Below are 72,089 nucleotides of genomic sequence, written 5' to 3'. Positions count from 1 at the left end.
CAGACATATTTGATTTGACAGTGATCGGCCAGCAATTGTCGGGTCCAGCCTTCAGGCTGCACAACCCATCATGGGGGGTAATACATGATATTAGCTAGCTATTCATCGTAGGTATATTTTCAGTATTATCAATTATATCAGATGTTTTATATACGATATGATTTAGTAGCAAATATGAAAATATATGATTATTAAGCACGATATGATGAATGTTTACAGATAAATGAAATGCATTGTATATGTATAATTGCTTAAATGTTCATGTTGTCACATAGCTATATTTAGTTTATTTTCCCTTACTGAGATGTGTCTCACCCCCAACATTAATTAATTTTTCAGGACACCCTGAGTGACTTTAGTTTACTAAGCTACCCCATTAGGAGGGTAAGCAACGTACTAGGATCAGAATTGTTTTTGATTATGGGATCCTAGATGTATTTTGAATTTTGAAAGAATGTAAATAAATACAATATTTTGGGAATGTAGATAATTCTGGTATTATGCTTCTAGTATTATGTTTTATGGTTGGGTGATTGAGATTTTATGTTTACTGCTGCTTAAGTTTCCGCTGTGATTGACAGGTGTCTTCGTTACCCACGGGTTCGGGTTGACTTTTCCATTTATTATATTACATTTTATGTTAAAGAAATTGAGGTCGTTACAAAGGTATGTGTGTGAAGTTAATGTTAGGATGGAGATTTTTACCCTAATGGTTTTGTGATAGAATTGGAATATGAATTATTAAATTAGAACTCGTATATTATATCAATTCAATTATTCCATATTTGCATTAATTATGTTAAATGTGAAATTTCTAAGTTGGGTTATATCCTATTGACATGCTATCAGATAGTGTCATTGTATTATTTGATTTAGGTGCAACCCACTCGTTTGTGTCTCGGGGATTTGTTAAACTATGTGGGTTTGGGGTTCAAGTGTTAGAGACAAAGTTAGTAGTGGGCACACCGACAGGGTCAGTGCTATTATGTAGCAAGGTGATAAGGGATTATCTAGTAGAGATTCAGGGGAGAGTGCTGTTTGCCAGTTTGATAGTCCTTGATATGCATGGTTTTGACATTATTCTGGGCATGGACTGGCTAGCATCTAGCTACGCGAGCATTGACTGTCGCAGGAATGAGGTGGTATTCAGACCTTATGAGGAGTAGGAGTTTGTATTTGTTGGGTTATGTGTACGTTCGGTACCATAGATACTTTATGCTATTCAGGCGAAGAGGTTACTTTTGGGGGGATGCCAGGGTTACTTTGCAATGGTGAAGGAAGCGCCGAAGGAGGAACTCAAGTTGGAAAATATCCCAGTGATAAGGGAGTTCTCTGAGGTTTTTCCAGAGAATTTACCGGGGTTGCCTTCTGATCGGGAGGTGGAATTTGCAATTGATATGATCCCAGGGATAGCACCAATCTCCAAAGCCCCATATAGAATGTCTCCAGCTGAATTAAAGGAGTTAAAGGAGCAACTACAAGAGCTTCTAGACAGGGGGTTTATCAGACCGAGTGTATCGCCCTAGGGTGCACCTGTGTTGTTTGTGAAGAAGAATGATGGGTCGATGAGGATGTGCATCGACTACCGAGAGATTAATAAGGTAACGGTGAAGAACAAGTATCCATTACCTCGAATCGACGACCTGTTTGATCAACTTCAGGGTATGCAATTTTTTTTCTTAAATCGATTTGCGATCGAGATATCATCAGGTGAAGGTTAGATCAAATGATGTATCGAAGACTGCTTTTTGGACTCGGTACGACCATTACGAGTTCTTGGTTATGTCATTCGGGTTGACGAATGCTCCAGCGGTATTTATGAATTTGATGAACAGTGTATTCCACGAGTACTTAGACCAATTTGTTATTGTTTTCATAGATGATATTTTTATCTATTCAAGGAGCCCTAAGGAGCATGAAGCTCATTTGAGACTAGTACTTCAGGTGCTCAGGGAAAAGAAGTTATTTGCTAAACTTAAGAAATGTGAATTCTGGCTAGAGCAGGTTGCATTTTTGGGTCATGTGGTATCCAAGGAAGGGATTTCAGTGGATCTGAGCAAAGTAAAGGTTGTAGTTGATTGGGCAAGACTGAAGAACGTGCAGGAAGTCATAAGTTTTCTAGGTATTGTCGGATACTACCACCGATTTGTCAAGGGGTTCTCCAGATTATCAGGGTCTTTGATATGACTCATGAGGAAGAATGTGAAGTTTGATTGGACCGACGAATGTGAGCAGAACTTCTAGGAGTTGAAGTAGTGTCTAGTCACTGCCCCGGTGTTGACCTTTCCATCAGGTGAGGGTGAATTTGTAATTTATAGTGACGCATCGCAGAAGGGACTTGGTTGTGTTCTAATGTAGTAAGGGAAAGTCATTGCGTATGCGTCTCATCAGTTGAAAGAGTATGAAAAGAACTATCCTACGCATGACTTGGAGCTGGTAGTAGTTGTGTTTGCGTTGAAGATCTGGCGACACTACCTTTATGGTGTAAGGTGCGAGATCTTTACTGATCACAAGAGTCTCGAGTATTTCTTCACTCAGAAGGAGTTGAATATGAGGCAGCGCAGATGGCTCAAGTTGATAAAAGATTACGACTGCACCATTAGCTATCACCCAGGAAAGGCGAACGTGGTAGCCGATGCATTGAGCCAGAAATCTAGGGGTACATCAGCCTCAGTAGTTATGGCTTTGCACCAGATCGTGATGGACTTGGAGAGGTTGGGTGTAAAATTGGTAGAAGGGAATCATCAGGCGTTCATTTCTAGTCTGGTGGTTCAACCGACTTTATAGGAGAGAATCAGAGCAGCTCAGTTGAAAGATGCAGAGTTGATGGAGATTGTAGAGAAGATACAGGATGAGTAGCACACAGACTTTTATGTTGCTGAGGATGGAGTTCTCAGATTTCACACTCGATTGTGTGTGCCAGACGACGCGGAGATAAAGAGGACGATTCTAGGGGAAGCTCACCGTTCTCTCTATATTGTTCACCCAGGTAGCATGAAGATGTATAGAGACTTGCATGAAACATTCTGGTGGAGTAACATGAAGAGGGAAATTGCTAAATTTGTGGGTTAGTGCTTGACATGTCAGCAGGTGAAGGCAGAACACTAGAGGCCAGCGGGACCACTTCAACCACTAGACATCCCTACGTGAAAGTGGGAGTATATCTCGACAAATTTTGTATCGGGATTGCTTTCAGCGTTGCATGGGCAGAATGCCATATGGGTAGTGGTTGACAGATTGATGAAGACTGCCCATTTCATTCCGATTAGAACAAGTTATTCCATGGATAAGCTACCAAAACTCTATGATGAGGTATGGAAAGAAGGGCAAGCTGAGCCCTAGATACATTGGGTTGTTTGAGATCCTGAAGAGGATTGGTTTGGCGGCGTACAGGATAGCACTATCCCCGGCACTGTCCAGGATACAGGACGTGTTCCATGTGTCCATGTTGAGGAGGTATGTTCTAGACCCCTTACATGTGATCAGTTATGAGTCATTGGAGATCGGGGATACTCTAGCATACGAAAATATGCTAGAAGTACCCACAACTGTTCAGTAAGGGCTAGTGCTAGACATGTAAGAGTATGATTGTATATAGAGGAATTAGAGTAGGTTGTGTGGATTAGTTATGTATAGTTTTAATTATGGATAGTCTTTGGGAAAATTTGTTATGGATATTGTAATTTCCCAAAGGCAATATTGTAACCACGGTATTCCTTCGTCACGAGTGAGGGTAATTAATAAACGTGGGACGGGGCCACTATGTGGGTGGCTACTGACTATTTTGTAGACAGTGGTAGTGAGTTAAGAATGTAATTGGTAATAGTTAACAAATTTCGAGGACAAAATTTTTGTAAGGAAGGGAGAATGTAGTGATCCTAACAAATTTTTTTAAAAAATTTTAAAAATTAATTAAATTAAAATTAATTTTTTAAAAAATAATAATAAAATTAATTAATTAATTATTTAAATAATAATTATTATTAATTAAATAATATAATATAACTATAATATAATATTATGATGATATAAATAAATAAATATATATATTATGTTTATCTTGAAGGATCATAGATCCTTCAGAAAGAAGAATTGCAGAGGAAGGGCACAGCCCCCCTCTCCTTGTCTCCTCTCTCCCACTCTCCTCCATCTCGTCTTCGTTATTTAGCCAATCAAAAATCTGAAAATACCGTTGGGCTCTGCTTGTCGCCACCGACATTTCTACTTGAGCAGATCTGTCGTGGGAGCGGCGTGGGCATATCTCTTAGTGTAAGGCCAAATCTTAAACTTACCTCAATTTCTTTTAAACTATAAGCTCCATTAACGAACGAAATTGTCAGAAGACTTGTGGGGATATTCTCTACAATTTAGCAGGAGCGGGTTTTCGAATTGGAGCTCCGGGGTACTAATCATAAATTAGGGGTAAGTTTGATAATTTAGGATTTTATTAGGCTATTTAGGGTATTCAAAACCTAGGGAAATTTTAGGGAAAGTTACTCTAGGGATTGTGACAAATAATATGGTGAAATTTGAATTTCAGGGTTCAGGGGTTTTTGAACACCTGGGCCGTAGGCCGGGGTGTTATCGGGTTTTTTTAGGAATCAGGTAAGAGGATTAGGTTAAGTCAATAATTTTATGAAATTTGATACCATTTAATTGTTATGTTTATATAAATTTATTTATTTATTTATTTATTTTGAGAATTTAAAGGTTATTTTAAAAACCAACCGTTCAAAATGGCTACAAACTTAGGATATATGATATGGTATTTTTGAATAAAATGAACAGCGGAAAGCTGGTTTGTTTATATGGATATGTTAAAATGTAAAAAAAATCGTGTGGCAGATGATTTAATTTGTATGGATTATTGTATATTTGGATTTGAGATTTTGAAATATTGAATTGTTTATGAAATACTAGAAATGCTTGTGAAAATATTGTAACTGTTTATGAAATGCAGGAGTTTGAACTAATGACCAATGGCTGGGTGTTATTTGATTGGCTAAGGGTTAGGATTATTATTTGACGGTCGAGGATTGAATTTTAATTGGTGGCTATAAGCCGGATTGTATTTTGTGGTTGGGGGGCCAAGTGATTAGAATAACAGGAAATATTTATGAATTAATGTTTTAAATGGTGATTTCTATTATCTAAATTGTATGATATGCTTTAAGAACCCTGGGGACCAGTGTATTGTGAGCACGGTATCGTTGCTAGTTAGACCATGTGTACCCACGCTGTCTGGATAGAAGTGTAGGGGGTCCAGCCGACTGGCTACGTGAGGTTGAAGTAAGGGCGTCGGATCTGCAGCTTTACTGTAAATGCTTGCGGATGTGTTTGTAGAGGATGTTGTATTTGACTTTGTTTGGGCTGATCACCCAAGCTTAGTCCAGCCTTCGGGCCGCACAACTTGTGCCATGAGGATGAAAATGACGTGTTTGTCACAGGAAGAGTCTTATATGCATATCTGTTAATTTATATGAATACGGTTAATTAATAAGATAATTTTGAGGGCTTACTGGGAAAGGTGAGTGCCCTGATAGCAGTAATGGTACTAGAGTAGAGGAAAACTACTTGTATGGGCAGGTAATCTTCCCTATCCTTGGCTAATTGTGTGTGTGAGTGTAAAATAAAAATGTTTTCATAAATGAGTTTAAGTGCTTCGTGGACTGGTTATTTTTTGTACACTAAATGCATGCTGGCCACACACTGACATTAACTTTGTCTTTCCCTTTTTAAGCTGTGTCTTACCCCTACTTTACAAACTATTTTTTTTTTCCAGGGAATCCTAGAGATCGAATCTAGCAGGCTAGAGGAGCCGGACTAGTGGCGTAAATTTTATGTAGGTAGTGTGTAGATAGCGATTTTATTTTTGTTTAGTTTTATGGGATGTAATTATGTGGAAATGGATATATTTGTGTATAAAGATAGTTAGAACTTTGGTAATGTAATTTGAAGATTATATATTATATTTTTGCTGCGTATGTGTGTTTTATATTTGATGAATAAGGTATCAGATACACTGATGTCACTAAAGTAGCACTTTGGGCCCAAGTGGCGGGTCGGGGTCGTTACATACACGGTCTCGCGCTAGCTATCAATCACAGTCTTGCGTCGAACATTCCATACATATCATTCTGATTAAGTAATCAATTTATCATGTATTTTAACATCATAATGTATTGCATTATTTCATAATCTCTGAAAAATATGCTTTATTTATAAAATTACCATATCATAATACTTTTCATGAAAAATAATATTAATGTCACACAAAGTTGAGTAAATTCGTACATTTCATTCTAAAATCACATTTCCTACCATATCATACTAATATATATATATTTCGACATAATAACAGTATTTTCTCAAACATGTATTTTTACCAATCTCTTCATATATATTATACATGCTTCCTGAAAATAAATTTGCTGATACATAATAATAATATAATTTGTATAGAAAATAATTACTTTAGTTTATTCCCTTACCTGACACTGAAAAGAAACCCCCTAAAACTTGCTCGTCCTACACCCGTAGGGTTCCCCATTCAACACCCTGAATTCAACAACTCTCAAAACTAAACTTTAGTATTTTCACGTGAATATCATTTCCTATAACTATGAAAAGATAAAATTTGACATAAAAAACCTTACCTTAACTCAGGGATGAATTTCAACTCGCTTCCACCAATGATCTGCTTCGGCAGATTTAGAGAGAACTTCCCCAGGAGCGTCGTGGTGGTTTCAGATCGTCGAACCAGCATAAATTCGGCCTGAGATCGTAAAGAGAAGGTCGGAGGGACGTATAGGAGAGAGAGAGAGAGGAGTGTTTGCGCAAGAATTCGGCCAAAATGAGGTTTTTACCCATTTATACACTGGCCTTTGTCGACAAGTGCTCCCCTTCGTTGACAAAATTCGTCAACGTAGCCTGCTATTCCCCTTTTAAATTTCCTTTCCTCCCTTCCTTTTATTATTTAAATATTATAATTCCTCTGGGTCACTACAATAACTTCTTCATTAAGTGTACCTTATTGGCGGCTGATGACTGTTTATACATGTTGGAGAGAGCATCCATAAGAGACTTGGTGGTTGTCATATGCTTGATACTGAAGGCAACAGACTTTACCAGCGTCATCCTGATAACTCTGAGAGCTTTTCGATCAAGAAACTCCCACTCGTCCTCCTTTATAGAATCTGGCTTTCCCTTCAATGGTAAATGCAACTCCTTACCAAACAAGTAGTCTTTAATCTGCATCTTCCAGGAACCAAAATTGGTGTTGTTAAATATCTCAATTTTTGAGTTCTTTTCATTTGACTTCTTGATTTGTCAATTTAGAGATGAAATCAGCTCAAACGGATAGCACGGTTGGATATGGAACGGCCGAAAACCTTGGAAATGGTTCAAGTCGTTCGAAAAACTAACCTAAAATGACTATGAAAATCTGGTCAAACTTTTTGGTTAAAATCGATCAACTTTTCGTTAAACTTAACGGAATATACTCCCACTTAACGGAATATTCTGACACCGTTACCGACGACGTTAATTAACATCGTTACTGATGTGGTAGTGGCGTTGTCTCGGCATAATGACGTCACGCTGGAGTAAGTTTACTGATGACGTGGCAGTGGGGCCCAGTGATGATTGTGCTAAATTACAGCAGATAAATTCCCAGGGAAGTGGGGGGTCACAATAGACCGCTTAAGTCCTACTTTCCTAGACAAAATTTTCCTTAGACACGTAATTAGCACAGTATAACTCATGGGACCTCCGATTTGCTCCGAATCTGACAATTTTGCTATGATTTAGCGACTTTACTTTGATCTGTCTCTAATACCACTTGTTAGGGATCTAGGAACAATAATCACACACACAAGCAAAATAAGCACACAAAATAAAAACACTAGATTTACATGATTTGGTCTAATCTAACATATGTCCACGGAGCACATTGAATATACAATAACCTGGGAGAAAAACAAGAGAAGGAGACACACATTCAAGTCAACTCTTCTCACACTTTTCTCTCTCTCACCTTCAGCACTCTCACACTTCTCGCTCACTCACTTCACTTGCACACTTCACACAATATAAATGTTCTTATTTATAAATACATAGGATAGATATAGAAGAAAATGAATTATTACATTCTAATGAGATAATGAACACGTGATATTTAATGAATTATTTTAGCACGTGATAATTGTGTTTTTGATAGAATGAATTTGGTACGCGGTTGCAGCTCATTCTTTTTAAGGCGTTTTCATTTTTTCGATTTCCATATTTTCTCAATTTCTAATTCAGTTTAATAATTAATTTAGACACGTAATTAGCACAGTATAGCTCATGGGACCTCCGATTTGCTCCGAATCTGACAATTTTGCTATGATTTAGCGACTTTACTTTGATCTGTCTCTAATACCACTTGTTAGGGATCTAGGAACAATAATCACACACACAAACAAAATAAGCACACAAAATAAAAACACTAGATTTACATGATTTGGTCTAATCTAACATATGTCCACGGAGCACACCGAATATACAATAACCTGAGAGAAAAACAAGAGAATGAGACACACATTCAAGTCAACTCTTCTCACACTTTTCTCTCTCTCACCTTCAGCACTCTCACACTTCTCGCTCACTCACTTCACTTGCACACTTCACACAATATAAATGTTCTTATTTATAAATACATAGGATAGATATAGAAGAAAATGAATTATTACATTCTAATGAGATAATGAACACGTGATATTTAATGAATTATTTTAGCACGTGATAATTGTGTTTTTGATAGAATGAATTTGGTACGCGGTTGCAGCTCATTCTTTTTAAGGCGTTTTCATTTTTTCGATTTCCATATTTTCTCAATTTCTAATTCAAGGAAGGGATTTCTGGGTCATGTGGTATCCAAGGAAGGGATTTCAGTGGATCTGAGCAAAGTAGAGGTTGTAGTTGATTGGGCAAGGCCAAAGAACGTGCAAGAAGTCATAAGTTTTCTAGGTCTTGCCGAATACTACCGCCGATTTGTTAAGGGGTTCTCCAGATTATTAGGGTCTTTGACATGACTCACGAGGAAGAATGTGAAGTTTGACTGGACTGACGAATGTGAGCAGAACTTCTAAGAGTTGAAGTAGTGTCTAGTCACTGCCCCGGTGTTGACCTTTCCATCAGGTGAGGGTGGATTTGTAATTTATAGTGACACATGGCAGAAGGGACTTGGTTGTGTTCTAATGTAGTAGGGGAAAGTCATTGTGTATGCGTCTCACCAGTTGAAAGAGTACGAAAAGAACTATCCTACGCACGACTTGGAGCTGGTAGTAGTTGTGTTTGCGTTGAAGATCTGGCGACACTACCTTTATGGTGTAAGGTGCGAGATCTTTACTGATCACAAGAGTCTCGAGTATTTCTTCACTCAGAAGGAGTTGAATATGAGGCAGTGCAGATGACTCGAGTTGATAAAAGATTACGACTGCACCATTAGCTATCACCTAGGAAAGGCGAACGTGGTAGCCGATGCATTGAGCCAAAAATCTAGGGGTACGTTTGCCTCAGTAGTTATGGCTTCGCACCAGATTGTGATGGACTTGGAGAGGTTGAGTGTAAAATTGGTAGAAGGGAATCATCAGGCGTTCATTTCTAGTCTGGTGGTTCAACCGACTTTACGGGAGAGAATCAGAGCAGCTCAGTTGAAAGATGCAGAGTTAATGGAGATTATAGAGAAGATACAGGATGAGCAGCACACAAACTTTAACGTTGCTGAGGATGGAGTTCTCAGATTTCACACTCGATTGTGTGTGCCAGACGACGCAGAGATAAAGAGGACGATTTTAAGGGAAGCTCACTGTTCTCTATATATTGTTCACCCAGGTAGCACGAAGATGTGTAGAGACTTGCATGAAACATTCTGGTGGAGTAACATGAAGAGGGAAATTGCTAAATTTGTGGGTTAGTGCTTGACATGTCAGCAGGTGAAGGCAGAACACTAAAGGACAGCGGGACCACTTCAACCACTAGACATCCCTACGTGAAAGTGGGAGTATATCTCGACAAATTTGTATCGAGATTGCCTTCAGCGTTGCATAGGCAGAATGCCATGTGGGTAGTGGTTGACAGATTGACGAAGACTGCCCATTTCATTCCAGTTAGAACAAGTTATTCCATGGATAAGCTACCAAAACTCTATGATGACGTATGGAAAGAAGGGCAAGCTGAGCCCTAGATACATTGGGTTGTTTGAGATCCTGAAGAGGATTGGTTTGGCGGCGTACAGGATAGCACTATCCCCGGTGCTGTCCAGGATACACGACGTGTTCCATGTGTCCATGTTGAGGAGGTATGTTCCAGACCCCTTACATGTGATCAGTTATGAGTCGTTGGAGATCGGGAATACTCTAGCATACGAGAAGGTACGAGTTTAGATTTTGGATCGGAAAATACAAGAATTGCGTACTAAGGATATACTATTAGTGAAGGTACTGTGGCGAAATCATGCAGTTGAGGAGGCTTCTTAGGAGTTAGAAACGAAAATATGCCAGAAGTACCCACGGCTGTTCAGCAAGGGCTAGTGTTAGACATGTAAGAGTATGATTGTATATAGAGGAATTAGAGTAGGTTGTGTAAATTAGTTATGTATAGTTTTAATTATGGATAGTCTTTGAGAAAATTTGTTATGGATATTGTAATTTCCCAAAGGTAATATTGTAACTACGGTATTCCTCCGTCACGAGTGAGGGTAATTAATAAACGTGGGACGGGGCAACTATGTAGGTGGCTACCGACTCTTTTGTAAACAGAGGTAGTGAGTTAAGAATGTAATTGGCAATAGTTAACGAATTTTGAGGTCGAAATTTTTGTAAGGAGGGGAGAATGTAGTGATCCTAAAATTTTTTTTTTTAAAAAAAATTTAAAAATTAATTAAAGTAAAATTAATTTTTTAAAAAAAAATAATAAAATTAAAAAATTAATTATTTAAATAATAGTAATTATTAATTAAATAATATAATATAACTATAATATAATATTATGATGATATAAATAAATATATATATATATATTATGTTTATCTTGAAGGATCACAGATCCTTCAGGAAGAAGAATTGCAGAGGAAGGGCGCAACCCCCCTCTCCTTGTCTCCTCTCTCCCACTCTCCTCCATCTCGTCTCCGTTATTCAGCCAATCAAAAATATGAACATACCATTGGGCTCTGCTCGTCGCCACCGACATTTCTACTTGAGCGGATCTATCGTGGGAGCGGCGTGGACATATCTCCTAGGGTAAGGCCAAATCTCAAACTTACCTCAATTTCTTTTAAACTATAAGCTCCATTAACGAACGAAATTGTCAGGAGACTTGTGGGGATATTCTCTACAATCTAGTCGGAGCGGGTTTTCGAATTGGAGCTCCGGGGTACTAATCATAAATTGGGGGTAAGTTTGATAATTTAGGATTTTATTAGGTTATTTAGGGTATTCAAAACCTAGGGGAATTTTAGGGAAAGCTACTCTAGGGATTGTGATGAATAATATGGTAAAATTTGAATTTCAGGGTTCAGGGGTTTTTTGAACACCCTGGGCCGTAAGTCGGGGTGTTATTGGGTTTTTTTAGGAATCAGGTAAGAGGATTAAGTTAAGTCAATAATTTTATGAAATTTGAAACCATTTAATTGTTATGTTTATATAAATTTATTTATTTATTTGAGAATTTAAAGGTTATTTTAAAAACCAACTGTTCAAAATGAATTTTACAAACTTAGGATATATGGTATGGTATTTTTGAATAAAATGAACAGCGGAAAGCTGGTTTGTTTATATGGATATGTTAAAATGTAAAAAAAATCGTGTGGCAGATGATTTAATTTGTATGGATTATTGTATATTTGGATTTGAGATTTTGAAATACTGAATTGTTTATGAAATACTGGAAATGCTTGTGAAAATACTGTAACTGTTTATGAAATGCAGGAGTTTGAACTAATGACCAATGGCCGGGTGTTATTTGATTGGCCAAGGGTCAGGATTATTATTTGACGGTCGAGGATCGAATTTTAATTGGTGGCCATAAGCTGGATTGTATTTTGTGGCTGGGGGGCCAGGTGATTGGAATAACAGGAAATATTTATGAATTAATATTTTAAGTGGTGATTTCTATTATCTAAATTGCATGATATGCTTTAAGAACCCTGGGGACCAGTGTATTGTGAGCACGGTATCGTTGCTAGTTAGACCATGTGCACCCATGCTGTCTGAATAGAAGTGTAGGGGGTCTAGCCGATTGCCTGCGTGAGGTTGAAGTAAGGGCGTTGGACCTGCAACTTTACTGTGAATGCTTACAGATGTGTTTGCAGAGGATGTTGTATTTGATTTTGTTTGGTCTGATCGCCCAAGCTTAATCCAGCCTTCGGGCCGCACAACCCGTGCTATGAGGATGAAAATGACGTGTTTGTCACAGGGAGTGTCTTATATGCATATCTGTTAATTTATATGAATACGGTTAATTTATAAGATAATTTCGAGGGCTTACTGGGAAAGGTGAGTGCCCTGGTAGCAGTAATGGTATTAGAGCAGAGGAAAACTACTTGTATGGACGGGTAATCTTCCCTATCCTCGACTAATTGTGTGTGTGAGTGTAAAATAAAAATGTTTTCATAAATGAGTTTATCTGTTTCGTGAACTGGTTATTTTTTGTACACTAAATGCATGCTGGCCACACACTGACATTAACTTTGTCTTTCCCTTACTGAGCTGTGTCTCACCCCTACTTTACAAACTATTTTTTTTTTTAGGGAATCCTAGAGTCGAATCTAGCAGGCTAGAGGAGCCGGACTAGTGGTGTAAATTTTATGTAGGTAGTGTGTAGATAGAGATTTTATTTTTGTTTAGTTTTATGGCTGTAATTATGTGGAAATGGATATATTTGTGTATAAAGATAGTTAGAACTTTGGTAATGTAATTTGAAGATTTTATATTTTATTTTCGTTGCGTATGTGTGTTTTATATTTGATGAATAAGGTATCAGATACATTGATGTCACTAAAGTAGTACTCTGGGCCCATGTGGCCGGTCGAGGTCATTACATACACGGTCTCACGCCGGCTATCAATCACAGTCTTGCGCCGAACATTTCATACATATCATTCTGATTAAGTAATCAATTTATCATGTATTTTAACATCATAATGTACTGCATTATTTCATAATCTCTGAAAAATATGCTTTATTCATAAAATTACCATATCATAATACTTTTCATGAAAAATAATATTAATGTCACACAAAGTTGCGTAAATTTGTACATTTCATTCTAAAATCACATTTCCTACCATATCATACTAATATATATATATACATTTCGACATAATAACAGTATTTTCCCAAACATGCATTTTTACCAATCTCTTCATATATATTATACATGCTTCCTAAAAATAAATTTGCTGATACATAATAATAATATAATTTGCATGGAAAATAATTACTTTAGTTTATTCTCTTACCTGACACTGAAAAGAAACCTCCTAAAACGCGCTCGTCCTACACCCGCAGGGTTCCCCGTTCAACACCCTGAATTCAACAACTCTCAGAACTAAACTTTAGTATTTTCACGTGAATATCATTTCCTATAACTATGAAAAGACAAAATTTGGCATAAAAAGTCTTACCTTAACTCAGGGATGAATTTCAACTCGCTTCCACCAATGATCTGCTTCGGCAGATTTGGAGAGAACTTCCCCAGGAGCATCGTGGTAGCTTCAGATCGTTGAATTAGCGTAAATTCGGCCCGAGATCGTAGAGAGAAGGTCGGAGGGACGTATAGGAGAGAGAGAGAGAGAGAGAGAGAGAGAGAGAGTAGTGTTTGAGCAAGAATTCGACCAAAATGAGGTTTTTACCCATTTATACACTGGCCTTCGTCGACGAGTGCTCCCCTTTGTCGACGAAATTCGTAACGAAGCCTGCTGTTCCCCTTTTAAATTTCATTTTCTCCCTTCCTTTTATTATTTAAATATTATAATTCCTCTGGGTCACTACAATAACTTCTTCATTAAGTGTACCTTATTGGCGGCTGATGACTGTTTATACATGTTGGAGAGCACATCCATAAGAGACTTGGTGGTTGTCATATGCGTGATATTGAAGGCAATAGACTTTACCAGCGTCATCCTGATAACTCTGAGAGCTTGTCGATCAAGAAACTCCCACTCATCCTCCTTTATAGAATCTGGATTTCCCTTCAATGGTAAATGCAACTCCTTACCAAACAAGTAGTCTTTAATCTGCATCTTCCAGGAACCGAAGTTGGTGCTGTTAAATATCTTAATTTTTGAGTTCTTTTCATTTGACTTCTTGATTTGTCAATTTAGAGATGGAATCAGCTCAAACGGATAGCACGTTTGGATATGGAACGACCGAAAACCTTGGAAATGGTTCAAGTCATTCGAAAAACGAACCTAAAATGACTATGAAAATTTGGTCAAACTTTTTGGTTAAAATCAGTCAACTTTTTGTTAAACTTAACGGAATATGCTCCCACTTAATGGAATATTCTAACACCATTACCGACGACGTTAATTAACATCGTTACTAATGTGGTAGTGGCGTTGTCTTGGCATAATGACGTCACGCTGGAGTAAGTTTACTGATGACGTGGCAGTGGGGTCCAGTGATGATTGTGCTAAATTACAGCAGATAAATTCCCAGGGAAGTGGGGGGTCACAATAGACCGCTTAAGTCCTACTTTCCTAGACAAAATTTTCCTTAGACACGTAATTAGCACAGTATAGCTCATGGGACCTCCGATTTGCTCCGAATCTGACAATTTTGCTATGATTTAGCGACTTTACTTTGATCTGTCTCTAATACCACTTGTTAGGGATCTAGGAACAATAATCACACACACAAACAACATAAGCACACAAAATAAAAACACTAGATTTACATGATTTGGTCTAATCTAACATATGTCCACGGAGCACACCGAATATACAATAACCTGAGAGAAAAACAAGAGAATGAGACACACATTCAAGTCAATTCTTCTTACACTTTTCTCTCTCTCACCTTCAGCACTCTCACACACCTCGCTCACTCACTTCACTTGCACACTTCACACAATATAAGTGTTCTTATTTATAGATATATAGGATAGATATAGAAGAAAATGAATTATTGCATTCTAATGGGATAATGAACACGTGATATTTAATGAATTATTTTAGCACGTGATAATTGTTTTTTTTATGGAATGAATTTGGTGCGCGGTTGCAGCTCATTCTTTTTAAGGCGTTTTCATTTTCTCGATTTCCATATTTTCTCAATTTCTAATTCAGTTTAATAATTAATTTAGAAGAAAAGTCTGAACAATGTCAATGGATTACAACCTGTAATTTTTTTGTTATTGTTTATTTTATTTAATAATCTAATGCAAAACGCTCTTCCATTTTAATTATTTCTCAATTCTTTGTGCAGATTTGGAGATAGTTTTGTGATAATAAGTGATGATTGCGCAATAGTAACAGGTACTCCGACAGGGATACAAAATCTGTCAATCTTTCATTTGCTTTTCTCCTTTGCTTACTGAAATTCTATCTTCTTCTGTATTTATATGGTTTTTTGCTCCTTATCCCATCTATTATTTCTTCACTGAGAATTAACTTCATTACTATTATATGAATGCTCTCTAGAAAATCAACCTTGCTTTATGTTATTACATGGGCACTAAACTTGATTAAACTTTTATCTCCATTTGACTCCCTTAGGCATGATGATCAACATGATGTACATGCATCAAATAGATTTTCTCACACTTTTGGAAGGAAGGATGGTATTAAATATTTCAACATTAATAGGTATGAATACATTGGCAGCATTAATATTGTTGTATAGTTAAAGTTACATATAGTAAGCATAGAGGAAATCCATTTTTTTCTTTAATTTTGCTTTTGTTAATTTAACTTGTTTTGATTTCGCTCGTGCATGGTCCATTCAAAATTTAATATTGACTGTTATGTTCCTTTCACTCTATTCAATTTATGCTTTTGATTAATTTTAAATAAACTTTGGATATAGTATTCAAAGAGCTATTAAAAAAATAAAGGCAAATAATGCACATTCAAAGGTGACTCCCATCCCATTTACAATTTGAAACGCATGGCAAATAATATATATATTGAAAACTAACTAGCAGCCACAATCAAATCCAAGACTGACGGAACTGTAAATAACATAACATTTAATAAAACAATTTCCCTCCTATTCAGTGACATTTCATGTCACAAGGATAATACTTTACAATTTTTGATAATATTCCACTACTCGTGGCTTGAAAATAAGTTATCTTTTTATTTTTCCTTTATCCATTCAATATTAATGATTTGTTTATACTATTCACACATATATAATTTTTTTAGGTTGATCACCTATGTCTCGCCTAAAGAAAAACTAAAACATGAAAAACAATGATATTTTTATTTTAACAACTGAACCGTGAACACTATGTACTTTACAGATGATACAAATAGGGGTATTTAAACATAATTGTACGATATAGGTAACATTAAATAAGATATCATATATCCCATGATTTAAGATAAAATCTGCATTGTTGACATATAAACTTATTTAAATTAATAGGCTCTGATTTGTTAGCATATATAATTTTCAGATAATTGACTTTGGATCTTTGACGCTCATTAGTTTTTATTGTGACGATTTGCCTCGAATTTTCGTCGTTTGAATCTACAGCGGACAAATGTAATCGTCGACAGCTTGGTGTAACCGTTGATAGTTGTGCTTCGAAATTGCTTTCTGTTTGAAACTGTGGATGTAACCGTTGACGGTATTACTCTCATTAAGTGCATTAAGTTGTAATGCATTGTTAACACCGCCGTACAGTGCGAACTGTTTTGCTAGTTTTAGATTAAAATTCTCATTAATATTTTAATAATTCTCCCATTGTTTACAAAATTAATTATTCTTAAAAAAAAAAGAGGTTGTGGAAACACAATATACATAGCATGCACTCATTACAAATTTTTATTAACTTTCAATTGAATCTACTGGCTTCAATTTATTTTGACTACATCTTTTATTTATTATTTATAATATGATAATATAAATCTGCAAGCAATATTACATATATTAGAGATTGAACACACACTTTCGTATGCAAGCTATATTTTTTTTTTTACCAATTTTATATGGTGTAACTAATTTTTAATTATTTATATCTTCTCTGTTTTAATAACCTAGTTAAATACATTTTGTTTGTCTATTAAATAGACTCACCATCTATTGCAAGATGAATTATTATATATCATTGAACAAAAAATGTCTATTTTTTTTTTTTATTAAAATATCTAAAGACAATCATTTTTCAAACCAATTACAAAACAAAGAGTTTTATGGCCCAACGGCATGTGGGCCGTGTAACGCCCCGAACCCTTAATCCCCAGTCCGACGCGTTATACCTGATCATATCCTCATAAATCATATTTCAAAACATACGCAGCGGAAAAACATGATCATAATCTCCATATAACATAATACCAGAGTTTACTAATTCTAACTACAATCCATATTAAATCATTCAATATCTACATTTCCATAATTACATATATCTCCAAAATATTTCAGTATGTTCACAACTTTCTTTTCTCCACAGACTTAAAATATAAGGACGTAAAACATAAATTTTTGCATCTCATAATTAATATAGAAATATACCCTTTACTTTTTATATTCCCCAATAACGCTATAAAAACCTCGAGCTCTCAAAACTCGATCTCGAGGAAATCCTGAAAAAAAATACATTTATATTCGGGTGAGACACATCTCAGTAAGGGAAGAAACCATATATTAAAGCAATGTGTGGCCAACATGAGTTTATATATAACATAATATTTAACATTTGAAAATTCTTAACATAATTTTCAAAAGCATTCCCTGATCCTAATCAAACACAAGCAAATGTTTAATCCACGAGATTTCCTGAGGATAGGGGTGATTACCCGCCCATACAAGTAGCACCCCTCTGCTCTGATACATTTGGCAACCCGAAGGTCACAATTTAAGCATATCAGGGACTCACCTTACTCAGTAAGCCCTCAAGTGATAAATTAATCTCGTACTCATGCATTCAACAATAGTTTATCGGCAAAGGCCCTAAGGATAGGGAATTCTACCCGCTCATACAAGTAGGTTCCCTCTGCCCTAGTACGTTATGTGTCTACTGCCACATCTGTAGCTACTAGTGCACTCGCCTTACTCAGTAAGCCCTCAGGCGAAAGGTACGCCTCGCCCAATCGTAACATGTTCTACGTACATACGTACTTCTAATATCATAATACATCATTCTTTTCTATCATTATTCAAGCATACACATATGTTCATATTCATGGCTTAACATTATATTGCATTTCACTTTAAATGACTCTTTCTCATTTTACATTGTTTACATTGCACATTTCATTTTCATTCCATTCATTTCCCTTTTCATTTCATTTTCATTTTATACTCATTTTTATTTTAATTCATAAATACTCGGCATCTTTCCAGCTGTGGTTGGTTAGCTTCGGCATCCTTTCAGCCGTGGTCGGCATCTTTTCAGCCGTGATTGGTTAGTTTCGGCATCCTTTCAGCCATGGTCGGCATCTTTTCAGCAGTGATTGGTTAGTTTCGGCATCTTTTCAGCCGTGGTCGGCATCTTTTCAGTCGTGGTTTGTTAGCTTCGACATCCTTTCAGCGGTGGTTGGCATCTTTTTAGCCGTGATTGATTCCATAATTGCATTAACACATGCAGCAATTTCATATATCATTTTCATGCTCATTTCATTTTTTGTATATTTTGCATCTCGTATATATATATATATATATATCATAATTCCACACAAAATTCTATTTTACTCATGCCACACAATTTAACAATAAAATTCATACAATGCCTATAAAATAAGCCAACCAACATTTAATGTTTATATGCTGAAAATACCTTTCATTTCTTACGTAATTATCCTAAAAATATTTCCCACTTTCATCAGTTCATTTTCGCATATACATATCTAATAAACAACCCTAAACTCGAAAGAAATATAATTTAAATGGCTGACATTTTACCCATACCGAAACATATACACGTACATATAACACAATTTATTTTTCCATTAAATTCATAAAAATTCTGATTTAATATATATTTTTTCCCTTACCTGGTTTCTTGAACTACGCCAACAGGGACTCCGAAAAATACCTGCGGCGCTCACCCGGACCCTGAAATTAAATTCCTAATTCCAATAAATTATTCTTGAATAAAATATTATTTAAATATTTCTTAGGGTCATAATTCCTAAATAAATAAATATACCCTTAAATTTAGCCAAATTGCTAAATTTCCCCAAATCCCACTCTTGCTTTGGAATAGGGCTTAGAAAACCCCAATTGAAAAATTACATACGTCACAATGACGATGACGACGACTAGGACCCCGTGGTGGTGTCCGTTCGTCGATTTAACCACATATTAATAGCGAAATTGAGAAAATAGGGAAAAATTACCTTTCCCCAGGAGCAGTGTCTAAACCGTTCCCATGAAAAATCTGCTCTAATAGAAATGTCGGCAGTGGAACCAGAAATCTAACGGCACCTTCCGTTTTTCGATCTACTACCAATTCACTGAGTAATTGAGAGAAGAAGAGAGACAGAGACGGAGCAGCTGGCCGCAGCAGGAAAATTTTACAGGAGGGGGCGCCTGACATCTCTTCTCTTTCTTCTTCCTTCTTCTTTCTTCTTCTTCCTTCTTCTTTCCTCTTTCTTCTTCTTTTACTCATTTTGTCAGTAACTTTATGTAGTAACCGGGAAAAAAAATAAAATTTAAAAAAAAAATAATAAAATAAAATTAATTAATTAAATTAACAAGTAAAATGAACAGTATGATAAGGAACAAATATATATATATAAAGTATGAAAGCTTCTTAAAGAAGCTTTACTTTACTTTACTTTACTTTACTTAAGATTTATTATTATATATATTTATAAACTAGCACAAGCTTCTTTAAGAAGCTTTGGAAATCAAATTTTGGATTTTGGTGGGCGTGCTTTCTCTCTTCTCTCACTCTCTCTCTTCTCTCTCTCTCTCTCCTACGACTCTCTTTCTTCGATTTCAGGCTAGTTTTACGCCGGATCGACAAACCGAAGCCACCACGACGCTCCTGGCGAAGTTCTCTACAAGTCTGCCTGAGCGGATCGTTAGGGAAACGAAGTTGGATTTCATCCCAAATCCAAGGTAAGACTTTATATTCAATATTTGGATTTTTGACAGTTGAAGAAAGTGATATACGCGTAAAAATACTGAACTTTAATACTGAAAATTTTCAGTTCCAGGGTGTTGATTGGGAACGTTGGGAATCATCCCTAAGTTGAGGTAAGACTTTTTTAAGTCGAATTTGACTTAGTGGTAGTTATAGAAAATGTTGTACGTACGAAAATACTAAACTTTAATTCTGCGAGTTTTTATTTTCAGGGTGTTGAGTTGAGAACCTTGTGGGTACGAGGAAAATTTTCTTAGGGGCTTTTCAGGAATCAGGTAAGGGGATAAACTAAGCTAGTTTGTTTTGAGAAAATGCATGTATATATATGTAGCATCTGGTTTTAGGAAAAATAAATATATTTATATATATGATTTATATTTGGAAAATACTGTTTAAATGATGATATGTTGAATACGTAGAAAATTTGTTTAGTGTGGCATGAGTATAAAAATGTTGTGAAATACTGTTTTTTTTTTTTTGGAATGGGGACGATATGGATTTCTATGATGGAAAACCGGCGTACGGGCCAAGATATTTTTATATGTATATGTGATTTGCCGGCGTATGGGCCGTGTTATGTGGATGAGATTTGCCGGCGTACGGGTCGTGCTATGTGATTTGCCAGCGTACGGGCTGTGTTATGTGATTTGTCGGCGTACGGGCCATGCTATGTGGTTTGCCAGCGTACGGGCTATGCTATGTGATTTGCCGGCGTACGGGCCGAGCTATGATAAAATGTGTAATACCGGCGTACGGGCCGATGATTTTCATGATACACGTATATATGTGAAATGATATGATTGATGTGAAAATAAATGATATGAGATATTTATGTATCACGATTTTAGTATATGTATATGATATCAGAACCTGGTTGGCTTGGTTTAGGCTAGCACTTGCACGGTACCGTTGCTATGTGTCCATGGTCCTCGTGATCATGATATCTGTGTTAACGCCATTATACGGAGTGGTGTGAGATTGGATGGTCGATGTGGTTATTTTCAAGAAGTGTGCTGTTATTGCCCTTGGTGTACGGACCAGTCTGGGTAGACCCATCGAACCTACAGACTACTGTTTGACTTGGCAGTGGTCGGCCAATCATTGTCAGGTCCCGCCTTCGGGCCACACAACCCAGTCATGTGGGGGTAATACATGACGACAGCCAGCTAACCTACCAGGATTGTTTTTATGTTATTATTATTATGATGTGAGATGAGAAATCTTTATGAAAATGCAGTATGTTCTGCCATGTTTTGATATGCATATGTTTTCCCAGATTTGATAAACAGTATTGAATATGTTATGTATGGTATATGTAGAATACAGAATACTCATGTTGCCACACACTGGTATTAGTTTATTTCCCTTACTGAGAGGTGTATCACCCCTAAATCTTATTAATTTTTCAGGAGCCCCGGATAGGAGAGCGGGAAAAGCCCCGCTGATATAGTACGGTCTATCTACCCTTTTTGAAGGGTAAGTTTTGTAGGGACAGTTAGATTTTGTGGGAAATGTCCCTAGGTTTTATTTTTGGGATGTATATATGAAAATACAGTGATTGTAGTAACTTTAGTATATTGTGGTATATGGTATTGAGATGTATATGTTTGTATATTTTCTGCTGCTAGGGCTTCTACTTGATACTTTGATATATCCCTGGTGCCTACGGGCCTAAGTGGATTGTGACCTGCTGAGCTGGAATGTAAGATGTGATGATAATTTATTTAAAAAAAAATGTATGTGAAAAAGGAGCAGGTCGTTACACTTTATATATATATATATATTAAACTTATACTTATCATATATATATATACATTTATATATTACATATTACTTTAACTTACTTACATATATATATATATATATATATATCTTATTTTAATTATTATTTTTTTTATAAATCCAATACAATAAAATTTAATTTAACAACTAGTTATTTAATTATTTAATTTATCTTAATTTAATTTAATTTTTTTAATTTTAATTTTTTTTAATTTAATTTTTTTTCTTTTTCCCACATCATTTTTTTTATCTGTTATTTTATTTATTATTTTTTTTTCAAATTATTTTAATCATTTTAAATTTTCGGGTCTTTAGAGGGCGGGCCTCACTAAAATTTGAAAATTTATTTCAAATCCCTTTTCTGATACGTGGCTCTGAATTTTTTCCTTTTTTTTTTTTTTTTTCGCAGTCATGTTTTGTTTTGCTTTTTTTTTTTTCTATTTATTTATTCCTCTCTCTCTCTCTCTCTCTCTCTCTCTCTCTCTCTCTCTCTATCATGTACGTCTTACTAAATTTTTAATATTTATTTTAAAACTCCTCTTTTTATGTCTATATCACCGAGGGGTCATTTAGTATCATTGTCAAAAATTAGAAAACCGACACTAACCAGTTTGGTTACATTTATAAAACTAACATAAAATTTAAAAAATATTCATTTTCATCTTTAAATCAAAATATTATACAAATATGATTACAATAATAAAATTATGAATAATACAAATTTTAAAAAAATTGCTATAATAAAAATAACATTTATTATAATAATTTTACTTAATTATTTTAACTTTCAAAATTTAATTTACAATAAAAACTTTATTTGATATGATAATTGAAAAATGGTAAAATTATTTTGTAATTGACTTTATTATTATTTTTTAAAATCTATATTTTTTCTTTTAATTATATTTAAATTTATATGATTATTTAATTATGATTCTAATTTAAAAGTGTATAAAATGAATAATTTAATCCTAAGATCCATTTTTGGATATTAAATTTTTTTTTTAATAGGCTGTCAAAACAGCTGAAAATTATAAAATTTGGTTTTCAATTTTTTGACAAATAGCTGAAAATCAGTAATAGAAAAAGAAAAATAACTATAGAAACAAAGACGTTTTTATAATTTGTTTTTCATGGTAGAGAAACAAAACTAAAAAAATAGGAAATGATAATGATAACAAACATACCCTAAGTTTTTAATTTATTATTTAAATCTCTCTCTTGCTTAGTTTTTATTAATTTTTAAAATTCCTTTCTCTCTCTTTCATAAAAAAAATTAAAAAAATCCCAAATATGAGTGGGATCCATGAGCATAATTTTTTTTTTTAATATTTTAAATAGATCCCAATTCAACCACTTTCCCTCCCGATATTTTTTATATTATAAAATTAATCTATATTATTAGCATCCACTTTCTTTATCTTTTGTTTATATTTGTACACACTATAATTATAGAATTAATTCAAAACTTATAACATTCAAAAATATAGAAATGCAAATACCATATTGCATTTATGTTTACAAACATTACTGATTATAATATTAATTCAAATTATTTTTAAAATTATAAATTAATTTAAATTTAAATTATTAAAATAGTCATGGGCATGCACTATGTGCGTATTTTTTATTTTATATTTATTTTAAAAATACTTTTGAAAAAACCTAGGAATTGAAAGGTATTTAAATTTATTCAAAAGAGTAGTTATGATGAATTATAAAAGTATTTTAGAATGTTTATGGATGGTTACAAGGATATTTTAGGTAGAGATTTGAAAGTCGAAGTGTGTAATGTTTTTGAGGGGTTGAGTTTTTTCTTTTTACATTAATATCTTAATCATTAATTGTTTTGGAAAAAAATATTTATACTATGGTAAGTTTGTCATTTGTGAAAAATGACAGCAAAGGGAAATCCCCTTATAATATTAGAGGAATTATAAAATTGCGTACACCATCTTACATCTACATTTATGTACATTAATTAATATTATAAGTGATTTGAATTATTTTTAAAATATGCAGTATGATATATACAACACAATACAATTTGTTTATCGAACTTCCGGTAAAAGTTTCAAATAAAAAATATATTTAACAATCTTATATAAATATATATTTTTATATATAAATTCAAAAACATATGTAAATTTAATAAATGTTCTACCTTCCATATCTTATAAAATAAGGTTAAATTTTATTCAGATATAGAATTTTAAATTTTCATTTGATATTAGTATGGTGTCCAAACTTAAGGTTCAAAATTCATGCTTCCAAATGCTGCATTAAGTGGAGCTCCTCACTTATACATATATACACAATTAATCTCCCCATATTTAAGTTTACTTTTGCTTAATTTTCAAATTAGAGATGAGCGAAACTCCAGAAAATACTTGTAACAAAAATAGACTAGCAAAATGCTACGCTGTAAAGGGATTACCCTGATGATAATTTTGGCAAATTCAGTCATGCTATGGAGCCAGGGTGTATCTACGTTTTATGGGCAATAATTGTATTAACTTCAATAAGTTCATTCTATTCGATTTCTTACAAACAATTAAAATGAGGTCATTATAATTCAAGGCAGAGAACATGGTGGAAGTAATGATCTTCCCTCCCTTTATGGTTTATACAACACATTAACAGATCAAAACAAATAATAGGCATTGAAGATGCCAGCCAAGTTATATATATAACTTTATTCTATGTTGGGGGAAATCTTGGATTTTAATTTATATGAAATTTGGATAAGATAAAATTTAATTTTTTTTTTTTAAATTTATTCAAATCCATACAAATCTAAATTTAAAATCCGAAATCTATGCTCCAAACGCAATGTCACTATCAGTCACTCATATTTAATACATATAATAAAATGAATTCATCTACATTTACCTCTTAAAGGTTGAAGAACATCTAGAATTAAATTGTTAAATTACGTAGTTAGTAAAGTAATGGTAAGTGATGACGAAGGGGGTAATGTTAAATGTCACATATCTTTGTTGACAATCTTTGAAACATTGGCTGGCAGTCTAAATTTCTGTTAATAATACAATTTATCAGTGCGACTCTTTGAGCTAAAGCATGAAGAATCCTATTTGGATCCCTATAAACATGATTAAATTACAGTCCCAAATATTTCGTGGAGTTCTTATATCCTAAACAACCAAACTCTTCCCAAATTTCTTGTAACTAAATTGAGCGTTGTATATTTTGGCTCGTATATTTACAAAGTGATCGAACAAATTTACAACCCTCCATTATCATCTTCAATACTATGATCTGAATCAACATCAATGGCTGCAACTTTCGAAGCACTAAACTTAGATGTAGGGACTCGAATTTGGATTGGTAACCGAGTGCTACTACTACTACTACTACTCATCACAACACCCCCTTCTTCCTCTTTCTTCAAATCTGCAGGAGGCAAAAAGCACTCCATGGACAGTCCCTTTATGTTGAAATCTATCTCCTCAATTGTCCAAACCTCCTCCATTCTCGTCCTCGAATGCTTCTCTGAGCTCTCGCCAAACCTGAACAACGAAACGGTGGTTCTACCCGCATGTGCAATGTTAACTCCGTCGATGGTTCTGTAGTCTTGGATCAAGGACTCCATGGTTGTCTCCCAGAAAATGCTGTCATTTGTAGAGGAATTGATCCTAAGGAGATGGGAGTCTTCTAGTTGGAATAAGAGACCAGTTCTTTGGCTGAAGTAACCCCAAATTGTGTGCCTTATTATTTCTACGTTGCTGCTGCTTCTTGCTCTAAGTGTCGAAGGCTCTGCATCAAGCTTTAGTATGAAACAATCCTCATTGTTGATCGTCTTCTCGCCGATGCAGACAGAATTAGAAAATAACTTGGCTGTAGATCTTGGATCAAGACCCTGTTGGATAGAGAGATGATTCCAGCTAGCATCAATAACTGAAGTGGACTGATTAAGAAGAAATCGTATAAAAGATGAGAAACAAGAAAAATAAATTAGACTGTGTCCTATACAAGCCTTGCAATGAACTTATGATCAAATTGATAAATATGAAAAGAGCACAAACAGAAGAACTTGATTATTGGTGAAGACTAGCCATAGAGGGCCAGGAATATTAGATAGTTTTACAGTGAGCTTGATGCTAAAACCCATGAAAAACCCATAAACCAAGGTGACTAAATAGCACCAAGTATCATAACCCGGCACAAGCTTATGCCAAGGATTATCTCCCATCGTCATTGCTTTCTCCACCTTGCTGAAATATTTTGTGAGATCCATTTTAATTTTTTGCGGGTCTGTTGGGGTATCAAACTGGGCCATACCCTACAAGACCAACTGAATCAACCAAGAAAAACCAAATAGTTGGGTGTGGTCCTTGAATTCCAAGTTTAGAAAGTTGTTGAATGGGTCAGTTGAAGCCCAAAAGCCCAACACTGTGCAGACTGAAAACTAGCCCAATCACCTAACATTTCAATTTAGATGCTTAACTCAACCAAACTCAAAGCTAGAGCCCTCCTTCCACACAATTCGAGTTATTAAAAGTTATTGTTCATTATAAGGAGGGACGATTTAGATGATTTGGGCATTGGAGACGCAGATTTAGCGAAGCACATGCAAGAAAAAGTGAGTTAATTCTTATTTCTGACATCAAATGAGGTGAAGGTAGATCTAAAATAACTTCAAATAATATAGTAAAGAAAGATTTAATAGCTTTAATTTAATGGAGGAAATGCTTTTGAGGAAAAAAATTCATACAACCAAACGGCATTGTAGGACTAAGACTTCTTATTATTATTTTTTATAAATAAATGGATACATAGAAAATAGAAGCATGTTATCAAATTTTGTCATTTGTTCCTTATTCTTAGTTTCTTATAGAAAATTAGGACAGAAGATAAAGTCTACAATGGGATTTCTTTTCTTGAGATCGGGTTTGAAACCTTTCCAAGGATGAAGTCTAAAATCCGAACTTAATTAAGGAGTTTTTATCTAACCAAATTTTTGAATGTGAAACCAGAAGGCAGAAGGACAAAATATGGAAGTTTGGAGGTCTGAGTCCAAAGGACATGGACCCCATCGCCACTAATTATGGGTATAAAGCTGTGATTTCCTTGAGGAGAAAAAGTGTTTCAAGGAATAGAAAAGGGAATCATAGAAAGGGGAGTTTTGGGGGGGGGGGGGGGGGGGTCCCCACCTTTGCGACTTTTTTCCAAAAATCACCAAATCATGATGGAAGTACCATTCATTCATCTGATATGGAATGGATTTGGGAGCGCTTAAAAGTAAAAGAAACACTTGCATCAATGTTGACTTTTTTTCAACTTGGATCCTTTTTTTTTTTTCTAGGCTAGGCCCATTGACTTTTTTGTTGATTGGTGGGTAATTGTCTAGGACAATGTTCCTTTGGGAGACAATCCCAACCCTGAAAGGCTGGAAGTCGTGGCGTGGGGTTGGTGGGGTGGGGGTGGATACTCCCCACATGACCCACCCACATTGATACGGGCCGGGCCGCTGAAATCTGAGACGCAGAAGCAATGATGGATATCCATGAACATGGAATTCAGGGCCCCTTCTCTCCCAACACGGTCAGAAAAAGCCCCCCAACTCCGCCTAATATCTCACTCTACGAACACAATTCTATCCGGTGAAATTGGAGCAAAAGAAGGGTTATTTAGAACTTTCACACGGAACATAAAGAAACATAGTCCCGGCGGCATCCTCGCCGGGCAGTAGGGTAGTTTTAAAATCAAATTTAATCACCGTCCGATCGAAATCAAACGGCCTAGGAAAGATACCACATGAGAGAGAGAGGGACCTGCAAGGAACGGCGAAGGGGTCGGGGGGGACCTCGAGAAGCATGGGAATGGTGCCAAGGGGTCTGCCGCCACGCCACCCGGCCATTGCTGCCGGCGCTAATCTTGCAGCCGGAAACTACCAGCTCCAAGCACCAGAGGTCCGGCCTCTTCTGCCACAGCACGAACCCTCCAATCTCTCCTCCACCGCCGCCGCCGCCACCACACTTCACCGTCTTAGCCGCCTTACTCCTCCCACAACCATTCCCTTCCCCTCCGCCCGTACTGAACTCCGAAGCCATCATCCTCACCTTCCCCATTGCGTACATGCTGTCTATGCTCTCCAACGCGTTCTCCCCACCCGTCGCCGCCACATACTGCTGCACAATATACTTCGCCATTGATGCCTCCTGCGAAGAAATCAACTAATTAATCAAAAGTTTCATCAGAGAACGCACACAGGGGTTAATCAATTGACTAGGGTATAATAAACTCACAATGGGGCGATCTTTGATGTTTTGATTGATGGGGTGCTCGCAATCATTTGCGCGGACGGGTAAAGGGATGAGAGGGGCTCCGACGACACCGAGCAAAAGCTGGATCTCGGCGGTTCTGCCTCCGACGACGGACGGCGGGGACCTCTCGCCGTTCGATCTCATCCAAGATTTCATGGTTTGCCAGGATCTGGAGGCGGCGTTCTTATTGCAGGTGGAAGAGAACATCTCTTCCGGAATTGGGACTTCCAGAACCGTTTCCAGCGCATATTCCCGATCGTAGTTGGGGCACAGCTTCCTCATCAAACACTCACCCAGAGAGAGAGAGAGAGAGAGAGAGAGAGGGTGAGTATTTAGCAGCGAGAGATTTAAGCTTCCAAAGCCCAAGGCAATTTGGTTATGAGAGAGAGACTTGGATTGAAAGGGAGGATCCGGGGTGGGTTTCGGGTCTATTAACCAACCGACCCGGGGCCCTTCCAACGTGCACCGCCCTGTTTCCGTCGTGACCGCACGCTCTGGCTTCTATTTCTCTCTCTCTTCTATATTATCCGATGTGTTCATCCTCACATGAACTCGAGGGACTAATTGAATCTCAGTCGTTGATCTTGAATAACCGATTCAATGATCCATTTTGAATTTTTCACATTTACCGCCGTTTCTTACTTGATTTTAATTTTTACATCATCTTCATCTTGGGTTGATAATTGCCTCCCCTATAATGCCCCTCCCATATATGCTTTATATTTACTTTATCTTCGGATTTTTTTTTTTTTTGGGATGCGATATATATAATCTAAAATTTGTTTCAATTTTCAACGCTAAGATTTAATTTACTTATTTGTTTATTTTTTATCATTAATAAAAATGCTTGCTTTAAGCTATGTGCAGTTATATAATATCTGCTTTCAATTCCAAGCAAATCTAATTGTTTAATCTAAATTAAAATCTGTGGCTGCCATTCTTCTTGTGGACTGCAAGGGTATTATTACAAGTTAAGAAAATAGGATATGCTTGAGCTTTACATTTATTCTCAATTTATAATTCCACATTGGCGTTGAAAATTTTATATTTATATTTTTAATTAACAATCAATCATAGATATTTTAATATTAATTTTAATAAATATCTATTCTTAAATTATATTTAATTAAGGTGTAAACTAAGACGAGATAAGTTTTTACTTCAAATTTTGAAGTACTTAAATTTTAAAAATTTATTATTAGAAGTCCCGTAATAAAATTCTAGGAGGGATGAACAATCACATATTGAGTAATTCAAATCTAAAATAAGTATTCAATTGAACATAAAAAAAATAAGAATATGTTTAATTGAAAAAACATATGCGTATTTTTAATTTTTTTAAAAATTACAAAAAATTCAACAAGATCAAATGAAATAATCTATGGTGGATAGATAGATTATCAGTTAAAAAAAATTATAATTTATATTTAACTTAATTAAGTGACAATTTAAAATGGATAATCCGACATATTACTTGTCATACATAAGAATATATATTTTTTTCTAATTTATTCCTTATATTATTTCATGGCATAATAATTAAAATTATACTTAAATCTATAATTTGATGAACTGTAAAACATTAAATAAGCAATATAAAAATTAAAAATATTTTGTATAGTTTAGTTAATTATTGCATAATTTGCATTCAATCAAGCAAAGCCGTAAGCATAAATCTATAAGGAATATGTATATATATATATATATATATATATATATATATATATATATATATAGAAAAACTAGCGACTCTTAAAAAATTTAAATAAAAAATAAATAACTATTTGAAAAACTAATTCTTAAATAAATTGAATAATAAATGTTAGTTAATAATTTTGAACAATGAAAATCTTCCTACCCAATTATATATTATATTACTTTGATCCTCACAATAACATCTAGGTATGCACAATAAAGTGAAACAAATTTAATAATTTATGACAAATTAAGCAGATAATTAGATGCACAAATTACATTTCATATGAAACTTATTTAACATCCAAACAAATATGAGTACGTTTCGGTGGATAAGATTCAATTTGAATCTACAAACAAAAATTTCTCCATTTTTTTCAAGTTTATATTCCATGTTTTTTTTTTTTTTTTTTGCAACACTATACAAAAATAATAAATAAAAACAAAAAATTTTTTTGACACCATTCATCTGTTGAAAATTGTTTTGTTTTCCATTTTTAATTTTTTAAAATAGCTATAAAATTATCACCTTATTTTCTAATTTTTAAAATTCCTATAGGAAACTTGAAAATGGTTTTTTTTTTTTCTAAATTCTTGATTTCTTATATATTTTTGAAAAGAAGGGAAACAAAGTATGATTTTGTAATTATTTAGAAATTTAGAGATGTAACTAAAAACTATTTTCCGCAACGGAAAAACTTCTTTACTCTCTGATACAAATTTTAGAAAACTAAAAAAATAGTTGAAATTTTTATAATTCGTTGAAAAATAAAGTTGTTCTACATAACTGAATGAACTTTAAATTTTTTTTTTTTAAAATGAAATGTATGGCGTAAGTGTGTTGAAAGTACTTTTGCAAAGTGAAAATAGGCGTTGAAGTCTCTTGCTTAATATAATCTTCAATTGTGTTTTTACAATTAGTCGAGGAAAATTTTATGGTAAATAATGATTGTAGCTAGGACAGTTATAAAATTAAATCAAATCTTTTATATTTTGATTAATTTCTATTACTGCTTTTATGAGAATCTATCTTAGATTTTTAAAGTTACAAATTATAATAATTAGATTAATTATAATTGTCAATAGTCATTACCACTATAATAGAGTATACGTCAGGGTAAATATTAATTTACAAGAGTTGTTATGTTAATATATTAAGAAAATTAATACATATTCTTTGTATTTAACATCCCCTTCATTTCTCTTTTTTACCCTTTAAATCATATGGATCTTAATTTTTACATCAACAAAAATCCACAAGGTTTTGAAGCAAACTAAAACTAGGAAAAAAATAAAAATAAAATAAAAATTCTCACTTATAATTATAAAAATGACTAATTATCATGAAAATAATAAATTTTTACTACATTAGCTTACATATGAAATGAAAAATAAATAAAATGAAAAAGTTGGGCCAACATATAATCAATAGGGTCAAAATAATAACCAAGAATTGGCATGAATTATGGGAGTGAATGTAAGGATCTTATTTGCAAGGATTATGATTATTATAAAAACATGAATTTAAGTTTTTAGCTTAAAAAAGATGGGTATTAATAACCATTTGATGGTTTAGGTCATCATAATTTGGTCAACCTTTAGGACCATAAAACATTTAATATATCACTAGGATAAACATTTCTTACAACATGTTTTATATATATACTAAATATCATTAGGTCAATGACTTAAAATTATTCTTTTTTATTTGTGTTTTTTCGCTTATTCAAGGTTTTTTTTTTTTTTTATCGCTGGGTGTCCTCAGTCGGCATCTACCAGATTATCCTGGGATTTCTTTTTTTCTTCTATATATTGATGTACCACCATCTCGCCTATTCACTCTCATGAATTTTTTTAAACCTTCTCTTTCAAATTATAATTTAAAAGGGCAGCAAATGAAAAAATTTCTACTTTTATCTTTTCTATTAATTGTTTATGTGATATTCAACGTATATACCCATTCGACTCATTTGGAACAAACCTCCCACTTTGCTTGAGCAACCACAATCTAAAGATGATTTTGACTTAAATTGCATGCTTGAACATTGTTTTCAACCATGCCTTCATTTGACTTGTTCTAAAATTCAAACATATAAAAATTATTATCTTACTTGTCTTTCACTTAAAATAAATGGAACTTTATTTCAACACGGTATTTGGTAAGAGAAGAAAAATGGGAGAAAATTGTAAACCCATCACCTCAAATTAAGTAAGTAAATAATGAAAGAATAGGAGTGGACCTTATCATTTCTTTTAATTGTTTTATTAAGCAAACAATGAAAAAGAAAAAAAAATAATTACCATTACAAACATTAGATCCATTACCATTTATATGTTTGTTGTAGGAGACTAATTTTTTAAAATGAAAGCAACGTAATTCCGTCTTTTATCTTATTATTTCCTTTTCATCTTTCTAATTTTCAACCGTACATAGAATATTTATGCTCATAAAGGATTACTAATTTAGTGAAAACCATACTTGATTTGGTATTAAGATTCAAGTTTTCCTCTGCATTAGGGGCGTATTTGAGTCAAATCGAGTTAACACAGTAAAATACTTAAATTCGACCCGAAGTCAATCAGATTCATAATTGTTAAATTTGAATTTGACTCTGTTACAAATTCATAAAACTTGAGTTCGGCTCGATTAAACTCGACTCAATTATATTTTAATATTGGATACATATAAAAATAGAATGTATATATAATATTAAATATATTATAAGATATATATTTAATATAAAAATAATAAAATAAAAAAACTCAATTAGGCTCGAAATTCAATTCGAGTACTATTATTAAGGTCGAACTTGATTCGTTAAAATAGTCGAGTAACTTGAATTTAACTAGAATCTAGTCGAATCAAGTTAGAAGACAAGTCAAGCCCCAAATAACTCATAAATAAGCTTGACTTACTTACATCCCTACTGTATATTAGTTGAATATCTGAAAGTCTTTTAACGCTGTCATATCAAGATATGTGTATGTACTCCTTTTACAAGAGTTCATACATTTGTTGGTTGTTGCAATTGTGATTGTCCCTCAAATAAATGTACATGCTTACAATTTGGAGCATAAGGTGGCAAAAGTGGCGTAGAACCCACACCTGCTACCAAGAATGATCCGTCACCGTGCCAAATTCGTCTTGAGACATTATTTGTATCGTTGTCATATTTGGGGATTTGTCTTTTACCGGGGATTTGAATTGGTGCAACTATTAAAAAGTAGAAAATTTTAGTGGGGAAAAAAGAGTCTATGTCTTTATGCTATCAAAATAAATTGAAAAAACATATTTTAATATAATTATAGATAAAACATAACCTTTCAATGAAATAATATAAAATAAAATAAAAACAATACAATATACAAGTTATGAACAATTGATTAAATGAAAACGCTATATTTATACATACACATATACCTATATATAGTTGGATGGGTTTCAAGTAAATATAGTATCACAATCCACATCGGATGTGTACTAAGAAGATCTTGGATTTATAAGGATGATTTAGGCTTTAACTACATGAGGTGTCACAAATTTGTGAGGCCAATATGTCAAAGCAGACAATGCCTCACTAGAGTGGGGTTCAAGATGATCATTACATTTGGTATCAAGGTCACTTTAGGAGTGCTATCATGTGGGTGAGTCCTAAACAGAGATGTAAGCCACTTTGACGAGAGTGTTAGAGATGGAATGGAGAGCATGTCACGATCTCCAATCAGATATGTACTAGGGAGATCTTGAATTTATAAAGATGATTTGGGCTCCAACTATATGAGGTGTCTTTTGTAGGACAAACTCGTTATATTAGTAGGTCAAAACGGATAATGCCTCACCGGAGTTGGATCCAAGACCGTTATAGATAGCAATATTCAAGGTGGACAAATCCAAGGTGATAAAATACATTTCTCACTCAATGTCTTGAATTCACGTTGGATTACAAAATTCATCACAACTAGGAGGCCAGTAGAGGAAGCATTTGGCTAGCTAGTACGGTTAATTAACCAAATTAACGAAAAAAATTCACTTAAGAAAAATCCTATACAAAAGCGATTTGAATTCTTAGAAATTCTAAATTGCTAATCAATTGAAGCATAATTTGATTAACCAAATATGATTCACTCCAAATTAAATTATGACAAATATACTAATCTTATGTTTGAAAAATGCTTTGAATTTAGATTTGTGCATATTTGCACAAAATTCAATACAAAATTATATTAAATTTTATTCAAATTAACCCGAATCTAAATCTAAGGTTGAAAACCAATGCTCCAAAATGTAGCATGATGGTTATTAAGTATTTAACTATTACTTCGTAATGGATTAACAAACTTTATACACACATATATTATATTTGATATAGGTATATGGTTTAATATTTACACTGACATGTATAAGATATGTAAATGTAACATATATGGCTGACCAAATATAATAAGGCTTATATCGAACCAAAAACCAAATAACTGAAAATAACCCCAATGTGATCCACATGTAATAATAATACCTGCACTCTCTTCTCTCAATAAATTTTTATTAGAAAAGCAGATAAAATATACAAATGTTTTTTGCTATTTTTATTTTGTTGGTATAAAAATGAAGGAGTGATAAATGGCGGGACAAGCGGGCCGACATTCAACAGAAGTAGAGCTGGGTGGTTACTGGTTAGGAATAAGGACCCAGCCACTGGCCCAGTCTTTGTCGCCGTTGCCGGTGCCGCAGTGCTCCTTCAGATTTATATATAAGTAATTAATTTAAAATAATAATAATAATAATAAAATTCAGAATGGAATAAATTGGGGATGTGGGGACGAATAAGGAGACAGGGATTAAGTAGGGAGAGCTTAAACTAAGTCCAATTCATGCCATGCACGTTAACTTCAATTCAATTCAATTCCTAAAAGGGGAATCAGAGGCTATCATAGTCTTAAAATTATATTTATATATAATGGATAGAATCAAAATCAGCCATGTGGAGAGAGAGGGAGTTTCCGGCGGGCAGTTGGCATAGACGGCGACGCAGCCACCATGAGCGTAATGTGGCATGGCGGTCCAACCAGAAGGCTGACTGTCACCGCTAATCGCGGCTTCTTGACTTATCGGTTTTGGATTTTATATATATAGATTATAAATTTAGTGCCCATTTTCACATGTCATGACTTTTCATATATACACATATATATATATATATATATATATATATATATATATATCTATCTCACCTTCAGAGATTTAATTTAATTTTTTTTATTGTTGAACTGCACACTGCAATTTCTATACTTGTTTTAACACCTAATAATTTAACATATTGCCATATAATGTGTTTATTAATGTGCTTTTACTCAATTGTCCATGTGTGAGAAATGTTTAGTTGGTTGGAGATAAGATGGAGAGAAGAGAATAGAAGGTGAAATTGTTTGTTCTCTCAATTCAGAGAAAAATACAAAAAATAAGAAATAATTCAAAAGGCACTCACTTATTAAAACAAATTAATTGGATTTAGATAAAATGTAATCTAAATTCACCTAAATCCTAATCCAAGATTTGAAACCTATACTTCCAAATGTAACAATATTATTATTTATTTTTTTTCTTCTTATATTTCTCTGCATTCTCTGTTAATAACGAAGAGTGTAGAGAAAAATTATTTATTTCTCTTATTATTTTTTATGTATTTCTCTTTGTTTTTTTTTTTTCACTTCTCTTTCGTGATGTGCAGTAAAAATAAGTTGGGAAAAAAGTTGCGCACGAGGGCTCTTCTCTATATTCAACCTCTTTAGTAGACATCGGAGTGACATTATAGCTTATCATCCATTCTTCAAGATATTAAGTTAGTTCTTTGTTTTTCAAATGTGTCTAAATATGTAAATTAAAGTGATTCATTAATTTAGTTATGAAAGTGTGTAGAAGCAACGTATTAGGGAGCGTGGGTTTGAGGGGGTTATTGCCCACTTGCAATGATAAGTAATGAAATAATGTCTCACACAAGCATTTTCGTTAATTCCCAACTTTTCTTTCTAGTTTAGTTAAGCATATTTGCATCTATGGATTAAAGTCCTAAATGTTATTAAAGTCCTTGTCGGGGATTATTAGACCATTAATAAAAATCATAGAATGAAATTTATGACTTAATTTCATTATATTTTTCATTCAAATTTTCATTTTATTTCTACACCATTTTCTTATGTCATTTCTTTTCCATTTTGATAGTCTGTAACATTGATACATACATATATATATATATATATAACAACAACAACACAACAACAAAACCAAACCTTAATCCAACTGGGTCGACTATATAAATCTTTTTCCGCCAATTTATGCGATCATGGACCATTTCTTTTGATAAATTCAAGAATATTAAATCCTTATTCACTATCTCCTCCCAAATTATTTTATATCTACCCCTACCCCTTCTACTACCCCCCATAATAACTAAGTCACTCTTCCTCACAGGTGCACTATAAGGCCTACATTACAAGTGTTCATACCATCTAAGTCTTCTCTCCCTTATCTTAATATATATATATATATATATAAGGCTTACGTTACAAGTGTTCATACCATCTAAGTTGTCCCTCCCGACCAATGTCACTGGGCTCACAATTTTGAGAGCTCCAAAAACTTTAAAATAATTTTATTTTTTTATTTAAAAAGAAAAAGGCTCATGATCTAAACCAGAAAAGGGCTGTCCCACATCAAGAAGTCAAGTTTTCATCACTCAAAATTCCCTTCCTGTGTGTGCACTAGGAAACAAATCAAAAGTAGAAGCATCAATGCTCATCTCATGTGTAAGCAGTCCAGCAACCAGCTGTGATTTTCAAATCTTTCTTTTCTTTTCTTATCCTTCATGAAGTAGACTAGGAACATCATTTTCCTTAGACATGTAATAATCATTCCAGCTGTTCAGAGTTATCCCAAGAACATCAATGAAGTGAGATTATTATTATTATTATTTTAAAAATAAAAACAAACAAACAAACAAACAAAAGGAGACAACTGTTGTTTAACACACAAATAGTACATTACAGTGAGTTAGGTCTTGCACAAGAAAAAGGGTGAAACCCACATGAAATATAACAGATTGTAGAAGCTCTAATACTTACAGACATGCAAATGTAATGGGAAAGCTCAGCTCCAGCCAATAATGGAGAAGCAACAACACAGAAAAGGATCCAGAAATCAGAATTGCAGTCCAAGTGCCAAGGCTTTGGGGACTTATCCTGTTATCCATAATATCAAGGAAAATGCCCGGGGCGGCTGGATATCACGATGGGACATTGAAGTGGAACAGCCAAGATATGACGAAGGCAAAGACCATACAAGCTAAGAGGAAATTCAGGAACCGGTGGCCCTGCCAACAGTTTTGGGTATCTGCTGGATGCATAGGCGCAGTAACTGTTGTAGCTGCTGCTGCTGCATCATTTGCCTCATCCCACTGCTCTATCAACTCGGTTTCATTTGAGCCCACCACATTACGTGCTAATGATCCACATATTTCACAGGTTCTGCATTTAAACGTGTTTTAGGAATATAACTTTAATGAGAAAAGTTTTAGAACTCCGAGAAATTTTTTCCTCGGAAAAAAGAGAACATAAACTGCACCGTAGTGAAAAAAAATATATGGAGCATAATAATGCAAAAATATAAAACAAAATTAAATGGATAAATATCTGAAACATTGTCATTACATGCTCATGAGAGAAACTCATTGCTATATAAAAAAAATGGTAAGCAAGAAGTGGGCAAGGAAACACATGTCCAATTTGGTGAACTATCTTGTGTGCAGATGTCAGAAGGGTTGGCCTGGTTCAGAGTGAGCCCATTACTTTGATCCATAGGACCCTATTCATTTAAACATGGATTGACCCATTTACCCACTTAAATTTTTTAAAAAATTAATAATTATTAATGAACCATAAAATGTGCAGAGAATGTAATGTTTGTACTTCTGTGTATAACTAACATATAAACACTGGTCTAGCTTCCAAACTGCAACTCAAATCAAACACATTAAATCATAACTAAATAACTACTTTTAAAATCAAACCAAACCAGTTCAAATGTTTGGATCAATCAGTTTACCAGTTCATACCTAAACCACTGCTCACTTGATCACCCCTACTTCTCATTATGGTATTGTCATTGGAAAAAAAATTTAAATAATATGATAATAGAATAGTAATGTACATGAAATAAAAGAAGAGTAAATGAGAGGGAAAATATTATTGGGCATAAAAGGTCATAATGGATAATGATGTCATGGTCAAAAAGAATAAAGGATAAGTCAGTAGTTTTGTTTATGCTTTAGTGAGTACTCTGTGGAGAGAAAAATGAGAAGAGGGTGTTCTTAAAATCAGCCATGGCAGGGGAAGTAGGTTACCATGGGAAAGCGGAAATTGCCGTTGCAAAATAAGAAGAATCAGGCAGTAGGGTGAACACCTTTGTGATCATAACGGACAACGAAAAATTTTAAAGAGGACGGGGGAAACAGAAAGTTTGAAGCTGTACACAAAGGTAAGCAAGTACAAAGCATTCTAGAAATGGAAGATGGATTTGTTAAGGGTGCACCCACTTCCACCCATTTAATTTTTGCGTCTAAATGGTGAGATAATTATATGTATACCACTGTACCCTTAACCAAATTTTTTTTAGTAGCTAGAGATGGCTTCATGGGAATGGGTTACAATTGCCACCTCTAATCTCATAGCACATTCTCCACAAATCCAAGAAGAATCTTTTCTATAGTTTCCATCAGTTGCGACAAAAATAATTTATCAAATTTGCTTTAACAAGAAGATGAAAAAAAAAAGTTATTACCAAAACATGGTTAGAGTTTTCATGTCTGTGAAGTAGTTGAAATTTGGTAAGGACAAGATTGGTAATGGCAATGAAAAAAAGAGGAAGATGAAACTAGGTAAAAAACACAATCTTCAGATTTGGGCAAGAGATTTTGTATACACAAGAAGATGAAATTCGATTGGACACATTACTGCCAAGGCAACCTTAAATATGCTATAGATTCAAGGAAACTAAAAACTGCACTGACTTCCTTATCTGCAATGTCTCCTTCATATGGGTTTTGAGTTTTGACTGTTAAAAACCTAGAGATGACTTCATGGGCCTGGCTGGTGATCAAATAGCCAAGTGAATAAACAGCTCCTATCATTTTATGAAGTTATTTCATTATAAATAAAAGAGCAAAGAAAAAAAGGACAATCCCAAGGTAATTTATTCAGAAAATGGAGAACCTTACCATTAAGGAAGAGAGCCTAAAAGCCTGAATCTTTAAGAAATGAGGTCTCAGAACATGAATCCATGAACTATAATACCAGAGACAGCAGGAGAAAGCTTGAAAAGCCCAGTCAACAAGGCAACACTCTTTCTTCTAGTAAAAATTGAACCAGCATAATACATAGGAACTTAATACCTCCCATTTGAGTACAGCATTTCTTGAAACATCTGAACTAAATTCTCTTTTGATAGAAAAGTAAGACGATACTACATGATGGACTATTAGTTATGACATGAAGTATAAACAAAGCAGAAATGTCAATACACATTGGTTGGAACATTATACGAGACGAAGTCAATATATATGGTTGGAACATATATGAGATGAAAAATAACCAGTATTCACTGATACAAAGACAAGTAAAAGACATTTTGAACAGGGATAGAGAAGAGTTGTGAGAAGCCATTGAGAGTCAAATGTGGCAATAGAGGGAGGGCAAAAATATCAGCAAAATTGTAAAAGGTACATGAAAACCATGATTTGATCAATAGTTAAGTTTCAATATGCTGAAATGTTAGAGAAGGTATTGTTAAAGCTTGATATACATTATAGGCCCACAATCTAACAGTTTAAGCTTTTAGGTAAAGTAATAATCTAACATGGTATCACAGCCAGTTTCCAAGAGATCCTGGGTTCTAGTCTCATTGTCCGTATTTATTCTGTGGTGTTTAAAAAAAAATTATTGTGTTCCCTATAATGAGTGTTATTTATCGTGTGTTTATCTCTTCACATGCTGTTGGGCTGCGCATGCGAGGGAGTGTTAAAGCTTGATATACATTGTTGGCCTACAAACTAACAGTTTAAGCTTTTAGGTAAAGTGATAATCTAATAGGGATTTCAATTGGCAACAAAAGGTTCAGTAGAATGCACATTGAATTTTTTAAATGGAAAATAAATTCATAAAAATAGAGGAGAAAATGGGAAAATTAGATTTCAGAATGCCAGAGATAAAAGCAGGATTTACATTGCCAACCTTGATAATGATAAGTAAAACAAGCAAGGTGGATAACAGTACACTCGCTAATCATTATTAGAGAATACATTTTAATCTACTATAAATATGTTGCAATATAAGGATATGGAGAAGCAGATTACTCAAAAATATTCCAGTTCAATAATAAGCTCAAACAAAGAAGATTTCAATAATAAGCTCAAACAAAGAAGACTTCGATAGCTAAAAATGTTTACTAGCATGCACTCAACTAAAAACGTCTGAAAATATGTGAAGATAAGAATTAACTCACAGAATCAGTTGCTATCTATTTAATTCACTAGCCCCAGATAGAAGGCACTGAAAAATCAACCTCAAATAATGATATGGGTGGGAATAGATCTTTCCACTCCTTTTCAAAATCAATCCCTCCAAAAGTGCAAAGAAAAAAGGATGGAAATTGGAAAGACACTTACCCATTAAATTAAAAGATAATTATTTCCCTAACTTCCATTTTCCTTAGCTTATCCAAACGGAAAATGAGAAATGAAAGCCCCCTTTCTTTCCTCCCCCTTTCCCTTCCTTTTCCTTCCCTCCTACCAAACACGGCAAAAGAGATATGTAAGCCCCTTTCTTTCTCCTTTTTTCCCTTCCCTTTCCTTCCTTCCTAACAGACACAACATACATGTATTATACTAACACACCACTTTACAGGTACATCTCAATGATCTCATTTAACTAGAAACCTCGTACATTAGATATTTGTGCTGGTTACTAATCTATATCCCTAAGGTTAATCTTTTCTTTTCAAGCCCACGCACTGAATATTACTTTTCTTTTGTTTCTTAATTGACAGCATATGCCTAAATTCCTATATTTTTTCTCCTTTCAAATGAAGTATATGGATAGCAGTCAAAGCTATTCCAAAATCCCAGCTTCCCAAAATCTTGCCTTGGGAAAAACTGGTACATTCGCATAGATGCAGATTTGACAAACATCAAACTCCAATCAGAATGACTATCACAAAGGAATGTCGGAATGAGTCAAATACCACATCGTGCATACAGACACATTAAGTAACACTCAAAAGGATAGTCTAAAGGAGCACGAGGATTGTTAACCAATGTAACCAAGTTCCAACTAAATAAAGAATGGAAAGGTGTAATTAGTATAGTTGGACATACATGCTAGACATCCAGCTGCTACATCTTTTGCTTTATTTCCTTCATTCTCTCATTTCCATATAATTTTCTATTACTTTTTCTTCTAATAAAATAAAGACATATTCTTCATTAAAGTGTTCATCATTATGTTTTCATAATAATGCTCTAAAACATAGGATATGGAGAAGCCGATTAGTCCCCCAATAACCGAACAAGACTTCACTTGCCACAATATAAGGCAGTTCAGCACAAACAAAACCAAACCTCCAAAAAAGATAACATGAATATATAATAATGTTTATGGTATAAATTATCACTCAGTCATAGAAGCTAAATGCTAAGCATGTCACAAATGGCATGCCAATCCATAAGCAGGGACCAATTAACCATTGTTAATTAGATCACAATAACAATGACTGATCCCAACCCCTCTATTATAAAATAATTCATGGGATCACATACTGAATACTGTCTAGGTAGTAGTACAAATGATAGTGCCTACTTAAAGTAAGGAGAACATGTGTCTATGGGCAGCAAATGCGGCTGCTCCCAAATGCCAAGCCCAAGCATCATGCTCGATTCGCAGAATTGAATGGGATAAGAATGAACTAATATTGATCAGGGCACTCACCTTACTCAGTAAGCCATCGGAAGGAGAGTTTTACTTTGCCATAAATATTCATGCAATTAAATTCATATACCAGCATTCACACACATTCCAATATCCATTACATTCCAGAGATCCGCGTATTCACATACATCACAACACATCCACACAAGATACTACACAAGTCATTCCCAACCACCATCCACCATTACACACTCACCATGACCTATCCACAGTTTATTAGTAAAACGAACTCCTCAGGTCTGCCAACATTTTATCCCAGCTTATATAAATGACAATATAACGAATTCCTCAGGTCTGCCAACGTTATATCGTTATTTATACTTAGGACAATATAACGAACTCCTCAGGCCTGCCAACGTTATATTGTGAAATACACAAATAACCACACAAAATAACCCATCGAAACACATTCATGAATTCACCACAATATTCATAACCAGACAGTATTCACAAGTAGACAATATTCACAACCAGTTAACTATGAAGGGTTATTCTCATGCCACATGGTTTTTCCCAAATATGATTTATAATTGAAAATTATTATTTTTAATTGTCTAAACTGTTCAGAAAATCATACTATAAATATACGGCTCATATACTCGAAATTTACCGATTCAAATTTAAATAAAAAATTGGTATAATTTATTCCCCTTACCTGATTCTCGAAGTTCTGCCTAAAACGAACGGGAAATGGAACCCTGTATTCCACAAATCCTAACTTAATCAGTTCAACCTCAGAATATTTATCATTCAACATTTCCTATACCCACACACTTCCAATAACTAATTTAATATTAAAAATATCTTACTTACCTTAATTTTGGAGTGGTGCTTAAGAACTCCGAATCACGATTCTGCTCCAATTAACTTGAAGAGAGTCGCCCCAAGAACCTCGTGGTGGTTTCCAATCTTCGAATCGGGCTAAATCCGGGCTAGAATCGAAGAGAGAAGGCAGGAAGGCCGAAGCCCTAGAGAGAGAGTGAGGGAGAGAAAATTTCACAGGAAAAAAAAAATAAAAAATGATCTAGGACCTATTTATAGGCTGGCATTCGTCGATGAGTCTAAAAGGTTCGTCAACGAGAACATTAGGTTCGTCGACGAATCGTTTAAAAACCTGAATTTTCCATGCTCTCGGGATCTCCTCGTCGATGAGCATAGGGCACTCGTTGACGAGGCCCTACTGTGCTGCCCTAAAATTTTTCTTCCTTTCTTTATTTTCCCTTTCCTTTCTATTTATTTTTCTTTTATTATCTAAGTTCAGGTTATTACAATGAAAACTTGAACTGAGAGAATGAAAAAATCAAGTGATGAATTCAATTCCATTATGTCCAATTCCATTCCATTTCTATGTACCAAACATGCAATAAACGATGGCCGAATAACAAAAACCATGCACAAGCACAAACAAGAGTCCAATACCACAACAAAACCATGCACAAGCACCACTGCCATTGCTGGGAAACCCCAGATTCTGCAGTCACTCTTCTTCCACTTCCTCTCTCTTCATTAAGTAAGACTCTTTTGAACTAACAGAACCGGCCCCCCATACTCCACCCTGCGCCACTCCCCTTTCTTCCTTGAGTTCTTACATATTTGACAAATCTTCAATACCCGGCAGAATCACAATTAAACCAAAATCACAATCAAAAGGACCAAAACAATAAAAATAATGAGCTGGGTGAGCGCCAAACTAGAGAAGGAAGGGAAATAAAAAACCCAGCTAATTTTGGAGTGGGGAAAGAAGTTCGCATGACTTGAAGAGAACATGCTTTCACCGAAACAATAGCAGTCCATAATCTCCTGATAATCAAAACCAAGTAAGTCCAACACCCTCACCATTTTTTCACCTCCAGCTGGTCGATTGGATAATTACCTCCACCCTTCTTCCCAACCTAGTTTGGCAGAATTTGATCTTAATAGTGCTGAAAGGAAACTGCCCACCACCCTCTCAAGCATCTGTGAGTTCTCTGGACAACACATTTACACAAGACCGCAAAAAAATTTATGGACAGCAGATTTGGGAAATGGGAATCATGAATGTCATCCCCAAGACCACAATGCAGCTGATGAACGGACAGGTTGACTGTAGAGAACCTGACAATTCATCGCCAGAAGAACACAGAGCGCCTTAAATTAGGGTCTCGCCCTTAAAAGCTCAGCAACTTTACTTTTCCGAGTAAAAGTTACAGTAGAAATGTAGAGAGAGAGAGAGAGACCCAAAAAACATAGAGACCAGAGGATCACTACAAAACACGATTCATTTAATTCAAAAATAAAATTAAAAGATCACAACATGAAAGTAAATCATTTAATCTTAAAATCATTTTCCAGAATTCACAGTTTCCATATAAAGAATATAACACTTATCATATATATATATATATTTCGCCGTTTACCCTTTCCTAAAAGCAACTTCAAAATGCGAAATGTTGAGAAGCAAAATGAGTACGTTTCAAACACGAAGTTGATACTTACTTATTCCCCTTGATCTTGAACCATGCCTCCGCACACTGCCTGTGGGCAGCAGCCAAATCATCCTTGCAGGAGCATCCCAACTCAATCGGAACCCCAGATTCTTGATTCACCGAATCCAAGCTCAGCTGACAAATCCTGCAATCCCTCTCTATTGTGGCCAAATGTAGCTTAATCTCAGGAACCCCACGTTCCAGATCCACCTCCACCGAGCTCTCCGACACAGAAGATCCCCTCCCTCTCTCGGAAACCCCGACAATCTCAGTCCGAGACGCGCTCGGACACCTCCGTTCGTCGGAGGACCCGCGGGCCCCGTCAGCGGCGTCGGGGAGACTCCCGTCGCGTGCGGCATCATTCCCAGCGATCAAGTGACAGCGACCTCCGTCCCCTACAATAACATCAACATGGGACTTCTCCGCAGTCGCCATTGCCATAAATTGGAGCAAAAATCTTCATGCAAAGGCAGTGAGAGACAGAGATCATGAATGCCCGCAAGTGTTCAAGCAGTTCTCTAGAAAACCCGCGCGCGGGGGCGTAGTAGGTACTGCCCCTCCCTCCCTACTGTACTTGCCAGACACATAGGAAGACCCCAAAAAAGATCTAAAGCCTTAAAGCGCGAGGGAGACTACAGTTTTAAGGAGCACACAGGATAGAGATTATCAAAAGCATCAGGCGCAATAATGTTACTGCAAACCACACCCCACACACCCCCCCCCCCCCCCCCTCTCTCTTTCTCCCTCTAAAAAAAAAGGCTGAAAGGGAGCGATGGGGCTGCTGAAACATCTGTAGGGTATGGTGACTGTCTGGTGAGGCAGAGAGCTTAATGATACAGAGAAGGGGACTTGGATGGAAAAGACTTGTGGTGTTACTGTTTGGTGTCTGCGTAAACAAAAGAAAAAGGTATCCGGCCAAAGCAAATTTCCATTTGTCCTCTTCCTCCCTCAGCACTCTTGTGTTACAAAGGGCAGTGTACTCATTCCAAATTTCGTTTCCGATTTGACACTGCTCCCTTTATTTTTTCTTTTTTTATTTTTTTTCCCTTTGAGTGAAAAAAATAGGGAAGACAATATAAATTATGGAACATTTTTTTAGCGGGATCATTGAAATTTTTACAGCCACCATTAAAATGGGATACAGCCAATTTGGTCCCTCCCATAGAGATAATTAATTGGAAATAAATTAATGGTGATATATGGACATACTGCTTACTTTCTTAGTGATGCCTTACTGCTACTATATTCAATGCAAAAAATATTTATAACCAATGCATAATCAATCATACCATCATACTCTTTATTTACACTTTCAGTTTATTTCTTAGCATTTAAAAAATATTAAATTATAGAGAGTGGACAAAACAAAAAACAAAAAATAATTCATTATATGAATAAACTAATTCAAAGCATATATCATATATGAATCATGTGTGTTTCGATTGTTCCAATATAAAAGGTTCCCCACTTTAAGCCACTTCATTTTCATGAAATATTCCTATAAAAATAATAATTAAAATATTTAATAAAAATATTGGAAAATTCTATGCAACTTAAACTAATATGTAACCCCTTATATATTTAATATATAAATATTCATATTTAACTTGTAATTAGTCTCCTTGGGGACATTTCTGTAGTCAAAGTTTGAAATATCCTCATTATATGTCTCGAGTTCGGATCTTGGAAAGGATTGGAAGGGATATGAGATGAGAAATGGGCTACCTTTGGTTGAGTAGCCCAAGCCTAGTATGGATTTTCAATTGGCCAAAAATAATAATAATTAGGGTTGTAAATGAATCAATACGTTACGAGCTATTTAGTGTTTAACTCGATAATAGCTCATTCAAACTCATTCATTAAAATAGATGAGTCAAGTTCGAACTTAGATTTTGACTTCAAAAACTGAACAAGTTGAAATTAAACTAGACTATACTCAACTCACTAAACTCGTGAGTCAACTATTCAACTGGTTCGCAACTTAAATTATTTAAACAAATTTCAATAATAGAAATTTTTAATATGATTATGAGTTCACTAATGAAGTAAATTCATTAACCTTTTAGTATATAAGATAAAAAAAAAAATCTTGAGTATTTGATTAATTTATATATTTGATTTAAAGTTTATTATTAACTTACTTTATTTTTTCAATATATATTTTAAATTATTTTCTATTTAATCATCACTGCTCACATTGTTTTTTATCTTTTAAAAAATTTAATGGTGTAAGACAGTAAAACACAAATTAAAATTTTAATGTGTATTTCAATAAGCAACTTTATATTTAATTTTAAAGCTCATTAATATATATTCATAATTATAAAGCTCATAAGCGACATTAAAGTGGTTAAACCATGAAATATTTTTACTGAAAATCTTGAATTTAAATTAAATAACTATTAATTTAAATATTGTTAATTTTATATGGTTGCACTAACTCGATCTTTTATGTTAATGTGTATTTCTTCCTTCTCTTCTCTTCCTTAAAACAAAAAAAAAAAATTGAACTCAATTGTTGTAATAAAAAACATCATTTAAAAATGAAAAAATGTAGAATTAAATAACTCCTTTTAACTTTTGTTAAAAATTATACTAGTCAAAAAATGTATGAGAGAGCAACCATTAAACATTTTAAAATACTTAACTAAATTATTAAAATATATAAAAAAATACAATGTGAAAAATTAATTAATTTTATATAAAAAAAAAAACACAATACACACATACCTACTAAGAAAACAAGGTCCATGTTTGGTGCATAAAAGTAAAATTAATTTTAAAATGATAAAATTAAATTTATCACTGGATTTCGTTATGAATTATGCTATGTATCGCGGGCTCGTGTCATGGCAGGGCTTTACTAGGTAAAGCCGTGTGGGTCATGTCGTGTGTAGTTCAACATTTCCAATTCGTTAGTCTCTATTTAAAATTTTATTTTATTTTATATCTCATTGAATTCATATCTCACGAGAGTTGGATTTTGATGGAAGTTTCTAATTTCTGCAATTAGGGATATATTAGAATCAAGTCGAGTTGATACAGTAAAATACTTGAACTTGACTCGACTTAAAAATGTTAAATTCAAAATCGAACTTGAATTCTATTGATTTCATAATTGTTAAACTCAAATTCAACTTGTCCACAAGTTCATAAAATTTGAGCTCAATTTAATTAAAGTTGACTCAATTATAAATTGCTATTAAATATATATAATGTACATATAATATTAAATATATTTATAAAGTATATATTATATGATATATACATATAATATACAAATAATAAAATTAAAAACTCGATTAAGTTAGAAATTCGACTGAAATACTATTACTAAATTTGAACTTGATCTTTAAAACATTCAAATAACTCGAACTTGACTCGAGTTTGAGTAAAATTGAGTCGAGTCGAATTAAGGAAGCTCGTGAATAAATTTAACTCACTTAAACCCTTATTTGCAACACCTATAAAATAAACCTTCACTAGAATCACCCCAACACGTCTAAATGACAACTTGAAGTTGAAAGAAACCCTTCTCCACCACCACCATCACGTGGAATCCCTAATCGCGGTCACCGCCTTTTCCTCCTCCCTATTTTTTTTAATCGCTCTGCTTGAATATATATATTATTCAAAGGATGCTTATACAATTGATAATATTTTTTTCTCCAATCATCCTTTAAAAATTTTTCTCAATTTATAAGTTATTTTATATTTTACTATATTTTGTATTTAGAAATTAATTACAAGTATATAAATAATTTAATAATTTTTTATTTCAAAATTTAAACAATTTTTTTATAACTTTTTAATATTTTCTTTACTTTCTATCTTAAAAAACAATAAATTTAAAAATATAAGGCACACACTTGATGTGTGCTCACTAGTCACATAAAAAATGTTTGTGGCTTTGCGTGCTCATAATATATATATATATATATGTCCAAAAGTTTAAACTAAGAAATCAAAAAGTCATTTTCTTTATTCCTATCACTTTCTTACATATTCTAAATGTCAATTTTTTTTTCTTGTTTTGTTCTTTCACGTATGTCTGCATTTAAATGCGGTAAAGTATAATAAATTACTAAAATCAGTGTTTGCATAAATATAATTCTAAAGCATATAATGGAACATAATACCTATTTTCAAGAAAATAATGAAAAAAAAATTATATATGGACGTCATAACTTAAAAAGAAGTTAAATATGCAAACGTCTGTATTATTCCATCTAACATGAAATAGGAAAAGAACCCATCATAGAATTTAGAAATAAATATTTTTTTATCTATTTTTTATTATGGGTTTATAAAGATTTTTGCATCATTATTATTTATTTTATAACAATAAAACTGTTATTATTGTTTTTTGTGTGTAAATTATCAGATTCTCTTAATCACTCTATTTGGATAATCAATGGGGGTACGTGTTTGTGGGTTTGTGTGTTAACAATAAACATGCAGTCTCCCTCGTCCTATCATTTTCAATGCCTTTGTACACCAGAGTTTGATCCCTTTAAGAATTGATTACATTGACTAATATTTAGGGGTGATTATGCTATTACATGCGATAATCTTGACCTAATCTTGGTGAGGTTTTATTTATTTTGATTGATTGATTCTCAAAATTTTAGTTTATAAAAAAGTACCTCCCACACTTGAAACTTTCTCCATCTTAGCTTGTACAGTGATGACTTCCCTAATATACATCTAGATTGAGATCATGACATTTTGTGATGAAATAATTGGAACACTTACATATCTTTAACATTGTGTTTCAAATATGAGGTTTAGATTTGAATTGTGTCAATAAAAATGATAAAAAGTACTATTATCCCATGTTTGGGGTAGATATTCAATTTGAATATATGTGAATTTGGATAAAATAGTATACAAGATGGTATTAAACTTTGTCTCAAATCTGCACGTAACCAAATTTAAGGTTCAAAATCATGTTCCTAAATATAACATGAAACTTGTTTAATCTTCCCATGATTCTAAGTCTAGAACTTCAATAATACATTTGTAGTATTTAAAATTATAAATTTCAATATTTGTATTTGAATTTGTGTAGAATTTAAAAAGAAAATTAATATAATTTTATATTATATTTTATCCAAATACACACATATTTAAAATTTAGATTAGGATTCCATGTTGCCTTTCAAATAATTTTGAATCTAATATTTTAATTCTAACCCTAACACATCTGAAAGGATTCAACTCCCTTGGAATCCATCTACTTTTATTGTAATTTTAGTTTTTTTTTTTTTTTGGAAAAAAGTTAAACTTCATATAAACCAAATGCAAAACTATACTGACACTGATCCAAAACTTTATATCACCACTACTCTACCTTGTATCTTCTAAACTTTATATCACCACCACTCTACCTTGTATAGTCTCTATAATAGTCTTATTAATCAAACTATCTAAACCACCATTACATCTAAAGACTACCTCATTCCTCAGTTTTCATATAACATATGCAGTGGCTACTCATATTGTGTTGACCTTTTGTCTCACATTGCCACGCATTCCTTCAACCCAATTTAGAAAATCCTCTCAATAATGACTCCCAATATTCGAGTGATGCCCTCCAAAGAATTTTTCAAAATAGTCCTCTTAACTGAACATTGGAAGAATAGATGATCTCTAGTTTCCCAGTGGTTATTACATAGAATACAATTTACGTCAATTATGTTGCCCTAAGAAAGGATTTTGTCCTTACCTATTAAAAGCTGCCAACTAGCAGATAAAATAATGTCTCAGTTGAGCTTGTTTAAACCAGACTACTTTACTCTAGCTCACTATCTGCCCCATCTGTCTTATGACTTCCCAAGCTGATCTAAAACTGAACTTATCATTCAAACCCCATTCCCATATTAGTTTATCTAAAGTATTACTGGGAGGGTGAAAGCTTACCTTCTCAATCAAGTCTGCACCTGGATTTCCTTGGTCAGTTCCATGAGGACCCAGAGATAAAGTGTTGTAAGGTAGTGTATCTTTGGATCCCCAGGTCATACTGTAGCTGGCAATCGTAGTGATCAATTAAAGGGCTGCAAGGGTGCCAATTATAAAAAAGGATCTAAATGGAGCTACCATTTCTCATCTTCCATTTGATTTTCTTATATATCTTTTGTAATGCCCTAACATGGGTCTGTCAGGGAGCACTGCGTCTCTCATCCTCCACCTAAACCAGACAATAGGGGGGGCGAGTCTTATCGGACTAATGACTGGCCCCACAGACCAACATGTGTCATTTTCAGTGTGTTTTGTCCTCACTCACACACTTCCTGAGAAAACTTTCCAGAAGGTCACCGATCCCAAGATTACTCCAAGTTAAACATGTTTAACCATGGAGTTCTCATGGGAAGGTTTCGAAAAGAAATGTGCATCTTGTTGATATGGGTAGTAACATCAAATCATTTTTAAATCTTTCTTCTACGAGGTATCACATCTTTCCTACAGTTCAAGGTTTCTTTCCAGTAGCAAGAGTCATATGGCCCTAATATGCAACTCCCAAAACTTTTTTTCTTGATTTTATATGTGTGTATCCATACCACCCATAAGAAAGCTTTAGAGTTACAAATAAATTGGCAAAGCTTCATAATCGCAGTTGTTTTCCAATATGAAAGAGATTTAAGATCAAGACCTCTTTCTTTATATTTCTCACAAATACTTTTATTTATTTTATTTTATTTTATTTCTTTGAAATGATTGCGTTTGAGACTCTTTGAACACTCGACTTGTAGGAACCCAAACCAAGAAAAAGAAAAGAAAATAAATAAAAGGGAAGAAAAAGCAAGAAAAGAAAGGGTATGGTTTGGTACAGGACCAAACCGTCGACGGTTTGGAGGACTCCAGGAAAACCGTCGACGGTTTTGTGTGAGAAGCAGGTGATGAGGTCAAATCATCGACGATTTCAAGAAGCCCAAAAAAACTGTCGACGGTTTCCTGCGGGCCAACATCTCTATAAATAGGTTTCAAGTTATTCTTATTTCATTTTCTTAATCTCCCTTCTTTCTCTCTGCTAGGGTTTCAACCCTCTAGTGTGTTTCCCTCACCCCTTCGTGTTTCTCACTCTTCTAGGGCCTCCCGAGTCTCCAGCACAACCTTCGGTCGGTTTTCTCTCCTTCTCCTCACGACTTACTAGTTGTCTTTCTTTGCGGCAAGGTCCAGTGAAGCTAAGGTTTTGGTTCTCCAAAGTTGCAAGCACCTTTTCAGGGAAGTGATAGGTAGATCTTCAGTAAACAGGTAAGGGGAATAAATTATGTCAATTGTTTTTTTAAAGATTAATCGATTAAATTGAAATATATAAGTATATGAATTTTATGATGGTTTTTAATCTAAGTATATTACGAGATATATGACTATATGAATGTTATGAAAGTATGATTTATCATTTAAATATGTGGCATGAGAATATTTTAGCTTATTGTATAAATTAAACCTGTTAGGATCACGTGAATTATAGAAAGGAATATGGGAAGACCATTATGAATATGGTACCGTGGTATTGTGCAATTGAATATTTGAGAGATATGTTTGGTGATATCAAGACAAAGAAGGACGATGATACGTCACGCCCTGATCCTCGAGACTTAGTTTGAGGGCTTGCTGGATTGGGAATGCCTGCTAAGTAGGCCTATCGTATGGGGTAGGGTGCTAAAAGAGTGCCCAATGTCAGCAAGTGCCTGGGTATGCACCAGATGTGGTCATCGAAGGATAGATTGCTTTATATGTCAACATGACCTACAATATACAGAGTTATTTATATGATACCCATATTGAATGCTATTTATATATGATACACTAAAACTCATTGGCCACACTTTGATAATAATTTATTCCTTCTTATTGAGAGGTGTCTCACCCCATCATAATCAATAATTTTTCAGATGCCATAAGGAGTATGACAGTAATTAGAGTACGCAATGAAAGCATGAGTGGGACTAGATAGAGAGGTTTAGATTAAATGTTAATTTTTTTGTTTTGGTTTATCTTGAAATTCCTAATTATGTATTAAAATGATGTTGGAGATATTGTTGATATTTTATTTATATTTTTAATGGATTTAGATATATGATTGTTTTATATATCGAGATAAATTTGTACTCTGGTAATTCGTTATGGAGATATTCCACTGTGAAATTACTTATTATAAGAGATTTATTTAAAATAACACCCCGGGCCCCACTTTCAGGTCCAGGGCGTTACACGACTAATTTACTGAGATAATAGATCAACCCCTCCACCTTTCTTCACTTATACCAAAGTATTATCTCAAATGAGGAGTCGCAGTCCTTGCTATACCCCAAATATATCACCTACCCTAAAGAGAAGGCATGTAGCCAGCATTAATGGGGGAAATCACCTACCAAGTCAATTGCTCGACAAGAGCCATTGATGCCGGCCATATATTGACCGGAGTGATCCACACCTGTGCTATAATGATTAGAGTGATCCACGCCAAGTACTATAAATGACAGATCCATCAGGGTCAAACCTAGCCAGTATAAAAGGGGTACAACAGAGAGGCTAAGGTATCTCATTCTAACATAATTTCACTATTACTTACAACCTCTTTAAAACACTCCCTTACTTAGGCATCAGAGAGATCCCACGGAGTACACCCTAGGTTCTCCAAGCCGTATTTGTTTTCGTCCTTTTCAGGTGATCGAAATTGGAAAGCTCACCGAATGTTAGATTGAAATTTTTGGCAGCAACAGTTGGCGCCGTATGTGGGAACGTTTCTGAGAGGTTTTAAATTTTGATCCTCGATCCCTACATCACGACAACAACCACCAATTCCAAGTTCAACCCTACTGCGGGTGATCAATCACCCCAGTCCGTTCATTCTGCACCCGGAGATCGTTCGAGAGTGACAATGGAGGAATTCCTTATCTTCCAAAGGAGAATGGAAGTCTCTCAAAAGAAGATGGAGGACATGTTCAACATGATCTTACAGCAAATGAGTCATGGAAAACTGGCCCCATGCCAGTAGCTAGTTTATCCTGACTCACAAGGGAAAGCGAAAGACCCGAAGGAGAGTAATGGAAAAACCAATCCCACAAAGAAGGTGGAGGACGCAAACAGGGTGGGAGTCAATGAACAACGATCGAACAAATTGGAGGAGATGATCAAGAAGATTGACCAAATAGAAACGACGATAAAGGAGGCTCGTTCAACCCGTACTCCAGGGAGACCTTGTTGAAGTCTTTAGATCCACCCTTCATAAAAGAAGTGATGGAGGTCCCATTGCCAAGTAAGTTCAAAATGCCTACCTTAGAAAGGTATGAAGGCTCGACCGACCCGGTTGATCACCTAGATACCTTTAAGGTGTTAATGCAACTGCAAGGCGCACCAGATGCTATCATGTGTCGTGCATTTTCCGCCACACTTAAAGGGAATGCCAGAGCATGGTACCGAACCCTAAAACCCGAATCCATCAAATCCTTCTCTGAGATGGGACAACAATTTGCCGGACACTTTATCAGTGGCCGCAAGATGACAAAGACCTTAACTCATCTGTTGAACCTGGTCCAAGAAGAAAGGGAAACATTGAAAAAATTCATACATTTGTTTTGTCGTTACTACCTTAGAGATTCACAACTTGGATCATAGGGTAATATTGGCAGCCTTAACCACGACCCTCCAACCTAAGGACTTCTTGTACTCCCTGGGGAAAAGACCTCCAGCCGACATGGGGGAACTAATGGCACGAGTACAGAAGTATATCAATCTGAAAGAAGTAATAGACACAAGGAGAGACCGAGTTGATTTGAAAAGAAAGAGTTCGAGGGATACGGGGAAGGCCTCCAAAACAAGAAAAGAAGCAAAAGAGTAGCAAGTTGCAAAGTAGCCCTAGGGGGTTAAAACATACAAGTAAGCTTTAGTCCTACACTCCCCTAAACATCTCGCGAACCAATGCCCTAGGGGCCCTGACTCAATCTAGCATGCCTAAAAAGGAGAATGTTTCATAAAATTGCACCTCTGTCAGTCATATCTTTGAACATTTTGTGTGCCTCTATTAAATTATCAAACTTTACGTACATATATAGAAGTGCATTCTCTGTCACGCTACTCGATTTTAGCCCAAAAGATGAGCACAACTCATTAGGTAAAAGAAAATCGACTCAATTGACGAGCAACACTCGTGAGGTCAGAAGATTGCCCAACAAATGAGCACAACTTATTAGGAAAAATTGGCCCAACTGACGAGCAATGCTTGTGAGGCTAAAAGACTGCCCAACAAATGATCACAGCTTATTAGGCAAAATCGATCTAACTGACGAGCAATGCTCGTGAGACCAGAAAACTGCCAAACAAATGAGCACAACTCATTAGGCAAAATCAACCCAATTGATGAGCAACGCTTGTGAGGCCAAAAGAGCTGTTCGGCAAGAATTCCCTACGAAGGGCAGATTGACAAGAATGCCTCACTAAGGGCAGCTCGACAAAAATGTCACTAGAAAAGCAACTCGACAGCTTGGAAGAATTCTCCACGAGGGATAGCTCGGAAAAAATGCCATCAGAAGAGCAGCTCGGCGGTTCGGCAAAAATGCCACCAGAAGAGCAGCTCGACAGCTTAGAAGAATTCCCCACAAGAGACAGCTCGAAAAAAATACCACTAGAAGAGCAGCTCGGCAGCTCAGTACAAATACCATCAGAAGAGCAGGTTGGCAACTAGGAAGAATTCCCAACAAGGGACAACTCGACAAGAATGCCCCTAGAAGAGCAGCTCGGTAAGAATGTCCTCAGAAGAGCAGCTCGGCAAGAATTGCCCATGAGGGACAGCTCAGGAAAAATGCCCCTAGCTGACCTCCCTTGAGGTCGGTTCGGCAAAGCCAGGAGCGCAGCAAGATCGGCTCGGCAAAGTCGTGCTCTCCTCAACCTTGGCTCAGCAAAGCCAGGAGCATAGCAAGATCGGCTTGGCGAAGCCGTGCTCAACTCAACTTCGGCGATTAGCCAACATCCCAGAGTTCGGCTCAACAAGTCGTGCATAAGAAACCACACATCATTACTTTTGATCGGGTCATCACCCAAATCAAACACAACTAGGCTCCACAAAAGTCCAACAGGAACAACTTTCGAACTTTAGGAACATGGTTCAAAACTTCGAAACTAAAGGGGGGGCAACTGATATACCCCAAATATATCACCTAACCTAAAGAGAAGACATATGCCTAGCATTAATGGGAGAAATCACCTACCTAGTCAATCACTTGACCAGAGCCATTGACGTCGATCATATATTGACCACAGTGATCCACACCAAGTGCTATAAATGATAGATCTACGAGGGTCAAACCTAACCAATATAAAAGGGGTACTACGGAGAAGTTAAGGTATCTCATTCTAATCCAATTTCACCGTTGCTTACAACCTCTCTAAAGCACTCCCGTCCTTAGGCATCAGAGAGATCTCCCGGACTACATCCCAGGTCCTCAAAGCCGCATTTGTTTTTGTCCTTTTCAAGTGATTGGGATCAAAAAGCTCGTCGGAGGTCAAATCGACATTTTTGACCGCAACAGTCCCCTACCCTTGATCATTTAACCAGAAAAGTCTTGAGTCTATCAACTGAACCATCTTTAGGGTGTCACAAATACTTCTATTGATAAACAATAAACTTATTTAAAGAAAATCAATGGCCATGTACATACTTCATTAACTTCATGAGAAATTAAAAAAAAAACACCTATAAATAATGTAGAGTTTAATCATTTGACGGTAACTGTAGGCCTAATTTTTAATAAACAGCTAACACCAGTTATCATATTTATTATTATACTAATTTTTAACAATCACTTGATTTAAATTTCTGTAATCTTTAGTTAACAATTATATCTAACAGTAACTACTTGTCACAGTAATAATTATCATCTTTCTTTTTAACCTTTAACTACTTACCACAACATTCAGCTATCACGATGGTTCAGATGGAGTCGCAACACCTAACATTTACAGCTACAGTTTGGTCTTCAAGTTAAAACCTCAAAAGCCAGCAAAATTTTTGCCCCATCAATGGCATGGGATACAAACAGGTCCTAACCTTTAATTATGGCAGCCACTGACTGCATCAGATTTACATCATAAAACTTAAAAGAACACAATAAGAAAGCCGGTGAGTTGTGGCCAAAAGGAAACCATTGAATGGCCTAATCTCATTTTTGTATGATGGATTCAGAAACATTTTGCACAACCCTTTTAACCCGAGAAAAAAAAAATGGTTGTGAAATCTTCACCTGCACAAAAAGGTCTCTTAACAACTCCAGCAACTCACTCAGTCCACTTGATCTATCCTGTATTTATCCTCTTGCTTTGGCATATTACAGAAAGACGAAAAAACCACTTGGTGCAATTCCGCTCAAATCCTGCACTTGAGCTGCAAATGCCTGCATTTTGACTCTATATTTGGGTAGGTACGACTTCCGGCATCATACCCATCAACTTGACCTGTCCCTCCTGAAAGCGCAAGCGCTCGTTCTTTGCATGTTCTGAAAAATCTGTACGCGCAATAGCCCCTTGAGAAGCTCCCAAGCTGGCTGCATCATCCGTAATTCTGGCACAGCCATTCTCAAGACTGCTCTTGATCCATGCAATATTATTCAAATCCGTAGCTATGGAGATCAACTCATGACTAGAGAATGTAGGAGGTTCCTCATAGTCGACAAATTTGGGGCCTAGCAATGAGGTTTGAGCATGACTCCTACTAGGAGATGCACAGCAACCATGGCCACATTGTGAAGGAACCATCGGCTCAGCACAAACACCTTCAAAGGTTTTACAGATCCCAAAATCTGGCTTTGAGGATTGGACCAGAGGACCTTGAATGGGTACTGTCCTGGAAGATGCAGAGCCAGTTGTTGAGCCACTTGGAGGGTTATAAACGCTAAATGCACTTATGCGTGCCACTGGACGAGAAAGGGTGGGAGAATCTTTTGCTTCAACAACACAGTGATCCTCCCTTGTTTGTGCATTGTCCTCATATTGGTTAGGGTTGTTCTCCATGAAGCTCACATCTTTTCCCTTGGCCGACTTAGATGACTTGAATGAGTTGTCATCACCAGGGGACAGAGTTTCTTCTGAAGATGCTTTCATCCTTTCGAGGCTGCCATTGTTCAGCATATCACCAGATTCTGGTTTAAAGCTGCCCAGCTCCATGCACCTGCGTCTCAGTGTAGAGTTCCAATGGTTCTTGATTGCATTATCTGTTCTCCCAGGAAGAAGCCTTGCTATTGATGCCCATTTGTTTCCATGGATTGCATGGGCAGCAAGTATGATGCGATCCTCCTCATCTGCAGCATTTTGTCAAGAAGCACAACGTATGCATCATAATTATTGTATAACCAACGAGAAGTGAACAACCAGTCCATATTTATTAACATGATTTTCATGCATGAATATGCGGTGGACATCAATCCATTCTCCAAGGCTTTTTACGGTTGAACAGAAGGAGATGGAACTAAAATGGGGTGGACCCTGCAGCCACCCAACTTTTGAGTTTTGACATTAAGCATATGATGATATTCAATGTTTTCTTAGAAACCTAATGAAAACAAAAACAAAAACAAAACATAAAAAAGAAGAGAGACAGAGAGACGACACAGGACAAAAGTTAGGTGAAGGAAGAGGGAGAGTGGAGGGGAAGAGAAGGAAGGATGAAAGAAGAGAGAAAAATAACAGGGCACTAATCTAAAGCAGGAGATAAACCCCAAAATTCCAGTTTCAAATCAAACCAATTAAGTCTCCCAAAACAAGTACATGATAGGATATTTAAAGACCTAATAGGCTTGGGAACCAAGATACTAAAAATGGGGAAATTTAATGTGCTCAGGCATACTTTCAAACAGATAAAATCCTAGAACCTAGTCATTATGAGTTATGACCCAATAAAGTACTAATAGAAAAATAAAGAAAAAATAGAAAAAAATTACAATAATATAATTCCTAATGCCCAAATTCGAATTTCCTGCCTTGTTTCTCATAGTGCATCAAGAAGGGGAAAATATGAAAGTGAAGGAGGAAAGAAAGAGAGCAGAATATAAGACCCTATTGGCATTGAAAATATTGAGAACAATTTTAACAGCACTTTCTTCAAATTCAAGAATCAAGACTGTCAAAGACAAAGTTTACTGTCCTGAATTAAACACCCTCCACCCCCTCTTTACATAAAAAATTTTAAAAATTTTTTTTAAAAAAAGAATCCCATAAAAAAGCATGTGTGATTGTGAAATGCTTCAATTTATTCCTCAGAAATTATTTACTACAGATTTTTTGCAAAGCATTAACTTCTCCTTGTCTGAAAACACTTATACAAAAGTTAAAGATTTTGTGTTGAACAATCAAAAGTCACTAGTAAATAAACTGTATTCATTTTTTTTCCAGTAAGCTGCAATCCACTTCTGAGGACGGCAGTACCACATTCATATGAAAAAAAAGCACATATTCTCAGCCAAACCATAGATTTGACATCCAGGAAGACCAAAGAATCTTCTCCAATTCAACCATGGAAATAAGTAAGTTTGCACTCAATAAGACCAATACCCTTCCATAAATTCAATTTCTACTCTCTAGTTCTGGTATTTGTATCAGGACAGAGTGTGGTGGTTAAAATTGCACTCTAGATTGTAGGATCATAATATCCTACAAACCTAATTTACCAAAACAATCTTGAGGCTACGTAAAATAGCAAATTGGTAGGATCCTAGTAGGATTGTAACAGGATTGGTGGGATTGGTACGACCATAGTAAGATAATGGTAGGATTGTATGATCCCATACATCATGTTTTTTAATTTTTAACAAAATGATTGCACTATATGGCTGATGTTTATCTTTTTACTCTTGTATAACTTGTACAATGGATGCACAACTTAGGAAATGATCTTAATTATCTAATATTAACAAAATAGTGGGCTCAAAATTAGTTTTTGGACGGACATTCATTAACTGGTTCAAACTTCAAACATAATATCTAGGCTAACCATATAAATGGTTATTTAATGCATTAATGCATTTGATGATAATAATGACGATGGTTATAAAGATTTTTAATAATTGGCTAGATGAAGTTCCCCATGATGATCTCGGAGATACTAATGAACCAAATAGTGGCTTGAATGTTGATTCAAATTTTAATGAGTTACCTTGATAGTTTTGCTTTTGTTATTTGCTTGGTGTTTATATATATATATATATATATATATATATATATATATTTTATGTTCCTGTTTTATAGTTGTTTTTGACTAATTTATGTTTTTTTTTTTATCTTTTCTTTGTCCAGTAAGTATTTATTTATTTTCATTATAAGTTGGCTTGATTTAGGAACGCAAAAATTTGAGCGCGTAATCTCATTGTTACAAAGGCTCTACCAAATAAGCTACCTACTATTTTCCTAGTAACACTGACTAGATAATTTTTTAGGTTTTTAATATTTAAATTTATGAAAAATAACACATAAATGCATTCGTTATATCTGCTTTATGTTGTTAGTAGAATCTTACGATCCTTGATCCAATCCTATGATCTGATCTTGCTAACCCTTCCAGCAATCCCACATACAGGATATCGGTTTTAATAACTTTGGAACAGAGATATTTAACAATTCCACAAGATTCAGTGCCTGTTTGGAGCAGCTTTTGCTGAAAGTTATTTCATGGTGTAAAATTATTCTTAAGTTCAATTTGGTGGCTGAATCAATTTTTTTATAGTGTTGGAAGCTGACTTTGCACCTAACCCTACTTTAGAACAAAAGTTGGTTGTCAAAGCCTTCTCCAATGCTGATCTTAGTAAAAATTACATCCCAACAAAAGTGTTGCTCGCTAGTTTACAACTAATTTTGCACTATTTGAATTACTCACAACTAATTTACAACTAAGCTGCCTGAAAATGGACCTTTGCTGAAGCACAACACTTATATCCTGCGATTCTGAAATCTTTTAACCTTTATCTTCCTTCCATTTCCTTCAGTTATCTTTCAGATCAGAAGAGAGCCAGATGCATGAAAAAAATGCATCTATAATATTTGTACGCGAATCCTAATAAAAAGTTCCTCTGAATTGCCCCTCCAAGGATGGCTCAGGTGGTAAACTCAAGGCTTTCCTAGTTAAATGATCAGGGGGAGAATACGATTTTTCATTTGAGATAATACCTTGGTATTTAAGTGGAGAAGGGTAGAGAGGTGGGCCCATCATCCCAATGGATTAGTCAAGCGTCCAAAGGACCTCGGACACCATTGTTTTGAAAAAAAAAAAAAAAAAACGTTCCTCCGACTTGCAACTTTGAAGGCTTAATATCAAAATAACAATCCCCCAGGTGTGTGCACCAATCACAGATAACTATCAAAGAAGTACTAAAAATTATACAAAAAATTGTTGGTAGGGTGCATGGCAAATGGTGAAAAACAGACCAACAGAAGTTACAGACGTACATCATAGCAATACTTATGCTTTAAAAAACAAATAACTGACTGCATCAAACAGAGGGGTCAAAGGATAAAGAAACACCAAGCAAACTCTTTACCATTTGCATATAAAGACAATAGGTGCTTGCATAAGATATTAAAGTTCTGAATACGGATGTGACACAAATAGTCTCCACTAAGATTTGAGTAACAGGATGTCAAATATCAGGCCTATAAGCATATGTAATCAGAATCCTTTGTAACAATTATAGTCCTCTATGGCTCTAAAACAATCAACATTGTCCATTGATACTAGCAACCGTATATTGATAGCTACACCTCTAAGTTGTTACAAAGGTTATTCCATCCACCAGAATGGTGATAGATTTTTTCCTACTAATTTACCATATTTATTGTCTAGCATATGCTTATAAATGCCTCCACTCATCCCCTGTTAGCTATGGATGTTTGTCTCCCACAAAAAAATTTGAAACTCAAATTAAGTGTATGATGTTCAACTAGACTACTGGAATTTGGCTTTAGATTTGGACAATACATCCTCATCAATGTTTTGAGGTGCCAAGAGCCAAAAATGATGGATTGCTATTATCTAATATCTAATGATGCAAACACCAGGGATGGGATACTGATGACAATGTTAGAATTCAATTATGGTTTTTAACAGGAAACATATTTAGAATTATTTAAAAAGGGAAATTTTCTCATTGGTAGCTGATCATCCCAGCTAACATCCAAAGCATAAGCCTCAAAAGTAGCTTCCATCTTCATCTTCAAAATTTATAACAACTTTATGAAGCCATTTAATAAACCTCTCTTCCTAACACAACACAACACACACACACACACACACACATACAGAGAATGTGCATAGGGATGTATTCTTTTTTAACTTAGTAAGGTATATAAAAACTCCAACTAAAATAGCAACTCAATATGTTCACATAGCACACCACAAATGAATTGCAAATGTCCAATTTAAACCATTACCGCTATTGTATTATGGACCACACTGTCATGAATTCACCACTTCTGTTGGGTTGAACTGTTAACATAGTAGCAAAGCTGGTTGTGTGTGCATTTTTAATACTCTAAAATTTCTTGTCGTAGGGCCCATAGGTTGCTCCCAGCATTATGATGTCATTACATAAAAAAGATCTAGTTTAGGTACCTTGGACATGAAACAACAAACTAGAAAAGTATATCATGAAAGGATATGTTTCCACTCAAAGAGACTTTATTTAGGTAACCTGGATATGAAACTAAGTACTCAAGGAGGTTTATGTAACCAAATAGTGCGGTCAGTCATGTCTGACAGACTTCAAATATGCATTAATCCAGAAGCCCTAATCTAAGAGTTGCTCCACATTATATCTACAAGTGGCCAACTACTCCTAACAATCGTAATTGTTGACTCGGATTCGAAAGTTGTTCCACATTGTTTCTTGATTTTGTAAATCAAGAATCAAGGATTAAATAGAATCATAAATTTTGGAAAAAATCCCAAAATTTTGTTGTGTAATACATGAAACTATCTATAAAAAAATAATAATAAAAAGGAAATATGTCGGTATTAATTAAGGGAAGAGGAGGTAGTTTTCATTCAATCAACATTTTTCCTCTTCATTTTTAAGTTTCCCTCAACCCTACACATTCTCATTCAATTACAAAATTTACAAACCATTAATACATGGGTAATTCAAAAAAAATAATTTCAATTTCAAAATTTCAAAATATCCCTATAACTTCACATTATCTCCATAACTTCTGTAATTCCCTTAAAAATAGTAAGTTAGGGCTGTGGAACACTATGCAGTGTATGCCCATAGCTAGTATTGATAAAAAATTAATGATAATGTGCCGCAATATGCAAGCACATCCATGTGCAAATCAAAAAGTACATGATATTTAATATAAAGTTGAAAAAGCCAAAGTAGCTCAACTTTTAAATATCAAACTAATAAAATCCCTATTATTATTAAAGGAAGGAGCAATTTCCAACTTGCATTTTTTCCCCTCATTCTTCTTGAAAGCCCTTCTTCTACAAGTTCAAAATGAAAATAAAATTATCAAATAACAGGTAATTACTATATTTATATTTAAATAAAATTATCAAATAATAGGTTATTAGTATATTTAAATTTCTTTAAAAACATACCCACAACTTCTCATTATCTAACTAAAAACCTTAAATTTAATACCATGGAGCACAACGTAGTGTGCGCCCACAGCTAATGTCTCTATATATGAACACATCAAGCTTCAAAATAAACTATTACCGAGATAAAACAAAAAGAAAAAAAGAAAAAGAAAAAGAGAGAGAGAGAACATGGGATTGTCAAACTGGTGCAGGACGGGAAGCGGGTAATTGGATGGATGACTTCGACCTAATTTGGAGTCCAATTCCAAAAGAATAGGTCAAGGGTTTGTTGTTCCCAAACCCAAATTTTCTTATTTTAATTAGTAGGCTTATGGGTATTTAGGGGTTAGCTTGATGTGTATTTTGGGGTTTTACTTATAATTTTATCATAATTTAGCTTTCTTATATATAGGATTGTGAGAACCATGTACGAGCAGTTTTTGAGAATTTGAAAGTGAAAGTTAATGTGAGCCCCCCTCCCCCCACCTAGTATTTTTCCTCTTCTTCTTCCTCCTCTCCTTTTCATTTCTCCCTTTTTCTTCTTCTTCTCCTCTCTTCACTATCTTTCTCCTTATTCCCCTCCGAGCGGTACCCCTTACGGCTGTTCTGCATCACAAACTCTTTATAGGAAGTTAAGGAACCCAAATTTTATTTTGATTCTAGGGGCTTTCTGCAGTAAACAAAAAAAAAAATAGTGCTTTTTTTTGGATTTTTAAATAATTGGATTTGATTGGGAGACAAAAGGTTGCTATAAAAAAAAAAAAGAAGAATGAAATGGATTTGTTGCACATGAGTTGAATGTGAATGTTTACCAACTTGCAAATTGTAAGACTCAGGGTATCCAATTTTCATAGTAGATTCAAATTAATAAGCTACTCAATCAAAGCCAATGGTACAATTTCAGCAACTATGGTACAATCACAGAATCATCTAACCATGTGAGATCACATAACTGTGTCTCATATTATTTCTGGTAGTCGAACAATGTTATGTATGTTGAAATTACTTTGCAAAAAATTCTTTCAAATTTTCGAGATCATGAGGGACCTGATAATGTGATATTGCACTACAACTAGCACATTTATGAGTCATTCCTGAGTTTCAAGTTTGACTTACCAAGTTTGATCAATTCCAATAGAAATCCATAGCAATAAATATTCAATATTGTGATATTATTACTTTTGTAGGCTACAGAATTGTTGGAATTGTTGCCATCAATGCTTATGGCCAGTTTATCCCATCCAATAACTTATTGACGTGCGCCAAATTAATAATCGAGTAACTTACTTCACTCCTCTGTCATCTTTTGTATTCAAAACCTTAATGTCCACAAAAATCTCCAACATAATTAACTTTCCCAAACCTATTTTTTAATGAAAAGATTATAGTTCCTACTCTTAATTAGAAGACATCTAGGCAGTTTTCAATTTGCATTTTTGGGTCATTATAATCCAAACAACCCTTCATCATTCACATCTTAAGACAAACTATTCAAAATAAGGGTACACGGGTAATTTAAAAGACAAAGTTCAAAAAGCCAAAGACATTTAACCATGTAAGACTGCCCACTTCACCCACTTACGTTTAACCGCATAAAACTATTTAAAATTGATTTTTTTTTTTTTAAATTTTGAGACTAAATAATGTGTAGTACTTGCATAACATGTACTAACCTCTAGTGTAAGCATATGATAATACTACTTTCCTAGAACAACAAAGAAAAATCATGAAGTGCACAAAACTCAAATCAACAATTCAAGTGAAAGGAAATAATCATAATTATGAAATATTAAACTCCTGCAAAGACTCTTACAAACATAACAAATGGTTGTTTCATGACAATTAATGGTAGAATAACCTTTTTATTCACTATTTCATACGTTAATATACTTTCACAAGCCGTACACCGAACTACAATTATCATTCAAAATTAACCCATTGATTCTCTAATTGGAACAAAAACCAAATCAAAACGAGTCTAATTCTCTCCACATAGAAAAATTGGAGATAGCATGCACTGTACTTTACAATATTTAGATATTTAAAAATAAAAAGGAGGCAGAGACAGAGAAGACACAAGATATCGGTTTTTGCCCTAGCTCAAAGCAAACCAATTTATTTTACTGAAGGAGTAAGCAGCTCAATATGATTTCATTTGCCCAGTTGCTCCAGTTTCAAGATAATGTAAGAAGGTATAAAATTTCCACATAATCATAATGAAAATTTAAAAATGCAGCTCAGAATACAAATTACAATGACATTACAAAAAACAGTAAACCAAATCATTCTGCAAATAAAACAAATCTCATATTCAAAAAGGTCATAAATAAGAAACAAAGCAAAATTCAGCATAAATATAAAATTGGGAATATCGTCTTGAACACTGAAAATCAAGCAACACCGGAGGCGGCACCAACTAAACTCAAACGCCGAAGCAATAAAAGAATCAGACCGTCACCGACTTACCGAATCAGAGACCACAAAACCCTCGACAACATTAAAAGTTTAAAACCGAAATAAAAGCACAGAAAAAGAAACCGAAATCACACAACGACGAGCGGCACACATTAAATTCAGATAAGATTGCAGAAAAAAAAAGAGAGAGAGATTGAAAACCGATAATGACGATTACCGGAAAAAGGCTTGCGCTTGACGCTGGGGTCGAGCTGGTTGCACCACCGGAGGCGGCACGACTTGCCGGACCGTCCCGGGATTCCGCGGGCAATCAGACTCCAATTCCTCGCCCCGAACTTGCTCACCAATCGATTCAGAATCGCGTCTTCTTCCGGAGACCACGGTCCCTTCACTCTGCTGCAGATGCCGCCACCGCCGCCACCACCACCGCCACTACCCCCACTGCCTCCGCCGTCTCCGTCACCGACAGGGGGGTCGGCCTCCCCATCGGCGGCGTCGGCAAGTGTTAGATCGTCAACGTCGTCCTTCATCTCTCTCTCTCTCTAGAAGTTTGTCAGTTTGTTTCTCTTTCCCCCCGCTCTCTCTCCCTCTCTACAAACGTACTGATACCTACCTGCCTAACTGCAAATTGTATCGGGGACTCCAGGCATTGATTTTATGGGCAAATGTTTTGTATTCCGCTTTTCCGGTTTTATGCGGCCGTTTTTTTTAAATGACGGAAATGTCCTTTTCCCGATAACCCCTACTCAAGACCTGCGACGACCTGCGAAACGGTAATGTTTTAGACTCAACAGTTGGTTTGAACCCGATAAACGGTGCCGTTTACTGGAAAGCCCAACTACCATTTGGCACTGGTCAAGCGTGCCCCCGCCGTTGCACTAAATTTGTCGAATTTCGTTTAGGACGCTGTCGTCACTTTTTATTCGATGCGGGGTAGTCTAGTAAACGGATGCCTAAATGTATCTCTGGAAAGGCCTTGGAAAGGTGAATGAAAGCTGGAAACCGCCTTGAATATTTTGATTTTCTTCTTTGTTTTTTTCTTGACGCTTGACAGGCATGCCCTCAACGGATCCGTTATGGGCCGGGGCTTTCCACTAGACTTACAACTGCAGGCCCATTTGAATATCAAAATATCGTGGAGCATATTGATGCATGACCACGCGGCCCAAACGAGTAACTGGCTGTGCGCACTCGACGATAAAATTGAAAATATATTAGAGTTATAATTTTTTAAAATTTTGAATATAAATTTTTTATTAAAATTTTCATGATTTATTAATCTTGAAATTTAAAATAAAAATATATTAAGAAGAACCCGAGAAAGATATGCTACTTAAAATATCTTAAGTACTGTTTTAGTAACATAAACTTTGAGGCTTAAATTTGAATTTGTATGAATTGAAAAAATAAAAAAAATTCAATACAAATTTAAATTACGTATATCTAGATCCACATATATATAAATTTGAAGCTCAAGCTCCATACTATCAAACATAGGATTAGTTAATAAGAAATTGTATTACATAGTAATGGGGGATTATGAATTTTTTAGACATAAGCAATATATATAGTAAAAAGGTTTTCATTCATACATGGAAGTTGAAAGGCTAGAATTGAAGACTTCTCATACATATTATATGTATTATGTAGGGACTCATTTATATGAGAAATCTCCTTCCATAACTTCTTTAATTTTAATATATAGTTATTTAAATTTAAAATTAAATCAATAATAAAAATTGATTTGAAATGTTATGACCAATAATAAGTAAATATGTTGCCATAAGTTTTCCTTATTATTAGTTCACATAGCTAATATAATAGATATTATGCCAGCCGTACATGAAAATGGTGAAAGTTTACTCCATGAGCCAGCGGAGATTGTTGATGGTGAGAGTTCGCTTTGTGAGCCAGCAGGGACCGTGAATGGTGAAAGTTCTTTATGAGCCAGTGGGGACCGTGGATGGTAACGGAGATGTGTTCCAGGAGTCAGGTTGGTCGAACGTCCAATTGATGCACAAAAGTTATGTTCACATCCGGACTTTACACTAATCAATGAAACCTGAGAACAGAGGACGCCGATCTGTAGGTCTGGTGCCACAGCAGGGGGTTCTAAAAAAAAAAAAAAAAACCTCTACTATAATTTAAGAGCAAATTTACAATAGGTCAAACACCACAATATGCTCACAAACTTAGAGCAAAAACATATTTCCAAATATATACAAATATATATATATATATATATATATATATATATATATATATGTGTGTGTGTGTGTGTGTGCGCGCGCGCGCGCAAGGAGTTTGTAAGAGATCACCAAAAAATGCAACTACTATTTTAAGCATAAAACCTGGGTCTCCAAAACTCCAAAATAGATTTCCACTGTTCAAATTAAAGGGTACAAGTCCTGAACGTGTTGTAAAAATTTTAGTAAAATTGGATCACAAATGACTCTTTGATCAACCACTTGATCAAAACTATTCTAACTGAAAATCTGCCACTCTTCTCTATTTCAAAAAATTGCCACAACCTACTATGCCACTCCTCCAAAATTTTCTCTAGCCATGCAAATAAAATCTTTTAAAAAACAAATAAATAAAATTTGGGCCCTTTTAAAAAATTTGGGCTAGACCTAGCATATTAATGTACAATTTTTAATCTCTGTGGGTGAAACTCAAGCATATGAGTAGGTTTTATGTATCAAAATATATCCTTATGACTATTTTAATTTATTCGATTCTACCATAATATATATGTCGGTAACCTTAATTGTACAAATAAATTCAAAAAAAGCTTTGAGTCTATTTGTAATTTATATTTTAGTTCATATAATCCATTTGACTATGGATGTGATTTTTAAAAAAATATACCAACCAAAGAAAAATAGATCCAAATAAAACATGTATAGAGTTGTCTTTTTTTATGTTCATATATATTTTTTATTTTTTTACCCCACGAGCATGACGAGGCGGAAAGACATCAGTACGTAAGAAGGAGTATTGGGAGTTTAATTACAGGTAGATACACTCACATAGTCAATCGTACATGTGGATGGTGAGAATTTACTTTGTAAGCCAGCGGAGACCATGAATGGTGAGAATTCATTCTGTGAGCCAACGGAAACTGTGGATCATGAGAGTTTTCTATGAACCAGCGGGGACCGTGGATGGTAATAGAGATGTGTCTCAGGGGTTGAGTTGACCGCACGTCCAACTAATACATGGAAACCGTGTCCGCATTTCGGATTTTACTTGATCAGCGAGACCTAAAGGAAGGACACTAATCCATAGGTTTGGTGACGCACGAGGGGGTTCGAAGGCTTTGTTGGTGGTTAGAGTTATGTAATAAAAAAAATATTTTATTACATTTTAATGTTAAAAAAGTCAATAAAGTAAAAAATTTATATATTAATATTTATTTTATATTTAAACAAATTTAGAATTTGAATTTGTAGTAAATTTAAATAAAATATAATATAAAATTATATTAGAATTTATTTAAATTCGTATAAATTTGATTATGAGATTAGAATTTTATACTTTTTAAACGCAGTATAAAATTTGAATGACGATCAAAGTTCAAAGATAATTTTTTTTTTATTTTAAAAAGAAATGCAAATGGGGCCCAACACAACATACGTCTGGAATTGTGGGGCCATTCCCTGAATTCGAGGCGGTCTGGCCAATCTACACTTTGGAAGAATCGGGAAGGCCCAATTGTCAGAGCTTCCCTCCTATTAATTTCACTGTCTCATTGGGCTGAAACATTAATGGGCTGTTCAAACGGATCCAACTGCAACCACTTTTGGGCTTAACTAATTATTTTGAAACCCAACGTTGGTTTGGGTTTCTTTAAACCTCAATTGGAACTTAAAAAATAAAAAATATATAAAAAATAATTTTCCTTTCTTGTTTAATTGTAAAACAAAGTATGAAAGAAAATAAATTATGTAATAATTTAAATTTAAATTTTATAAATGATAGCATTTAAGTTTTAAAATTTTTAGTCAGACCAATTTTTATTTTCAATACAATTATGTTTGCATAGAGTGTAATTTTTTGTACCTAACTTTGATAAGATATTTTTGATTAATTTTGCTTAATGAAAGGGTCTTATATATTCTATCCTTATAAGCATAATATCTCCCTTGATATAAGATCGTGATAAACTTTTGCATTTAATCTTTGTTACTCTTGTTAAAGTGGTCTGCACTCATCTATCCCCTATTCACATGGTAGTATTAAAATACTAACTTTAATGCAAAATATAATGATCTCAAAACGACTTTGGTAATGTATTGTTTGGTTTGGTGAATTGGTCCTCACAATTTTGTTTTTTCACAAGGTTAAAATCTTAATCATCCTTATATTATCAAGAATTCTCTAATACATATGATAGACTTGTCAATGTTTGGGTCCTTAACTACCAAAGATAAAATTTATAACCTAATTAATCTCAAGTTCAATAAAACAATGAGTAAGTCGGGTGTTGATTCTTAGGGACTCTAGTGCAGCAGTTAACCAATTTAATATAATTTACAAGCAATCAAAAGGGGGAGGGGATCAATTTTCATGGGAATCATTTATATAGTATTGTCAAGATTTTTCTTTTTCCATAATCAAAGTTAACGCCTAGGGACCAAATTCAAATTAGGATAAAGATCAACTTTGGCGTACCTTTATATTGACTTTAACTTGGAGGGTCTTTGATTATTTGAGAGGATGGATTTAGATTTACATAAATTTAAAAGAAATTAAAAAATAAACTCAAAACTGGACTTAATTCTTTGAAAGTCTAGCTGCTCCTTTCTTAGTAGTTAGTACAATGTTAATTTATGAATTAATTTGGTCCAAACCAACTACCAAGCATCTTCTTGAACTTATAATATTTTGGTATATATTCTTATTTTCTATTGATTTCAGCGTCAAACTGTATGAAAATAAAATAATAGGCACGTGCTCTCTCATAATTTTTTTTTTGTGCATTTTTTTTTCCATGCAGTGTCAATCTCTTCAAGACTTGACCAGTCTACGAAGGGATCCCAAGCTCTTTCTCCTCCCGCACACTTCAACTAGATAGTCGTATCGACCCAGTTCGAACTCTTGGGCAACCAATAATAAATATTACATCTGTATGTATGTATATCATATGTATATGCATATACATAATATATATAATGCCCTCATACCTTATATTAATCTTAATCTGTGAGCCCTATAACATGCACAGTGCCTTTCCCTGGACCCCAAAAGTTCTGAGAATATTTTGGTTCTCTGCCCAACACTATCATGGAAGAGGAAGCATATTTATTATTTGTTGTAAGAGCTAGAGATGGAAGAGGAATTGAATCAAAAGGCCGATTGAGAAGTTCAATCCCTTTCGAATTAAACCAGCAACACCAAAAGACATGTATTGCGTATGCTATTCCAACAAACCAAAGTGCATGCATGGACCACTCTATTCGACTATTCCTATATATATATATATATATATATATATATATATGTATAGTTATATATAGTTCCTATAAAACGACCACACACCCCCAAAGTGGCTACCTACGCACTAGATGCCCCAAACGGTCGACCCTAGGCCTTTTGTGGGCGGACACAAATGACCCACAACTTGAATCCATCGATCAATTCGATTGGGATCAATCGGTTTCGTAGAATGGCAATCGGCCCAGAGTCATGGCCTGTAAGAGCAAATCAACTTTTGAGGGAACTAATATAACTTTGGTTAGACTAGAAGGGTCCCCAATGCTGTGAATCTGCCTAGCCGGCTATCCCGGCCTCTCTTCTTTCTCTTTGGAATTGAAAGGAACAATCAGGAATGGCCTGGCTTAGCTACCTCATTTTCCTCCACAACAAACAAGAAAAATTACCAATGAAGAAATTATGCCTTTTGGTTTGTTTTTTGGCAATGTAATTCCCAGATTGATTTGCTGCCAAAACTTCTTTGCAAGGGAAAGAATGATGCTCTATCATTTATCAATGTGATTTTGCTCCCGCATATTTTAACCAATTGGCCAAAATTTTAGCTCGTTTTGATTCAACACTGGGTTCATTTTAATCCTTACTTCATCCTAATTTTGGCTGGTCTATGTCTTCATTCTAATTTTGGCTAATCCGAAATGAACTTGATCACAAAATGTTGATGCAATCCATAGAACAAACGAAGACACCCAGGAATGGAGAACAGAGAAATTTTCCCAACCACAAGATTTGCATATATTCCATCACGAGTTTCCTTTTCAAAGTAGTGGGCTATAGTGACTTGCAAAAATGGAAAACCCTAGAAAATTAGGACTCCCCTAAAGTGAGGGAGCATGGGAATCTCAATAATGCCATCTCTCACCCAAAATTAACCAAATCCCAAAGTGGGTTCATCTACAAATATATATATATTTTAAAAATCTATATATAAAGAGCTAATGATCTTTATATCCTAAATAATTAAAAATCGAGACTTCTATCTTTACAATCTTAAATTTGAAGAGCAAAAATCAATGAGAAAAGATATGACATTGGCGGTGAGATATTTTA

The 72,089-nt window shown here is 34.8% G+C and overlaps 3 protein-coding genes across 3 annotated transcripts; all 3 read right to left on the bottom strand.

Moving 5' to 3' along the window:
- Nucleotides 1-25,101: 25,101 nt before the first annotated feature.
- Nucleotides 25,102-28,811, bottom strand: LOC131167034 (uncharacterized). Its single transcript, XM_058125768.1, has 3 exons — nucleotides 28,356-28,811; nucleotides 27,882-28,268; nucleotides 25,102-25,966 (listed from the first exon to the last, which is right to left on the bottom strand). Exons 1-3 carry the CDS (start codon nucleotides 28,653-28,655, stop codon nucleotides 25,331-25,333), a joined length of 1,323 nt encoding a protein of 440 aa, XP_057981751.1. The 5' UTR covers nucleotides 28,656-28,811; the 3' UTR covers nucleotides 25,102-25,330.
- An 8,193-nt stretch (nucleotides 28,812-37,004) lies between these two features.
- LOC131167033 (uncharacterized) lies at nucleotides 37,005-45,550 on the bottom strand. Its single transcript, XM_058125767.1, has 2 exons — nucleotides 44,574-45,550; nucleotides 37,005-37,586 (listed from the first exon to the last, which is right to left on the bottom strand). The coding sequence occupies exons 1-2, from the start codon at nucleotides 45,002-45,004 to the stop codon at nucleotides 37,346-37,348; spliced, it is 672 nt and encodes a 223-aa protein (XP_057981750.1). The 5' UTR covers nucleotides 45,005-45,550; the 3' UTR covers nucleotides 37,005-37,345.
- Nucleotides 45,551-56,573: 11,023 nt separating this feature from the next.
- On the bottom strand, nucleotides 56,574-66,206 carry LOC131167032 (transcription factor MYB1-like). The gene is made up of 2 exons (XM_058125766.1): nucleotides 65,761-66,206; nucleotides 56,574-57,861 (listed from the first exon to the last, which is right to left on the bottom strand). Exons 1-2 carry the CDS (start codon nucleotides 66,071-66,073, stop codon nucleotides 56,972-56,974), a joined length of 1,203 nt encoding a protein of 400 aa, XP_057981749.1. The 5' UTR covers nucleotides 66,074-66,206; the 3' UTR covers nucleotides 56,574-56,971.
- Between the last annotated feature and the right edge of the window lie 5,883 nt (nucleotides 66,207-72,089).

The sequence above is a fragment of the Malania oleifera genome, chromosome 10, assembly GCF_029873635.1.
Source record: "Malania oleifera isolate guangnan ecotype guangnan chromosome 10, ASM2987363v1, whole genome shotgun sequence".
Classification (NCBI taxonomy): Eukaryota; Viridiplantae; Streptophyta; class Magnoliopsida; order Santalales; family Ximeniaceae; genus Malania; species Malania oleifera.
This window is presented reverse-complemented; position numbering and strand designations above follow the sequence as displayed.

Excerpts from the sequence above, each read along its gene's own strand:
- LOC131167034 (XM_058125768.1), bottom strand. The coding sequence starts at position 28,655 with ATGAGGAAGCTGTGCCCCAACTACGATCGGGAATATGCGCTGGAAACG. Across the intron at positions 28,269-28,355 it reads ACATCAAAGATCGCCCCATT|GAGGCATCAATGGCGAAGTA; the intron begins GTGAGTTTATTA and ends ATTTCTTCGCAG. Across the intron at positions 25,967-27,881 it reads CCCTTCGCCGTTCCTTGCAG|GGTCTTGATCCAAGATCTAC; the intron begins GTCCCTCTCTCT and ends TCTATCCAACAG.
- LOC131167033 (XM_058125767.1), bottom strand. The coding sequence starts at position 45,004 with ATGGCAATGGCGACTGCGGAGAAGTCCCATGTTGATGTTATTGTAGGG. Across the intron at positions 37,587-44,573 it reads TTCAAGATCAAGGGGAATAA|AACCTGTGAAATATGTGGAT; the intron begins GTAAGTATCAAC and ends GTTTAAATGCAG.
- LOC131167032 (XM_058125766.1), bottom strand. The coding sequence starts at position 66,073 with ATGAAGGACGACGTTGACGATCTAACACTTGCCGACGCCGCCGATGGG. Across the intron at positions 57,862-65,760 it reads CAAGCGCAAGCCTTTTTCCG|ATGAGGAGGATCGCATCATA; the intron begins GTAATCGTCATT and ends AAAATGCTGCAG.